This window comes from Ochlerotatus camptorhynchus, unplaced genomic scaffold (genome assembly GCF_037179485.1).
Source record: "Ochlerotatus camptorhynchus isolate MF236.1 unplaced genomic scaffold, CSIRO-AGI_Acam_v1.1 ptg000470l, whole genome shotgun sequence".
In the NCBI taxonomy this organism is placed as follows: Eukaryota; Metazoa; Arthropoda; class Insecta; order Diptera; family Culicidae; genus Ochlerotatus; species Ochlerotatus camptorhynchus.
In genome coordinates, this window is record NW_027040956.1 from 41563 (window position 1) to 113651 (window position 72089).

Here is a 72089-nt window from a genome sequence, read left to right on the forward strand (position 1 = left end):
TCTGTTAATTACATGTGTGGGTACCTGCAATTCTATCAATACTTCCTTCAGCTTATCCAACCTCACATTATTGAAAGCTTTCTTAATATCAAGTGCTGCTATATACAATGCTTCTCCTCCGTTCCAAAATTGTTCCATCAGTCTTCTAGTTACAAATATAAGGTCGTCTGTAGACCTACCCTCTATAAAAGCTGCTTGGTGTAGTCCTGGATCTCCCGTAAAACCTCTCAATCTATTTTTTACCCATTTTGCATATGGTTTGTATAAAACATTACACAGACTAATTCATCTGAAATTATCCACTCTTTAGGAATTGGCTTGATAGTCCCTCAGGCATTATGTTGTCAATCCACATCCTTCTCCAAATTGTGACTAAAAAAGTCGCCATTAACAATTACCTCTGATATTCACAAAATTTCTAATAATCTACGAACTTCTCGAAAGTTCTGTAATGTTTTCTGTTGATTTTCATGATTCAATGAATATCTGCAAATATCTCTGAACATCTACACAATTCCCTAAAGTATAAAAAAATTATCTCAGAATTTTTGAGCTTCCCGGAAGTTTAAGGAAGTTCTCTGAAGATCTGCTAATTTTTCTGACGTTGTGCAAATATCGTTAAAGATAAACGAACTTCCCTGAAGTTCTGTAAATTTATCTTAAAATCCGAGAACCTCAATCAAATTCTGAAAATTTATGTAAAAATCTTCAGATTTTTCAGTAGATTTACGATCTACCCTCTGAACTTTTCTGAACTTTCTAAAATTTCATTTAAATTCTGTTGAATTTTCTGAAGTACTGTATTTCTGCTCTGAAGATCTACAAACTTGGTCATCTCAGAGATAAAGCAGACGGCTATTCCCGCCTTGAGTTGTTATATTCAAAGTGTTTTTATGTTACTTCATACGCGAAGTTAGCGATTTTCAGAGTTGGTTGGAAATGCTGACATGAAGCTTTAGTGTGATAATTTACGTAATGACGAGAGGAGCAACACAATAGTTGGGTAAAGAAGAATTGCATTATAACACACCATCGACTGGAAATGCTCTCGCAACGTGGGGCTTTAGGTAGTGATGAAACGTCGCTAGAACTATTCCACAGCCGCAGTCAGTAATGAGCAAAAAAAGGACGCACATCTTTTGCCTGTAGACTTGAAGACATACTTCAAGTCTCCGCATACATCGTACGGGTTAGACAAAAGATGTGCGTTTGACTTTATACTGTCGCATTAATGGCCCTTCGCTCATTTTCAACTTCTATGCAATTTTCATACTGCCGTACTCTAACGGAACTATCCACCTACCCTCTTCTAAAGATCATTCTCTAGCTAATAATTTATCACACTAATACCATAGAGGTAGCTTTAAGACTAGAAGGTCCCGAAATAACGTGCTCAACTTTTTGGCTCAGCTCTGGTACTTTCTTCGGTCCCAAGCTAATCGATTCACCCCTCGAAACATAGGAAAATCCACTAACCCCTCATTTTATCTGTCAAATTTTCATAGCGAATCAAAACAAACATTGCGTAGTACTAGAATTTCGACTAGAATGGGGTACGTTAATCGTTTGCTTGGGACCAATAGGCTAGTCAAGTAGTGAGCCAATTTAAAATTGTTAGTTTGCATCGGTTGGTGTTAGGCTGACTGAGCTGACCATTAGAAGGAATAACAATTATGTATTAATAAAAAAAAACATTAATATTTTCTACGCTCGGTCACCATATTTCACTCTGCCAGGGTTCTAAGCCTGCCTACCTGGTCGCAGTATGTATGAGGAGCATAACACGCAGCTCAAATGGAAAGGTTCAAAACAGTTTTGGACAGTACTGTCGATTGAAATGCAAAGAGTAGGCAGCAGCAAGCAAATGTATACAAACAAACACACATCATGTGAACGCGTTATGCCATGACAATTCAAGCTGAACATTGCATTAGGTCCTAAGTAACATTGACAGATTCTCTTCGTCGACTTTCTCTTTGTATCCATACGACCATCGTAAGACATTCCCAGGTATTTTCAGCACACATATCGATAAAAGAAGCTTTCATCTAGCATCTAATACGACAAACACAACAAGAAACGGTTATGCGCTCAAGTTATTAATGAAAGAGAAAGTCGACGAAGAGAATCGATCAATGTTACTTAGGACCTAATGTAATTTTCAATTTCGCGTAACATTTGAAAAGGGCCTATCCTCGATGATCGATTCTCTTCATCGACTTCCACGGCATCTTAAACGAATTTCTCCCTAAGATCACAGCACAGTTCGACAGAAGATGATGCTAGCTTGCACCTAAAACAACACACTGAATGAGAAATTCATTTGCAGTCGGGTTATTCGCGAAAGAGAAAATCGATGAAAGAATCGACCAACAATGATAGGCTCTTTTCTTAATCGCTATATTCATAGTTTGGCGGATAGAATCTCGGGAACCAATTGAGCTGTCAAATAGCGGAACCAATCGAGCAAATCACGAACAACAACAGAAAAGAGCTATTGCGAACAAAACTTCCGAAACCGTTTTCTCGTGAATTAAGGCACGCCTACGCAAATTAACACCATCTTTGGCCTGGGGAAAGTTTCCCCTATCCGATATCAGTAATTTGTGTTCGATTGGCGAGGAAAGAATAATCAACGTTTTGTTTATAATTCTTGATAGTACCTTTTCAATTGTTGGTCTACAATATATTGAATTGGCTCCGCTTTTTGATAAATTGAAATTCCGCTAGACTATAAATATAGCGACTATACGTGTTGCACGAGAATACGTTAATTCCTCTACAAGATGAAAGCTTAGAATTAAACAAAAAAAAAAGTACTCTCAGGGACAACAGTTGAGAAATATAGACGCGCTAGGTTTAACTGCACAGTAATTACTGGATTTACGCTACCATAGGGTAGGGTACATTGCAATTGCTTGTGAGTTACCCAAATAGGTAGCATATTGTCGGATTGCAAACTTTTTAAAGCATCTCCATTTTAGATAGAGATGACACTGCCAAGTGGATTAGTGTATGTTGTTTTTTCTTTCTCTATGCCTTTTGTGCCAGAGCTATGCTTTTATTAACGAATTGTTCCACTTTCCAATTCACTGAAGAGAAATGCATGCAACTACGCTCGAATCAACGGCGATGTTGCTTCTATTAGCGATGATGATTGCCGGTTTACTCCGTGCATCGCTTGCTCGCGGCGTTGGTGAAGGTTTTAATTTGCCGAGATTGGTTGGAATGAGATTCCACTTTCACAGCGTGTGCAGGCTGGCAGATGTTGCATTTTCTTCGAGACTTTCCACGATTGCTCCCCGATCCGTAGGCGATTTTCATGCGACTTTCTCCCGTGCTAACGTAATAACGATGGGATGCTGTCATATATTCGTGTTGTGTAAAATCTCTGTTTACCACCATAAACCGTGCGGCGATGTTTTCACTGATAACGCGTAATAGCGTTACTGAAATGGAAGTGGGCCGGTGATAATTACTCCTTATTGATTGTTTATGATACAATGGACAAGTTCCTGACGGTTACTCAATATCTGCGACGAAAATAGATCGCATGTAGCAGGAACGTGTTCACCAAAATGTAGGGACAAACTTAGAGTGAAGTCTGGGAGCCTTCTAAGGCAGTGTCTAGATCTATTGCATATTTCACTTTATCCTTATTTACACTGAGTATAGAAGGTGTCACGTTTACCTGCAATGTGTAGCATGATTATGCTTCAAGTTGTTATGCAAAACGTCTACACAGTAAAGGCGACAATGAATTAATAGTGTGGGCCAGTGCCGTATAATGCCAAGTCTTCGTGTAAAGTAATTTTAGAATTGGGAATTAAAATAACAGGAACTATTTTTGGAACCTCCTGTCCCGAAACATTGTTGGTACAACCGTTTTTGAGAACTCGAAAGTCTAAACATCATTTACAATTGCAAATAGGTGATGAAATAACCATATTAGTTGAAAAGTTATCATTCTATACATATTTCATACGCTTCTGGGTCAACCGACTGACGACAGTAATGAAGATCAAGTTCAATAAAGTTCAAGTCACTGAAAAGGAAAAATAGTCAGACATCGGTCTGAATATTCATGAGTGTTCTGTTTAGTAATTCATCGTGTTATGAAACCACTCGTACTGGACGCGATCGGTTTGATTATTTAAACGAGACTTTCATCTGTCCAACCGTAATTAATATGTGTTTTTATGTTCAGTTCCATTTGTCGGCTTTATGTAAATGCGTCGAACAAATAACATCATTATAGATATGAAATCATCCACAAACTGCGTTCAGTGACCTGATGCATCGATTGAACTGGCGTTCACAGTAATTTGTTCAGTGTGCGTGTTCGTTATTTACCAAGAACGTGATATGGCATAGTTGGCGTAGCGTGACCAGGTAACACCCGGGGCTGGTTATGCGGGTGTCAACCCTTAGCAATCAGAACATGTTTATACTTTTACAACACACATTTATAGATTCGTGTTTTTCAATGTTTCGTTGCTAGTAAGTTGTTTTCTAAATCGGTTCATCCTAATGATTAGGCAGGGAATTTGGAAAGGACTTCCTTTTTAAAATTAAGACATCCTTCTGGACCTGCTAGGCAGTTCCATCGACAGTGGTTTATAGACCGCTAAAACGACTACCACTTCAAGTCCCCTGGAGCAGACCGCACCGATTGGACCATCAGTAAACAAGATAGACATTGTGGACCTGTTGAAATTGGAATCCAACGGCCACAACCCTTGCCATCGCCGTTTATCCCTCCTACGACCAGAATCAGTCCCATGGAGTGCTCAGCCCTGATACTCTCCGTCTTCATCCGGGATAACATCGACATTCGTTTCTTCATCAAATAGAACGGGGAAAACGCAGTAGTCACAGCCAAAACCCAAAACTACCAAAAATTCGCTCAATGTGCTAGAAAAATGTATACTTACACAGCAAAAAAATAATTTTGATAATTTTGATAATTTTGATCAAAGTGGATGCCCTTCAATCGTGTCAAAAATATGATGTAATATTTCTTACTAAAAAGGACAAAATTATCATTAATACAGTGCATAAAGTGATATAAATTGCATGACATTTTCGACATGATTGAAGTGCATCCTCTTGGATGTAATATTAAAATTTATTTTTTGTTGTGTACTTCAGGTTGGCAGTTTCACCATCCCTAGATCAGATGAATTTACTATAAAACATTTCCATTTTCGTAGATTGCAGTCTAGAAGACGTACCAAATACCTAGTGCTGTCGAGTACAATGATGCTCATAGGGGAATCAGTCATGCAAAACATCAACGTAGTTCGGACGAAGCCCACCGTCATCAGTGCCCATCCCCTGAAGCTTACACACGTACACCTGGCCAAGATGAAGAAGATTGCGACGTGTATTGCTAGTAGCAAAATTACGTTTATTTCTGTTAATTATGATTTTACCTTTTTTTTAACATTTTAATTGATTAGCCTATCAGGCTCTTTGTTTAACTTGTTATTCTAATTTACGTATTCACGTTTTTCTACTAGTCTACAGAATACCCCTTGGGGGGTGTGTTATGTTTGAATTGAAAAAGTGATAACCTACCCAACTAACAATTTTCACAATGTAAACGCTTTACCCATTTCATTTATACAGTCTCAAGCTGTATTCAAACGTTATACGATATGAGGAAACCTTTACTCAACCTCTATACAAGCAAATCTGGCGAACTTAGTCAGCTACTTATGGCTGTTGGAACGGTCGGGAGAAGCTTTTATTGCATATCCATTAACGCTTCTATACAGCTGTTATCCTGCTGTTTAGTTGTGTGTGAACTTGAAAGGCGCTTATTCAACCTTTTCCCGGTTGTCCAATAATCACTACACAGCTTTCTCTTGAAGCCGGGTTAAATACTGTTTATGCTTTTTTATGAAGGAATTTATTGAGTTAATTTAGCTGTGAATCAAATTAATCGAAATTAGTTACAAATCATCACCAAATTATTTACCCTGCACCGGAACCTGGAATCGAACTCGAGACGACCTCATTGGCAAACCTTGACACTACCAACTGTGCTACACCAACACTTTGAACTTATGTAAACAAATCAACATTCCCTTCTACAACAAAATCGCTGAGTAGAGGTTTTATAATAGTGCACATGAATCACTTTTCTCGACTAGTTATAAAAGAACAGAGTAAAAGCTGTAAAACTGCACACGTCTAAAAATAAATACAGTTGACTATGAAAATGCATCCGAAGTTGCTTTAACACAGTTTATAAGCTGAGTACAGGTTGTTTAGTTGTTGAAAAAGCACTTTTGATGTTTATGTTATTCAGCAAGAGTTGTTGGTTGTGTAGAAGCCATCAAATGAGTAATATATTCACTTTGTTAGCTTTGTTTTGCAGCTACAAGTTGAAAGTTGATTAGTGTGTGTATAGAAGTGACATTAGCATTTTTTGGCTGATGTTTTCAGTGCGACTGACAAATTGAATAATGGTTGTGAGAAAGTTGAGTAAACGCTCTCCAAAACTATTTTGCTTGTAGCTGTATCTGCAGCTTCTTTTCAGCTACTTTACAGCACAACGCTGGAAAAGTTGGCTTTCAAAGCAGAAAATGTTAGTTGGGAATGTCAAAATTAAAAAAATTCTCAAAAATTTCGTTTTTGAGTTTTTTTTATTTATTCAAATGGGGGATGTTTCTCAGAGTCTTAAACTATGTTAATCATCGATCGAGTTTCCACTTTCTGCAATTACGGCCTCCACACGCTTCCGGAATGCACGGCAGGTTCTAATAATGTAGTCTGGATCCATTTCTCTCCAGGTATGGGTCAATGTTTGTCTGAGGCTTGCTGTATTCGGGTGGCGTTTAGAACAGGCCTTGGCCTTCATGACGCGCCATATTGAGTAATCCAGCGGATTAAGATCGGGGCTGGATGGCGGCCACATATCCTTCACCCAGAACGGAAGATGTTCCTGCAACCAATTCTGAGTGCTGTTTGAGATGCGGCACGGAGCCCCTCTTGTTGAAATATAACATTTGGCTTCGGACCGTTCTGTTCTTTGATCCACGGTAGAACTTACTTTCTTTAAATCCCGATGAAGACCTCCGTGTTGACCTTGTCGCCTTCTGGAATGAACACCGGGTGCATTTTTTTTTGCCATCGGAAGCCACCAATCCAAACACCATAACGCTAGCACGTTCTTGTGCTCGTCGGCCACGTCTTTTACCGGAAGAGAACTAATATACCGGTTGGTTCTGGAATTTGATACGGGATCGACGGTAAACATGCTCTCGTCGGTGAACAGGATTACTGGATTTTTTCGCTTGAGAAAGTTCAAGATTTTCTTGCATTGTTCGACTCGTAGTTCCCGGATGCGGTTGGTAATCATGTGAGTTTTTTTTCCGTGCCCTCGACTTCGCCCCGCAATCTTCCGTTACGATCTTCCGTGCCGTAAAGTCACTGATCCCGTGTTCCTTTGCCATTTTCCTTATTGAACGCACTGGATTCACCTGAATCTTCCTTTTGATAGCACCGATAACCCTCGAAACCCGAACTGACCTCGTAAGACCTGTGGCCACCTTCACGGATAGTTATCCTTTCTTTTCTCGGTCTAAAATTCTTTTGACGGTCCACCGGGACACTCCCACGGCGATTGAAATGTATTTTTGCGACATTTGCGCGTGGGACAAATCACGAATACGTTGCCACTTTGTTATGGTGCAACTGTCAAACTAAGTAAATCATTTTCTTTTATACACAGCCTACTAAGGTATGAGCTATAGATTACGTGCATGCAAAGAAAACCAAGGCATTGTATGCACTGGTGAAATGGGAGCCTTATTTGTACGATGGTGCAAACATTATCACGCATACGGTAAAATAGAACCACACTACCAGTAAATATATACTTGGAAATTATTCTGCTGGTCCAACCAGGCATACCAACAGTACCGCCTCATGACAGTATTCCAACGGCTGTCGCTTTCTTTTTCATACGACAGCCTTGATATTGAGCTATAAGTGACAGCCCACAGTGAGGCTGTCATACGACATGCAACTTTGCCGTCTTGTGCAGTACACGACAGCTTGTTCTTATTCATGTATTTTGTTCGTTCGGCTATGACAGCTTCGGATGGTCATTCGTAACGGTCTTCGTACAATACAACAAGCAGTCCGTCAAACTGCCGATTCGTTGCTGCTGTCTTTGAAATTTTGTTCGTATGTCGTGAGACTGCTACTACACTACCAGTGTGACACCGAAGCTCGTTCCGTTGCTATCACGTGCTGCCCATTGCAAAATTTTCAACTGACATTTTTTTTAAACGCGCGGTATTGAGCAGATCAGACATTTCGACATTCCGGCGAAAAATATAAGCCTACCCGACACCAACCTGACTTCTACCAAACCCCAACCCGATGTTGGCCCGACATTGACCCGACATAAACACAGAATAGACCCGATATCGACCCACCATTTGGCCGACGTTGATCATAAATTGACCTTATATTGTCTGTTCGGGATCATTTTTCTGGGTTCCTGGTTTCTTCCATACTCCACTGCCGTATATCAATTGTATATCATTTCTCGTGACAGCCTTTTCGTGACAGTCACTTGGGTAAGCTGAGGGATGTCGTCGGTTTGTGAAGGCTGATGATTTTAGCAAAGCGGGTATAGATGCGACTGTTCTAATACAGCTTTCATTCGTTTGCGCGTGCGGAAATGAAAATCAATTATTTTATTCATGTGTTTCACTAATACATTTTTGCCAAAACATCAGCCTTATACATTCCATAAGACAAATCACATAGGTCCTATAAGAATGCATAAAAGGTATGTGTGACCGCTTATACATTTCATTTGACACATTATATTCATTAACTTTTTGCAAGGCGTCTGCTTATTAGTTGACTTATACATTTTATGAATAATTAGCAATAGAAATTTGCCAAAAAGTATAAGGCGATTTCTATCCGTGTATGGCTTATATCGTGTAATATAGGCTGTCTTGCAATGAGCACTCATACATAGGATTGCCAGTGAAAACTAGATGTATGAGTGCTCATTGCAAGACAGCCTATATTACATGATATAAGTCATAGTCTGTACGGGGTATAAAATCTCCCCCCGCTGCATCCCGGGGCTACGTAATTTGTTTACAAACCCTTAGCATAGATCATCGTTACTGCACACCCAATAGACTTTTTTGTTCAGTACCCTAATACCAACAATCAATACGAAACTAACGATTTTAAATTGGCTCACTACTTGACTAGCCTATTGGTCCCAAGCAAACGATTAACGTATCCCATTCTAGTCGAAATTCTAGTACTACGCAATGTTTGTTTTGATTCGCTATGAAAGTTTGACAGGTAAAATGAGGGGTTATTGGTTTTTCCTATGTTTCGAGGGGTGAATCGATTAGCTTGGGACCGAAGAGAGTACCAGAGCTGAGCCAAAAAGTTGAGCACATTTCTTCGGGACCTTCTGGTCTTAGAGTTACCTCTATGCTAATACCTCGTTCACATTACAGCGTATATCACGTGATATACGATATCTTGCAGTGCGCACTCATACATCTAGTTTTCACTGGAAATCCTATGTATGAGTGCTCATTGCAAGACAGCCTATATTAAGTGATATAGGCTGTAATGTGAACGGGGAATAACTTTGAACACAATTTGAGCATGCGCAAATTTGGAATTGCAATTTGAAGTAGACGATAGACAAAATATTCCTTGCACATAGCAACCGTTGGTTATTGTTTGTTCGTTAATGTCTATAAATTGTGTATGCATTAAGCCTTCTATATCAAGTTTGACAATAAATATCTTAAATCGATCTAATGGGTGAAATAGTGCCTTACACCAAAACGACAGATTCTTTCGATGACCTTCAACACCGGTGCCAACCTTTTGTAGGATAAAAATGAGTTAAATTATTCATTCAATAAGCAAACCATACAATAAAATTTCAGATACTCGAATGGATATTTGGATTCAATCCTCGTATCCCGTTGGTCAACGTTACTGCAAGTCGAGAGGCTAAGGAGATGGTTATGGCCTCTGGCAATGCTATTATATTTTATAAATTCGTAAACCAAACCGAATCGATCCAAACGTTGGTCGGTCATGTAAGCTTGCAGTTTCTTAAATTCTTTCTCCAGAATGGAATTAACTAACGTTTATGGTATTTCAGAAAAGCACAATAAATACGATTACCACCGATGGTAGCGGCCGTTTTGTGGCGTCATCAGATAATGCATACTGTATCAATGTTTGGGACCGGGACGCGATTACCGATGGATCCCCTGTGGCCATTCGTACTATTTATGAACCATTCAAGTCAAATGAGATCAACGCTGTTGGATTGAGTCACGACGCTCGATATTTGATTGCGGCATGTAGTGGAACACAAAACCTACTGAAAGTGTGGCAGTGGACAATAGGAAACGATAGTCCAGATGGTATAAGTTTGATTAAATTATCTTTTATTGTTCTTAAGCTATATCAAGTTTTACAGATTGCATTGAATTGCCACCTCGGTTGGGTAAAACAAAAAACATTCGTTTTTGTACTGATCTTGGCAAGAAGAATCATTTTATAGTCACCCTGGAAAACGCTGTTATTTTTGGCTATTTCGATTCGAAAAATCAAAAACTTCACATTGAGGTTCCTAGGAAGCATGGCTTTCAGGATTACAACGATTCTGTTTTTGTTGATGATACGCCAAGAGCAGTTTCAGTCACGGCAGCTGGGATGGCTATCATCTGGAGTGATGACAAGAAAGTCGTTAGTCCCATCAAGAAGCAATTTCTCAAATATCTGCACCTGAAGTATGCTTCGATTAATGTGATAAAGTATTGCGATCAAAAACTGATTACGGGTGATGATGATGGCGAGATTCGGTTCTATGATACCTATATGAGGATTTTGTATTGGTTCAAGCAAGAAGACCCAGAGCCGATTCGAACAATTTCTTTCAACGTTCTACCGAGAAAGTATGTTCTGGACAATGTTCAAGATCGTTCGGGTAAGTTGTATGTTTGGTTAGATTGATTGCCATAATCTAAAGTTGTCGAATTTCAGAGGATACTGATGAAGAAGTGCTTTGTTTCGAGTCATTGCCGAGAGATGTCTCACTTGAAGGAAATCCGGTTATCATAAGGAACTTTATCATGGCTACAAAAACAGGGCACATCTTCGACATCGATATAGTGCAGAACAAAATTCAGGAGCTGTACTATTCGTCGGGAAGCATCATCACCTCGTTTGATGTTCACCCAAAAGAGTAAGTGGAAATTTGGTTTGGCACATAAACGCTCTTTTCGTTAAATTAAAATTTGAAATCAACGATAAAGCGAGTTGGACTCCCAATCCGGTCGAAGAAATTACTGGGGTTAGAAATTTTCTTCACTTACCTGGGCATTAGACTGATGCAAAATTTGACTTTTTCGCTCCACAGTGCTTAAATGGTTTCAAATCGGGTCCTGATTAGCCTCCCAAAGTTACAACTCATTTGGTTAGAAACAGGCTTCGCACAAGCCATTTGAAGTTTACACGTAAATTACTATGGGAAATCTCAACTTTTTGTTCATTGCCTTCTAGTCTTCTTCCATATTGAGCTGCGAAACAGTTCTATAGCTATTCTTATAGAAAATTTTCTCAGCTACAACTTTGCTCAAGATCGTTTCTATGTAAAACGAGACAGGAAAAGGTTATTAATTATTTAAGAGATTGGTAAACTTATGACATGATCAAGCAGCTGCTCTGTTGGCAACACTGTATTTTGCAGTGTGACATAGTAGCCATGATGTTTGTGTGCTATTCAACGCCTCAGAAACACCAGTCTTGCCTGCTGAGCAGTTGGTTTAGCATGATCATAAGACATCAGCGCATTGAACCATTGATAACTTTCGATCCTTGCATTTAATCAAAAAGTGGTCTGCAGCAAAGTTGTAGCTACAAGTACAGTTGAAAGCTTTTGAAGCAGACCGACAAACAAAAATCTTGGTTTTACCATAGTAATTCCCATACAAACTTCATCTCAGTTTCTCACCAAATGGGTTAAAATTTTGGGAGGTTAGTTAGGATCCAATTTGGAATCGTTTAAGTATTGTGGAGCGAAAATTTCAAATTTTGCATCACTCTACTGGGCATAGAGTATCATTGTCCTTGCTACACAGTATACATATTCATGCATTTGGCATAAAAAGTTCTCAATTAAAAACTGGGGAAGTATATCTATTATATAACACAAGGTTTAGAGAATCGTAAAAAGTCTATAGAATAAATTCTATATAGATACAGATATTTCACTTTATTTGAATTTATCATTTTGTTTACAGAGCTCAACTATGTTCCTGCGACGGAAATGGCAAAATAACGGTCTACGATCTCAAGGAAAGACAGGCAATCATGAGTCTGAATGTTCCGATCCAGAGGACTCGACGTGGAAGAATTACCGTCCTCTGTTATTCGCCTTGTGGTACCACTATTTTAATGAAATATTAATTAGTCCCATCTTTACTTGATTTCCCATCCATACGGGACTTTTATGCGATTATTGGTAGTACCTATAACTTATACTCACAAAAAACATTTTCTACTACATTACAGGAACCTACCTGGCTGGCGGGGCAGAAAACGGTTACATCTGGGTCGTCAATCCAGAAACGATGATAATCAGTGCAGACAGTCCCCTGCAGTACAACAGCGAAAATATTCGTTTTCTCAAGTTCTCTCCAGATTCAAAGTTTTTCCTTTTTGCTGTAAGATTCGTTTATAGTTTTAACTTAGATAAATTCACTGTAAACCAAATTTTTGCAACTTGCAGGACGATGAAGGCTCAATAGGTTTACTGCAGCGTGAATATGAATGCTGGAAATTGACTGGAAAATGCTTAACTCACAAAATAGTAGATATTCTGTTCGTTTCAAACGTGAAGTTCCTAACAATTGGAGACGATAGGGTAAATAATCATAAATCTTCTTTCAGATATACAAATATAACTTTGAGTGTTTTCAGCATTTGATTAGATATACGATCGATTCTGGCGAGGTTTCTCGAATGGACAATTTAGCGATAAGCGATCGTTTCAAAATAGAACAATCAGCCCACAGTACATCGTTTCTCCTTCTGTCATCGGATCAACTTTTGGTGGCAAATGATCAATTCAAATTCAAAATATTTAATCTTAAAACTTTCAGCATTTTGAATACATTTCTTGCACCATTCCACGATGGACCCATTCGAAACTTGACGGTAGATATTTAGAATTTCCGTTTGTAAAATTACAATAACCTTGATTCATCATTTGTCATCCACAGCTTCTACCTGGCGATTATTTTTTTGCATTCATGACCGATAGGAACATTTACATTCATCAACTCCCGATCGATGGCAACCCATTTAAGTATTTGGGAATGTTTGCCCATCCGAAGAAACTCAAAGCCATACGGAACATGGAAGACCATTTCCTATTCAGCTACGGAGAAGGTGACCACGGGGTCAGTACGTGGAGAATCAATGCGATGTAAGGCTGCCTTGTCAGTTAACTGTTACAGTTCACTTATTACAATTAACATTTTACTTTCCAGCCCATTGATTGAAAATCAGAAATACTGTGGATCCGGTTTAGATCCATATTGTTCTCTTCTCCCCGGAGGGAAAAACGGGTGCTACGTAAAAGAGATGCTGAGTTTGTTTTTCTACAATCAGATATCACCGAAGCACAATGAAGAGATCACGGATATTTCGGTACGTACTTATCAAGTCTCCAATCACGGACTACCCATCAAACCTAGCTACTACCTATAGCTTTCCTACCCCTACGTTCTTCAACATTAACCTGCTATTGAATATTGCGCCAACGATTGTATGACATTTCCCAGAAAAGCATTATTCAGAAAACGACCATTTGCCGAAATGCTAATTCCCGGAATAGACCAATTCCCTGATTTTTTTGTACCGGAAATTGTAAATCTCTATTTATTTAGCAATTTAATGATGCCATAATTTTGAATTCATATTTACACAGGTCTTTGTTTAAGAAAAGAGTACGACAACTGTGTTATCATCAAAAGCATTATTTAGTTTTTTTTTATAGATGTGACAAAAACTAAATCAAAAAATGTAATTGAGCTGATTGCGGTGAAAACTCAAATTTACGACCCTATTACTTCTCCGGATTTTTACTAGTCTACTTCTTTATAGGAAAACATTGGTCGATGCGCACAGTGTGAATTCCATTTTATAGTTTATACTGATAAATGGTTTGTGAATGGACTATGCGAGAACAGCTAACGATCAAAAGAATGGAAATCATTAAGCTGGGTTTAGACTAGGCAAGTCAAATGATCAACTCAGTTGAATTCAATTGGCTTGAAAAGTTGAGTCTGGTTCAACTTTTTCAATTAACGGCGCCGGTGCTGTAGTGGTAAGCGTGATTATCTCTCACCCCAGCAGGCCTGGGTTCAATACTAGTCGGCGCCGCCGGGATGTTCTGAGGCATAACATCTCTGATCACGCCTTCCTTCGGATGGGAAGTAAGCCGTTGGTCCCCGGTTCATGAGTTGATGGGTCGATAGGTAGGGTCCAGGTGTGTGGGAGCTGCCTCCCTGGCGTCGGTAGCATTGGTGCTCAGCACGGAAAACAAGATCGACGGAAAACAAATCAAGAAAAAAAAAACTTTTTTCAATTCAAGTGAGTTGATCAAGTCAATTGAATGGCATGGTTAACAAGTTCAATTCGTGTGCAAGTCAGTTGAATTCAACTGACTTGATCAATTGACTTGCCCTGTTTAAACCCAGCTTTACTGAGCATTCATAAAGGCCTAATTCGCGAACGTAAACAATGGCTTCTTCCACAGCTTACTTACTTACAAATCAAGCTAAGGTAACCTTCTACTTGGTCGATCCACCTCACGACGTGCCCAGCCCACCATAGTCGCCCAATTTTTGCAATGTGGACGATAGTTGGTTCTCTCAGCAGCTGATGCAATTCGTGGTTCATTCGCATACTCCACGTTCCGTCATCCATCTGTACTCCACCCGAGGGGGACGACTCTATCTACGATGCAAAAAAGATTGTGTTTTTCTGTGGCTAGCTGCGCGCACGCTGAGTATATAGAAAGAAGTTTGATGACGATTCTGAAGATTTCCTGCAAAAAGATGATGAGCGATGCAAGTAGATGCGACAAATGAAAGAAGATTTTTCGAAGATTGATTCGTTAGTGTGAGATTTGTTGAGCATCTAAACTTGAGATTTAGATGTGTCGCCCCCCTCGACTCCACCATAGATGGTACGCAACAACTTCCTATCGAAAACACCAAGGGCGCATTGGTCCTCCAAGAGCATAGTCCAGATCTCGTGGCTGTAGAGGACCACCGGACTAATTAGCGTCTTGTAGATAGTCAACTTTGTGCGGCGACGAATTTTATTCGACCGGAGTGTTCTCCGGAGTCCAAAGTAGGCATGATTTCTTGCCATAATACGTCTTTGAATTTCTCTGCTGGTATCATTTTCTGCGGTCACCAGTGAGCCCAAATACACCAACTCATCGACCTCGATTTTGTCAATCTAAACTCGGTGTGGGAGACTAACATTGTCTTCCCTAGAACCTCTTCCTTTCATGTATTTTGTCTTTGATGCGCTGATGGCAAGTTCAATCCACCTAGCTTGAGCCTTCAGTCTGATGTACGTTCCCGTCATCGTCTCAATAGATCTTCCTGACGATCGTGCCACTCGCGTCTATCCCAGCTCTTCTGATCACACCTTCTAACGCGATGTTGAATAGCAGACACGAAAGTCCATCACCTTGCCGAAACCCTTTTGGAGATTCAAATGGACTCGAGAGTGTCCCCGATACTCGAACAACGCACATCACTCGATCCATCGTCGCCTTGACCAATCGCGTCAGTTTATCCGGAAATCCGTACTCGTGCATAATCTGCCATAGCGGATTTGAAATCGATGAACAAATAATGTGTGGGCCGCATTTCTGTAGAACCTGCCGAATCGTGAAAATTTGGTCCGTGGTAGCGCGGGCACCCATGAATCCCGCCTGCTCTCTGCCCCACGAACTCTCTTGCAAATTTTGACAGGCGGTGGCATAGAATTTGGGAGAATACCTTGTAGGCTTCTTCCACAGATTTCTCGTAATTCAAAGTCACAGATCATATCGGATAGAGAAACTCTCCTCTTCCATAATCATCCTTCTTGGGCAAGTTTTCACTATCGAGACATTTGCGGAAGGAGCCATTGTTTACGTTTGCGATTGTTTTGAAATCTCTTGGTAGAAATAATCAGTGTGTTTTCCAATCTTTTAACCCTTCGTCTGTGCAAAAAAAAAAACTTACGTGTAGTAGATAGAGCTAGTGTGGATTAGAAATAAGTAGAATCGGGTGAGCGTGAAGCGTGATAGACCGTATGTAAACGGAATCTGATTGGTTCGGGAATTTTGATACAGCTAGGGGTACAAATATTAGGTACCTAAGCTCGTTGACGGCATTTCGCTGCCAGACTGTTGAGCAGTTCAGTCGATTTGAATTCTCTCTAGTTTCGTTCGTTCGTTCGCAAGTCGAATTAGCTCCGCGTTGTATAGTGACGCTCTCGCTGACCCAGCCATGGGTAAGAAATCGCGCGGTAACGCGAGTGCCGGCTTACCGGGAAAACAGACTCTCCCAGGAGACGGCGCGATCACCGAGCCAGCTCAGAAGAAGCAGAAGAAAACCCCATTGCCCGTCCCGACAGGCGTTGCGGACCCGCAGCTGGGGCCTCCCGGAACTAAACGACCCAGACCTGAAGACATCAGCGCCACCGCATCGGCAGCAAAAAAGCTGCTGAGCAACAATCCGTTCTCCGCCCTGCAGAACGGAGCCCAGCCGCAGTCGGACCCTGAGACGGTGCCTAAAAAAGTTAAGTTGCCACCCTTCTATGTGAAGGGCTTCCCTCCCGGGCTATGGGAGCAGCTGGATTTCTACATTAAGCAGGGCCTTCGCTGCACCATTCAACGGTGCACGGAAGGCTACAAACTGATGGTCTCGGCCGAAAATCACTACAACGCAGTCCAGGCCCTCTTGGACAGAATGAAGCTGGAGTACTTCTCCCACGACATCGAGGCCACCAAGCCGCTGAAAGTGGTGCTGCGCGGGCTCCACGACATGGACACCACCACCTTAATGGACGAGATTAAGGCGAACGGCCTCAAGCCGGTCGAAATCCACAAGATGACCCGCAGCAAGGCCATCAAGTATCGTGACCAGCTCTACTTGGTCCATCTGCAGAAGAACTCCACAACCGTGAAGGATCTCCATACGACACGCACACTGTTCCACATCGTAGTGAAGTGGGAGCGGTATAAGCATAGAGGTAACTCTAAGACCACTGGGTCCCGAAGAAAATCATTATTATTTTTGGCTCACTCAGTACCAGAACAACGGTCCCAAGCAGTCCCAAGCTATTTCACTCACCCCTGCATGTTCTGCATGAATCCACACACCCCTGATGTTATCTGTCAAACTTTCATAGCGAATCAAAACAAACATAGTGTAGTAATAGAATTTCAACTAGAATAGGGTACGTTAATCGTTTGCTTGGGACCAATAGGCTACTAAAGTGGTGAGCCAATTTAAAATCGTTAGTTTCGTATTGATTGTTGGTATAAGCCAACCCACCGTGGCGTCACTCAGTGCTCGAACTGCCTATTGTTCGGGCACGGCACCAGGAACTGCCGCATGGCCAGCCGCTGCATCAAATGCGGCAATAACCACAAGATCGACGACTGCGACAGCATCGAGGAAGCCGCTCCCACATGCGCCAACTGCGGTGCTGCCCACAAGGCCACGAGTAAGGCCTGTCCGAAGCGGGCCGAATACGCCGAGATCCGGAAGAAGGCCTCGTCCAACAACCAGCCCGGTCGCAAGAAGGTCCCGGAAAACAACGCGCAGAACTTTCCTCCGTTATCACCGGTCCAACCACGGCCAATTCCAGTGTTGGCGCCGCTCCCGCTCAACCAACAGTTGGCTGCTGCCCAGTCGGCTGCCGCTGCAGTACCCAGTCAAGCCTCCGGCCCATCGACGGATCCCCCTGCTCCGGGATTGGCCGGTACAACCGGTGAAGCTACAGACGATTCTCCGCTGTCAACGGATGAGATCGTCACACTGTTGGCCCAGGCCATCATCATCAAGCGCACCTGCGCAACAAGAACACAACAGCTCCAAGCTATCATCTCCTTCGTCGCTAATTATGGACCGTGAACCCATAAAGATCGCCAACTGGAACGCTCGCTCCGTAGGGGCGAAAAACATTGAGCTTGCAGACTTCCTCCGCAAGCACGACATCGACGTGGGCCTTCTCACCGAGACCCACCTCAAGACCGGTGACAGCTTCTGGCTGCCCGACCACAGCATTGTCCGGCTTGATCGCACCAGCTCCAGGGGGGGCGGTGTCGCGGTCATCATCAAGAAAGGCATCAAGTACTGCACCCTACCCCACTACCGCACTTCCATCATCGAGGCCGTCGGCGTTGAGGTGGAAACATCGACCGGAAACGTCCGGTTCATCGTTGTCTACTGCCCCCGGCAATGTACCGTTAGCAATGGTACAGCACAGCAGTTCAAGAACGACCTTGCCATCATAACCCGCACCAATGCCCGCTTCGTAATCGGAGGGGACCTGAACGCCCGGCACGAGGCCTGGCGGAACTACCAGCAGAACCAGAACGGCCGCCTGCTATTCGACCATTCCCAGCATGGTCTCTATTCCGTCTGGTTTCCGGACGAACCAACCTTCACATCACCGACGGGCAACCCATCGACGCTGGACCTGTTCTTGGCAAACACCAGATTAGCCAAGCCGGTTGCCGTCAACGACCTGAGTTCGGACCACCAACCGGTGCTGACCGAGCTGGGCTACAACGTGGCCCCTGCACCGTGCCAGCGGAAGGACTACCATCGAGTCAACTGGGTCCAGTTTCGACGCGTGGTCGACCGCCACATCGACGACAACCCACCGCTCGATACAGTGGAGGACATCGACCGGGCCCTGGAGGGTCTCCATCAAGCCATATCCGTGGCTGACGAAGAGTGCGTTCGACGAGTTCCTGTGAGGGGTAAGTTTCAAGCAATTGATTCCCACACCAAACTCTTGATTCGGCTCAGAAATGTTCGTAGACGCCAGTTTCAGCGGACTGGGGATCTGCAGCGTAAATACGAAATGGTCGATCTGGATCGGCAGATCGCTTCCAGAATGGTCTCAATCCGGAACGAGAGTTTCGGGCGGCTCGTTCAGAACCTGGACGACCGTTCCAGACCATTCTGGAAGGTTGCCAAGGTGCTGAAGTCTCACCCCAAGCCCATTCCACCACTTAGAGTCAATGACGAACGGCTTATCACCAACGAAGAGAAGGCCAATGCAATTGGGGAGCACATTGCCCAGTCGCATTTGCTTGGCTCTACAATCCCAAGTCCACTCGAGAACCAGGTTGTGCAGTGCGTCCAGACGTTAGATGCCTCCCCTTGTGCCGTTCCTCCAGAAGAACGGATTACAGAGGAACAAATTTGCTCAGCGCTGAAACACAGTAAGAACATGAAGGCTCCCGGGTTTGACGGAATATTCAACCTAGAGTTGAAAAATCTCAGCGCGAGGGTGCACTCGCTGCTGGCTGCCATCCTCAACAGATGCTTGGAGCTGCACTACTTTCCAAGCATCTGGAAGGTGGCAAAAATCATCCCGATCCGCAAACCTGGGAAAGACCCTTCACTACCGTCAAGCTACAGACCGATTAGCCTGCTCTCAGCGCTGAGCAAGCTGTTCGAAAAATTGATCCTCAGCCGACTAAACAAGTTTGTGGACATTCTTCTTCCGGAACAGTTCGGGTTCCGCAAGGGGCATTCCACCAATCATCAGCTAGTGCGGGTGATGAATAACATCCGGAGTAACAAAGCTGTATCCAAGTCCACAGCCATGGCCTTGTTAGACGTCGAAAAGGCGTTTGACAATGTCTGGCACGACGGACTTATATACAAGCTTTGTAACTCCAACTTTCCACCATACCTTGTGAAAATCACCCGTAACTATCTCCAGCAAAGGTCGTTCAGGGTGTCGTTGAACAGTTCCCTTTCGGGACAATTTCCGATCCCAGCAGGTGTTCCGCAAGGGAGTCTGCTGGGACCACTGCTTTACAGCATCTACACGTCGGACATCCCTCCTCTAGGAGACGGTTGCGTGTTCTTTCTGTTTGCAGATGACACCGCGATAGCCGTCAAGGGTAGGATGCCTCGTGAAATTACGAACAAGCTCCAACGATGCCTTGACACCTTTACTGATTATGCCACCACGTGGAAAATCAAAATCAACGCCTCGAAAACCCAAGCGATCATGTTCCTTCACAGACAATCATTAAAACTTAAACCGTCTCCCTCCTGTACCGTAATAATGGATGGTACAAGGGTCGAGTGGTCCACTGATGTTACTTATCTCGGGATGTTGTTCGATGAGAAGCTCCTGTTCCGCTCGCACATAGAGAAAACCCTAGTTAAGTGCTCCGCCTTGGTTAGGTGTTTGTATCCGCTCATTTGCCGCAGATCCCGCCTCTCAAGGCAAAACAAACTGGCTGTTTACAAACAGATCATAGCCCCCGCGATCTTCTATGCCGCCCCGGTGTGGGAATCGTGCGCTCAGACCCACAGGAACAAAATCCAGGTTGTACAGAATAGAGTGTTGAGGATGATCCTAGATCGTCCATTCGACACAAGAATAGCAGACCTCCATCAAGAGGCAGAAATTCCCAAAGTAGATTCCAAAGTTGATGATATGACAACTAAATTTATTCAAAAATGCAATCTTTCTGAACATGCTTTAATAAGCAATTTGTACATAGTAGGTTAAGTGTATATAGTAGAGTAGGTTAGTTTTAAGCTGTCAATAGTAGTATTAAGTAGTTTCTCTTCAAATTCTAAAAACAAAACAAACCAATCCCACCAAGGTGGTCGACCGTGTACTAAGTCTAGGACTAATTCTGTAAAACAAATTTTGAATTTTGCCCATACCTAAAGATGAAGAAAGCAATTAAATCACTTAGTAAAAATTTATATGGTAATCGTCCAAGTTAAACAAAAATAAAGATCATTTAAACTAAAAAAAAAAAAAAAAAAAAAAAAAAAACTCGTTGACGGCATTCTTATGATGGACTGTGGAGAGAGCGGACGACCAGCAAAGGACCACCAGCAGAAGGGATAGCGGCACTAGCGGACCAACAGAGGTAGCAGCAGATTCATGGAACCGTGACTGAGGCTGGAAACCTCGGTCACGAGGCTCGAAGAAAATCATTATTATTTTTGGCTCACTCAGTACCAGAACAACGGTCCCAAGCAGTCCCAAGCTATTTCACTCACCCCTGCATGTTCTGCATGAATCCACACACCCCTGATGTTATCTGTCAAACTTTCATAGCGAATCAAAACAAACATAGTGTAGTAATAGAATTTCAACTAGAATAGGGTACGTTAATCGTTTGCTTGGGACCAATAGGCTACTAAAGTGGTGAGCCAATTTAAAATCGTTAGTTTCGTATTGATTGTTGACAGAACTATGCTGTGGCTACACAGTATTTTACATTTAATAGCCCATATAGAGATCTCCAAGCGCAATCTTACGAACACTAAAATCCAACATCCACATATAAAAATGAAGAAGAAGAAGAACCAAAAAGGTATCGCGATATCACAACTGCTTAACAAGGTAGCACGCGGTCTCACGCACATTTTTGTGCATTTGGAGACATTCATCTTGATTTGTAAACCAATTTTTAAATTGTCAATAAATTGCATTCAATGGCATTAATATCCATTGAATGACAGTTCGCTCTATGGCGAGGGGCGCTAAAATGGTGATGCTTGCAAATGTAATCGCCAGTGCTATGCATTTTCGAAAGAAAGAAAAGAAAATGAACTCTCCGCAGAATCGCTTCATTTCGAGCAATATAATTTTCGTGTAAGTCATTGTGTTTCTTGTTATCGAGTCACGATGAACATTCCTCCTTTCAAACATCACTTGACTATCGCTTGTTTCGTTCGTCAAGTGCTTCAGTTCATTTCATTTGAAGCAATGACTTGTTTCAATTGACGCAATGAATGAGTCGGAAACTGCTTCCTCCGTTTTTTCCACTTTCACTTCCATTCTGGCTCATTCGACTTGTCACGCATCGCGTCGTCAAGCATAAAAATATAGTATCCGCACAATATCGGTTGCCGATAGGGATGGTATCCGGATTATATGTAGTAATAATATACTATTTTATGTCAAACGAAAATTAAATTAACACGGCCATTCTGGAGTTCAAGAAGGCGGCCATCGGGGTCAGCAAAAGTCTCAAATACCCTACAATATGGGTATTTTCGGAACGGGGACGACGCGAAGGTGTCGAAAATCGATATCCGACGCTATTTTGGAATCCAAAATGGCAGCCATAATAGGATATTTTCCTCGATATTTTCGGAACGGGGATGGCACGTAGATGCTGAAAATCGATATCCGACGCCATTTTGGAATTCATAATAGTGAAAATTGGTTTTCGGAAGTGTCAAACACCCTAAGATATGGGTATTTTAGGAACGGGAATAAAGCGTAGATGTCAAAAATCGATATCCGACGCTTTGTTAGAATCCAAAATGGCGGCCATCAGGATTAAGAAAGTGTCAAATACCCTACAATATGGGTAATTTCGGAACGGGGACGATCCGTAGATGCCAAAAGCCGATATTCGACGCCATTTTGGAATCCAAGATGGTGGCCATCAAGTTTCATAAAACGTTTTAAAAACCCTAAGATATTTTCGGAACGGAGACAACGCATGGATGCCGAAAATCGATATCTGACGCTATGTTGGACTCCAATATGGTGACCATCGGGTTTCGGAAAAAGTGTCAAATACCCTACATTATGGTTATTCTCGGAACGGGGACAACGTGTAGTTGCCGAAAATCGATATCCGATGCCATTTTGGAATCCAATATGGCGGCCATCAGGTTTCATATAAAGTGTCAAATACCCTAATATCAGGTTTTTTTTTGGAACGGGAACCTTTCCGATTCCCACGACGCGTAGATGCTGAAAATTGGTATTCGGTGCCATTTGTAGGCCATCATCTTCTGAAATCGGAAGCCACCATCTTGAATTTCAAGATGGCGTCGGACATCGATGTCTGGCTTCTAGATGTCACTCGAATTCCAAAAAACCCACATGGATCGGTATTTGACAGTATTTCACAGTTTCTCTGAACCAAAGTCAGCATCTTGGATTTAAAGACGGTGTGACATCAATTTTCGGCATCTACGCCTCATCTCTATTCTGAAAATAACCATATTTTAGGGTATTTGACACTTTTCCGTAAATCGGAAGTCCCCGTCTTGGTTTTCAAAATGGCGTCGGATATCGATTTCCGGCCTCTAGACGCCATCCCGATTCCAAAAATACCTATATTTTGATGGGTATTTGACAATATTTCCCATTTGTTCTCAAATAGGAAGCCGCCATCTTGGATTTGTAAATGGCGTCGCATATGTAGACTACATACTGATTACAAAAATGTCAATATTGATGTGTATTTGTCTATATTTCCACTTTTTCTTAAGTCGAAAGCCGCCATCTTCTATTTCAAATGTCGTCGGATTTCGATTTTCATCCTCTAGACAGCATCCCGATTCCAAAAATACTTTTATTGATAGGTATTTGACAGTATTTCCTACTTTCTATTAAACTGGAAGCCACCATATTGGATTTAAAAATGGCGTCGCATATCAATTTTCGATCTCTAGACGTCACCTCGATTAAAAAAATACACACATTGATGAGTAAACATGCCACCGACAATGATAAATTTGACATCCACGTGCACAGATCTATGCGCATACGCTTTAATGAACCGAGTGAACAATCAATAAAAGTCATAAAAACTGCGCGAGTTTGGATCGAACAGCTTCGCTTCAATGCAAAAGTAAGTTCATTTGACAATGAAAGAAGAAATGAACACGAGTCAAGCCAACACAAACAGCATGAAAACTGATCGAAAGTGGTTCTGTTGATGTTGACAGAGAAGACAGAATGACTTTCAATTGAAAGTGATGGTTTACAGCTTCATCGTCGCTTGACGATTTAGATTGAAAGTGACTTTGTGGGGCCCTGGTAATCATGGTAACATGATTTAACATAGTTCCTGTGCACCAAAATTTATGAAATTTTGGATTTAGGTTCCATTTTAAATGTAGATTACGAATATGCAAAACCATCAATACCCCTAAACAACCCAAATTGGGTTCGAAATCTGCATTAAAAATGGAACCCAAACATTTACCAATTTTGGTACACTGGAACTATTATAAATAAGAACGATTACAATTGCAAAAATCACCTTATTAGCACCCCTCGGTGTCACTTTGTATGGGAGCGAGCTGTCAGTTTGTCAGTTTAGTGTCAAACAGTGAAGTTATTATTTTACTTTAAGGTTCAATTTACTTAGATGCTTTTTGGAAAATTTCAAAAGCAGTTTTTTCCGACGCATTGTTTCAGATTGCAAAAAGCTCACGTCATTTTGTGTAAAATATCAAAAGGAATCGAATAGTGCGAGCTTTTTGCAATCTGAAATAATGCGTCAGAAAAAACTGCTTTTGAAATTTTCCAAAAAGCATCAAAGTAAATTGAACCTTAAATCTTGATTTAAAAATTGAGATGAAAGTGTGTTGGATCGAAAAAAAAATATCGCTGTGCTCAGAAAACGAAGCTCTTTCAGATGATGTATAAAAACCGATATATTTTTCAAAATTAAAGAACCCCATTGATCATTTGGAAGCAGACGCGCATACGTAGCCACGTAGGTACTCAGAATTCACTTATTTTCACAATAAACAACATCAATTTTCTTAGGGTACCCATTTTTCCCCTACCATTATCGACATAAATTTTGTAATGAATGAAAAAATGTGAAATTCCACATAAAGGGTGATACGGTCAAAATTTGGTCAATATCAACTTGACGTATTTCTTTCAATTTTGCATTTAAAAAAACCTGAACACCCCTCATTTTGAAGGTGTGTGTGTGTAGAATGTTGCTCCTATTTTGATTTTGGAATTCACTCTTCAGTTGTCAAAATGCCGTCCAAGCAAGAAGAGCAGCGTATCAAAATTTTGCTCGCGCATCGCGAAATTCCGAGCTACTCGCACGCAAAGTTGGCAAAATCGCTAAAAGTTGCCAAATCAACCGTTAAAAATGTAATTAAAGTGTTTGGGGAACGCTTGTCGACAGCCAGGAAGTCTGGATCGGGGGGAAATCGAAAACTGGAAGCCGCTGAGACGACAAAGAGAGTTGCCGGTAGTTTCAAGCGAAACCCTAACCTCTCTCTCCGAGATGCCGCAAATACGCTGGGCTATCTATTACCGGACTATCTTGGGCCGGACTATCGACTTACAAGAAGGTAGTGACTCCAAATCGTGATGATAAACAAAATACGACGGCCAAAGCGCGATCCCGGAGGCTGTACACGACGATGCTGACGAAGTTTGACTGCGTGGTAATGGACGACGAAACCTACGTCAAAGCCGACTACAAGCAGCTTCCGGGACAGGAGTTTTATACGGCAAAAAGAAGGGGAAAGGTAGCAGATGTTTTCAAGCACATTGAACTGTCAAAGTTCGCAAAGAAATATCTGGTTTGGCAAGCCATCTGTACCTGTGGCTTGAAAAGCAGCATTTTCATAGCTTCCGGGACTGTCAACCAAGAAATTTACGTGAAAGAGTGTTTGAATAAACGTCTGCTGCCTTTCCTGAAGAAACACGGTTGTTCCGTACTGTTTTGGCCGGATTTGGCATCTTGCCATTACGGTAAAAAGGGCATGGAGTGGTACGCCGCCAACAACGTGCAGGTGGTTCCCAAGGACAAGAACCCTCCCAACACGCCAGAGCTCCGCCCAATTGAGAAATACTGGGCTATTGTCAAGCGGAACCTAAAGAAGACCAAAAAAACTGCTAAGGGCGAGCAGCAGTTCAAGGCAAACTGGCTTTCTGCGGCGAAGAAGGTGGACAAGGTGGCTGTACAAAATCTGATGGCAGGGGTCAAGCGTAAGGCCCGGCAATTCAGATTTGGAAAAGCGGAAGCCTAACTGAATATTTTTCCTGAATTTTATACTAATTGAACTTGAAAAAGAAATTTAATTTGATTTTTTAAATAAACGATTTCACCGATTTACACGCGTTTTCCCTTGACCAAATTTTGACCGTATCACCCTTTAGGGTCGAAAACTAGCACACTCACCCTAGGTATAATCTATTTTTTTACCTTTCCTCAGATACGGGATGCCATGGACGTTCGAGATGTGCCTAACTACATGAGAAGCATAGGATTCCACATGACACAATTCGAGGTGAGCTTTCCTATTTTATAGAATCTTGACAACCTTCTCTAAAATCCACCATTACCAAATTGCAGGAGGACAATCTGGGTAAAGAAATCGAACAAATGGGAATGTTATTTCTTACCTTCGAGGAGGTTGTGAAACTATTCCTGAACCACCGAACATTGATGAACCCCGGTTGCGAAGAGATACGGGCTGCGTTGACTTTGATTGCAAAAGGGGTTTTCGATCCAGTAGACCTCAAAGCATTCAACGAACAATTGGCAACGCTTGGCGAAAAAGTCGACTCAAAAACGATGACTTTTTACTGTAGGACCTTGTTTCCCGAATACACCCCTGACGAGGAGTCCGAAGGATTTCTCGTTCCTTTGGATGAATTGGTGGAAAAACTGTGCTAATAAGAAAGGATTAAAGTAGGATTTGTGTTTGGCATATCTCTTTATTTTAAATCTTTTTTTCATTTGTTGGTTTTACATTTTCATTAGATATCTATAGGAAAATCACTTATCAAAAATATACCCTTTTTGGAACAGTTTTCTTACGAGCTAACATTAGACATGAAGCGATGACTAACACAAAAATGGTTGACATAATTCAACCCCTACCCGACACTAGTCAATAAGGATCAGTTCTATGGCAATGGAGCAAGTGGATGGAGAAACCTATCAAATTTGCTTGAACGGCAAATATTGGAAGAAACTTAATACACTATTTACAAACTACTGAAACCTGCTCATACCCTAGCATTCTTCCACGATGAGTTGAAAGAAACAACAAACTAGGAAATTATCCTTTTGAACATCGACTTTTCTTTTCTTACGTTACGATGGTGCTTATATTTTAAAATCACAAAATTTTCGTCGTTTTTCACTTTTTGTTAACATTGGATTTCGTCCGCAGTTTATTCTGCATTTTGACTCTATTTTCTCAGAGCGAACCGTGCATCTTCCTTCTGTTTTGGATTTGCTATTTGATCATTGACATTTACACATTTTAACATACTTTCTTCGTTCGAGCCGATCGTTCGCATTTCGAAAGGCACGCTTCTCATCAACAAGTTTCACAGCTTCCATTTGTATCTTGATGTTGGTTTCATATTTCTAGATTACCATTAACAATTTCGAACACTTAAAATTTACGATTAATTTAGTTCAACTTTTGCTTCAAAATAATGTAACTGTGTAACACTTTAATCCTGACAAACCTAAAATACAAAAGAGTTCTGTTTGCAAATACTTAGCAGTTCAATAGAGAAAGAAAAGAAAACAATACTAGAAAAGAATTTAGAAAATTAAAAAATTCGAAAAACTAAGTGAGAAAAGTAAAATGTAAATTTTGAGTAGAAAGATAATTCCGAAAACAATAAAAATACCAAAAATAAAATTTTATAAAACAATTTCGATGTCCGTCTGCGCGGTGCTGCTTTTGTGATATATCCGATTGCGTTATTGTTGAATCCTTAGAGTATAACGCCATGAGTGTCCGCATTCTTGAGAATTTCTCGCTTGTGCACGATGATTTTGTCGGCTGCCTTTCAGTATTATTATCGATCGGTGGTATCCTTATTCTGTTTCTCGAATATCGCGCTCCCAGGTTCAGTATTCCTTGCTCTTGCTGTTGTCCCGGATGCCGCGTCGCGTGGTGATTAGGTTCGTGGACCGCTTCTTGCGTGAATAGGATCGTAGCTTACGGTCTGATACCGTCAGTTCGCGAGTGGCACTGCTTCGGCATTTGCGGGTACCTGCAATGAGATTGACGTGTTATGAAATTTGTGCGATTGTTTTAAGAAAACCGAGTGACGATATTTTTCCTACAGGAACTGATAGCTGACTTATTCGTTTAAGATAATCTAAGAAGATAATTTTGGCTTCTAAAACCTATAAGTATCGTGAGGATTTTGTGTGACATCGATCTAATTTTGACAAACTAATAAATTAATAAACGTATTAGTTAACCCGATTATACATTTGCGGAAAACCGTTTAGCGGAATCCCATTTTCCGGAATAAGACATGTAAATAATACAAGTAAATGTGTAAATTGTACCAACCGGATTCAATGTAAATAAAACCATATTGATCCACCGGGCAGGTGAATAGAACCTTTGTTCCACAGTGAAATCTCAATTTTGATATTATTCCTAGATAGAAAAGGCCTTAATAGTTGTTTTTATTTTTATTGGTCTCAGTTTCTATACACAGTCCAATTGAACACCAAATCCACATACGACAGTCGATCGAGATCAGCTATGGCAGATTTGTCACGAGTACGGATTCCCGGATAAACTGACGCGATTGGTCAACAATGGATCGAGTCATGTGCGTTGTTCGAGAATTCGGGGACACTCTCGAGTCCCTTTGAATCGAATCGAAGGGGGCTACATCACGGTGATGGACTTTCGTGTCTGCTTTTTAACATTGCTTTAGAAGGTGTGATCAGAAGAGCTGGGATAGACACTAGTGGCACGATATTCAGGAAGTCCATCCAGCGCCGATGACATCGACATCATGGCACGGGACTTTGAGACGATGGCGCAAACGTACATTAGACTGAAGGCTGAAGCTAGACGGATTGGACTTGCCATCAACGCATCAAAGACAAAATACATGAGAAGAAGAGGTTCTAGGGAAGACAATGTTAACATCACACCAAGAGTTCAGATCAGTGTTGGCAAAATCAAAAATCAATTGATATTTTTCCGCTTTCATGCGCTCGTAATATCACGACGCGTGATATTGGAACAAAATATCATACTTGATATTGATTTTACAAGCTCCTTTGATATTGCGAGACTATTCACAACGTGCAAAAATCAAGCTGAGAGTTGAGTCGACACGAAAATGATTCCATTACACATCGTTTTCTCAGAAAGAGAAAGCATAGTTTGCTATCTCTTTTTAATCTTCACCGATGGCAGACGCAAAGGGACTGCTGCAAGCCGTTATGGAAGTTTCGGTTGCATTCGGGTGTAATGCAAAAATCATTATACTCAATCTCACCACAGTTTGGTGAGATTTGCAGTTGGCGAGTTTTGTTAGCTTGATATTCCGAGCTGCGATATCACAGCTTGCAAAATCAACCGCAGTTGTTTGCTTGTTGATTTTTGTCTACGAAAATCAAGTGTGATCTTGGGCGTTGATGAGATTTGATTTTTTGATATTTTCCCAACACTGGTTCAGATTGACGGTGACGAAAATAATACCAGCAGAGAAATTCAAACAAGCATTATGACAGGGAATCATGCCTACTTTGGACTCCGGAGGACACTCCGGTCGAATAAAATTCGTCGCCGCACGAAGTTGACTGTCTACAAGACGCGGATTAGACCGGTGGTCCTGTACGGCCACGAGACCTGGACTATGCTCGTGGAGGACCAACTAGGTGTTTTCGAACGGATGGTGTTGCGTACCATTTACGGTGGAGTACAGATGGATGACGGAACGTGGAGGAACCGAATGAACCACGAATTGCACCAGCTGCTGGGAGAACCATCCATCGTCCACATTGCAAAAATTGGGCGACTAAGGTGGGCTGGGCACATCGAAAGAATGCCGGACGACGACCCAGTGAAAATGGTTCTCGAAAGCGACCCAATAAGAAGAAGAAGCGCTCAGCGGGTAAGGTGGATCGACCAAGTAGAAGGCGACCTACAGACTCTTTGCAGACTACGAGACTGGCGATGTGTGGCTATGGATCGAATAGAGTGGAGACGACTTCTTCGGACAGCAGAGGACAACAAGGCCTGGAAGGAATGAATGGTTTTTCATGAAAAATGTGTATGTTTACATTAGGAAGCATCAGCATTTATGAGTTAGAGAAAATATAATATTAGATAACGATGAGCCACTAATCTTGATTTGCTTCAGGGTTCTGTACCGTAAATTTCACGATCATTTGCACTGCCGTTCTACGCATATCAGTCCCTTGTTTAAAAAGTTGCTTCTGAGAAAATCGCAAATAATGTTTCGAATCATTTCTGCTCATTGGAAGAAATATAGGGGAAATGTATGTAATGTCGGCTTAAGTGTCCCTAATTTTGGCCCATAAAGGGTGATACCGTCAAAATTTGGTAAATATCAACTTGACGTATTTCTTTCAATTTTGCATTTAAAAAACCTGAACACCCCTCATTTTGAAGGTGTGTGTGTGTAGAATGTTGCTCCTATTTTGATTTTGGAATTCACTCTTCAGTTGTCAAAATGCCGTCCAAGCAAGAAGAGCAGCGTATCAAAATTTTGCTCGCGCATCGCGAAAATCCGAGCTACTCGCACGCAAAGTTGGCAAAATCGCTAAAAGTTGCCAAATCAACCGTTACAAATGTAATTAAAGTGTTTGGGGAACGTTTGTCGACAGCCAGGAAGTCTGGATCGGGGGGAAATCGAAAACCGGAAGCCGCTGAGACGACAAAGAGAGTTGCCGGTAGTTTCAAGCGAAACCCTAACCTCTCTCTCCGAGATGCCGCAAATAAGCTGGGTGTATCGTCTACAACCGTGCATCGAGCCAAAAAACGAGCCGGACTATCGACTTACAAGAAGGTAGTGACTCCAAATCGCGATGATAAACAAAATACGACGGCCAAAGCGCGATCCCGGAGGCTGTACACGACGATGCTGACGAAGTTTGACTGCGTGGTAATGGACGACGAAACCTACGTCAAAGCCGACTACAAGCAGCTTCCGGGACAGGAGTTTTATACGGCAAAAGGAAGGGGAAAGGTAGCAGATGTTTTCAAGCACATGAAACTGTCAAAGTTCGCAAAGAAATATCTGGTTTGGCAAGCCATCTGTACCTGTGGCTTGAAAAGCAGCATTTTCATAGCTTCCGGGACTGTCAACCAAGAAATTTACGTGAAAGAGTGTTTGAATAAACGTCTGCTGCCTTTCCTGAAGGAACACGGTTGTTCCGTACTGTTTTGGCCGGATTTGGCATCTTGCCATTACGGTAAAAAGGCCATGGAGTGGTACGCCGCCAACAACGTGCAGGTGGTTCCCAAGGACAAGAACCCTCCCAACACGCCAGAGCTCCGCCCAATTGAGAAATACTGGGCTATTGTCAAGCGGAACCTAAAGAAGACCAAAAAAACTGCTAAGGGCGAGCAGCAGTTCAAGGCAAACTGGCTTTCTGCGACGAAGAAGGTGGACAAGGTGGCTGTACAAAATCTGATGGCAGGGGTCGAGCGTAAGGCCCGGCAATTCTAATTTGGAAAAGCGGAAACCTAACTGAATATTTTTCCTGAATTTTATACTAATTGAACTTGAAAAAGAAATTTAATTTGATTTTTTAAATACAGTGCTAACATTTGAAAACGGCACAAAAGCCATTTGTAAACAAATGGTTTGTGGGCCCTTTACTCACTACTTGAAGTACACCCACGCGACACAACAGCAACATCGGGTAGGGGAAATTTTCCCCTTCCTGACGATGCTGTTGGTTTGCGTGGGCGTTCTTCGGGTAGCGAGTAAAGGGCCCACAAACCATTTGTTTACAAATGGCTTTTGCGCCGTTTTCAAATGTTAGCACTGAATAAACGATTTCACCGATTTACACGCGTTTTCCCTTGACCAAATTTTGACCGTATCACCCTTTACTTAAATTCACCAAAAGACCAAATTTTCAAAAGCAACCAAAAATATGCATTAGTACCGTCCCAATGACGCGTTCATCTAGATACAATTGATAAATAGCAGGTTTTTAGCGATGGGCCCAATCTTAGATCCATAGGCCAACATTAGAGCCATTTGCCGCATTGTTCACATTTCAACAGAATCAATATGTTTTAGTGAAAACTACAGAAATTACTTTCAATTAAATCAGTTAAGCCTATTTTTATACGAATAATATTTAATGGGACTGTTATGCCTAGAAATTTGCAATGAAGTAGGATATTCTACGCATGTTAGTTCCACTAGGAACTGTTACTTTTAGTGTTGCTTTGATGGTCACGTTGCGTTTGACGTCTTTACTTTTGTGCTTGCATGAGCGTGCTTGCGTTCTCCGCGAAGTTTTGGAAGATATGTATTGCTGATTGCATCTGAAACTGGACTGTCCCAAAAATGCAAAAAGTGTGATAGAAGTGCACATCGTTTTGATGTCTTGGGAGCACTTATTGCTTGCATCATAAGGAATAAGTGCACCGAAGACACCAAGACGATATGATGTAAACTTGCAATTTTATCACACTTTTTAATAAGTGAAAACGCGCTTATTAGTCCAATTTGGTGTGAAATGTGCAATAGTTTGTATAGCTTTTCATCATTAAATTATACCAACAATAAATTTGTTGACATTGCTACTTCTATAAAACTATTAAAAGTATGGGCATTTCAAGAAACTAATGATGAATGCACTATTTAGAACATAAACTTCTACTCCTTAGCAAGATGAACGTAGGCCTAAACTGCCGCTATTCGCATGTCCGTCCCATAGCGAAAATCAGTAAGCCGAGAAAATCACGTTTTAAGTTTGCTTCATACCATTGCTTCTTATGTGATGAGACAACTAATTTGACTGTATTTCCAAACTTTTTCAGAACAAAGTTGTTGAGTTCATCCAGTATTGTGAAAATATGCGTGATTATCTAGCATTTGCATTGAAAAACTCAGTTTTGACAAAAACAACTATGGGACCGACATGCGAAGAGCGGCAGTAAAGGAGATTGTGCTTAATCATTTTGAGTCCAACCATAGATTTATGGCGGCTGACATGCTGTGGACAAAAGATCAATACGTTACACGATCGTTGACCGTGGGCTTCGATGATTTCAAGAAATACTTTGGATGAGTTTACATGCACATGCAAATTTCTTCCGTAAGGAGTTGACCTTTATGCTGCGTAATATCATATTATAAAAGGGGCTTTTTTGAAAAACGTAGACACTATAGGGGGAGTGTGGGGTGGCGAGTGTCTAATAAGGCATTGTTTGAAATTAGAAACTGGTGAAATCCCGTTTTTCATAAAATAAAACACATCCTAAAATGGTTTATACCGTTTCTTTTGATCAATAATTTGTGTACACAAATCGATTCGTTAATGATAGATTCAGTCAAGAAAATCTTTGTGGGACAGTTATGCGTAGAATTTCAACATGGGACAATTAGACTTGATATTGTTTTTATACAAAAACCCAGAACAAATTATATGTTTTTCTATTTTCATTCCAAGGTCTACCTAAAAAAGTTATTTGAAAAACGTCCAAAAGTAATATGGGACAGATATGCGTAGAACGGCAGTGCAGTTATTTGATGTTGACAAAACAACTGAAAGAACAGTTACCGCCGACATTAACATTCTTGAAATATGCACAATCAATCTGCATAAAATAGATGAAAGATTGTTATTTTTTTTTTTTCCTTTGGTTTGTTTTTTCCGTCGATCTTGTTTTCCGTGCCGAGCACCAATGCTACCGACGAGCCAGGAAGGCAGCTCCCACACCTGGACCCTACCTATCGACCCATCAACTCATGAACCGGGGACCAACGGCTTTACTTCCCATCCGAAGGAAGGCGTGATCAGAGATGTTATGCCTCAGAACATCCCGGCGGCGCCGACTGGGATTGAACCCAGGCCTGTTGGGGTGAGAGGTAATCACGCTTACCACTACACCACCGGCGCCGTTAAAAGATTGTTATTTAATTTATGTAAATATAATAAATTTTGTTTAAAAACCAAAAATATCATGAAAGTTTCAGTCAAACAGTAGGTCCCTATTATGTAAATCGAGTCGATTGACACTTCCGGCCCATGTGTGTTGAATGGGTGCGATATCCTACACAGGTGTGGTCGCGAAAAACCTCAGCGATGCCAACTCGCAAAGTGAGGTTAGAGAACAGGTGGATCAGCTCAAAGTGCTAACTGAGAACTATTTGATATGCGTGAGGATTTTTTCGGTGTCTACTACCGAGCGAAGAATATGTTCGAGACGTTTCTGGATGATATAGAGTCGACCGCCAGCCAGCGAACGAATGCAGAATCCTAGGATTGGAAAGATGCAATGCAGCTGCTGATGGAAACACAGCGACAATTATTGCTATAACAAGTAACGGCGAATCCAGTGTTGGCTCAGGAGTCGAATAGAGCCAAAGCTTTTCCGGACGGTGATCAGGAGTCGAATGCTGCACCCCAGTTGAGTGTTCGTCTCCCAGCGATCAATATTTCTAGACTAACATTTGAAAAGGGCGTAGCTCCAAAATGTAAACAAACCATATTTTGCCACACATAGAGAGAACAGTTCACAAACTACTCGATAAACACGAAATAGTAGAAGAAAATATCTCTTCAGTTCATCAAAAACGTTTCTTCTTACATGGCGTATTTCCAATTTTCAACTCTATGATGCATCTGGTTGTTACGCCTTGCACCAGAACTACGAATTGTATTGTTCTACTATGCAAAACTGATTCTGTAGTATTTAGTCACGCCCGATTCATTTGAAATGCATCCGATTGATATTTCACGTGTAAACAACGAACAAAAAGAAGACCAAAGAAAATCTCCGGGCGTAATTCCACTCTTACAAAATTTGCGAACGAAGAAACAAGGCGGAACAACAAACAAAAAATCCCGAGGGTGTATTTCCACGGCGTATCACCAGTAATGGCATTTCAAAGGATGGAAGATCCAGGGGGTAACGACATGTAAGAAAATTATCAGGGCGTATGATGTTTTATTCTCAATTTCACGACACACAGCAAAAAAAAATGTAATATCGATCAACGTAATTCAAGCTGATGTATGAAATAATGATGTAATAGCAAAAAGTAGATACAATATTACATCAATGGATGTAATTTTGTTCGCAAAATCGATGTACATCGTACAATGTGATATTACACAACCGATGGATTGACCTGGTTGCATCAGTTTCGATGTAATATTCAACAACTTTTTTTGCTGTGCAAAGAAAACTTTTTTTTTGTGAGTTTTTAATGATGCATGACGATAGATTACACTAATAACTATATTTCAAGCTTAAAAAATCATCCAGAAAATAGAAATTCGCGAAATAGGATTAATTTTTAGGTCATCACAATTCGGAAGCCATTTTCTCGATATGGTCATTTTGGAGTTACGCCCTTTTCAATTGTTAGTCTACATTTCAACGTTCAGTGACTATCGTAAAGGGATGGTTTACGTTCAAGGACCTTAATCAGTCAACCATTCACAACAGACAGGACATCTCGGATTTGCTAAAGATGCAATATCTTTTTTCGTATTTGGACGGAGATGCCAAACGTCTGGTAAACAAATTCATGATTTCCAGTGCGAACTACGGAAAGGCTTGAGATGTTTTGTATGCCTACTACGACAAGAAGCGGTATACGGCGTTTTGTTTGATTCGCGCGTTCATGGATCAACCGGAATTCATAAATCAGTGCTAACATTTGAAAACAGCACACAAGCCATTTGTAAACAAATGGTTTGTGGGCCCTTTACTCACTACTTGAAGTACACCCACGCGACACAACAGCAACATCGGGTAGGGGAAATTTTCCCCTTCCTGACGATGCTGTTGGTTTGCGTGGGCGTTCTTCGGGTAGCGAGTAAAGGGCCCACAAACCATTTGTTTACAAATGGCTTTTGCGCCGTTTTCAAATGTTAGCACTGAAATGCTTGCTCAAGTTGATTTCGACATTCGATAAGATAGTACATCAACTAGACGCTCTTGGAGAATCTTGGTTGATCCATCTGATGCTGGAGAAATTGGACAAGAAGATGCACACAAGCTGATCGAGAACGATAAACCGACATTCGAGAATTTGTTGTCGTTCGTGAAGAAGCGATATGAACCGTTGGAGACGTGTTCGGCATTTTCGAAGAAGGAAGTTTTCAAAAAGGATGCAACCATATCAGTGAATGTCGAGAAGAAAGTGAAATCGCTACATGCAGTAGCATCGAACCAAAAGTGCGCGAAATGCTTAAAAGAATATATTTAATACGTATTTCTGTTAAGAGTTTAAACAAATGAGTGTAGAAGACCGACGAAGCCTGGCTCAAAAGAATATGTTAACTGCATGAGGCCGTTCCATTATGCCAAGTTATGTTCTTCTACCATATGCGTGATAATGTGGGTATATAAATGGAATACAGCTTTGTCTCTATATAGGCGAGGAGGTCGCGGGGGGGGGAAAAGTGCGGTTTTAGAGCAAGTTGTAAACAAACTCGGTCGCTGTCCCATACAAAATCCAACATGACTGAATCATGAATTTGACATATTAGAACATCTATATGTAGTCACCTTGGTTTGCACCATTGAGCAATGTCAAAATTAAAAAAAATCTCAAAAATTTCGTTTTCGAGTTTTTTTTTTATTTTTTCACAGGGGGGGAGGGGGGTTTTCATCGTTCGAGTTTCCACTTGCTACAATTACGGCCTCCACACGCTTCCGGAATGCACGGCAGGTTCTAATAATGTAGTCTGGATCCATTTCTCTCCAGGTACGTGTCACTGTTTGTCTGAGGCTTGCTGTACTCGGGTGGCGTTTAGAACAGGCCTTGGCCTTCATGACGTGCCATATTGAGTAATCCAGCGGATTAGGATCGGGGCTGGATGGCGGCCACATATCCTTCGCCCAGAAAGGAAGATGTTCCTGCAACCACTTCTGAGTGCGTTTCGAGGTGTGGCACGGAGCCCTATCTTGTTGAAATACAACATTTGGCTTCGGACCGTACTGTTCTTTGATCCATGGAAGAACATACTTAAAATCTCGATGTAGACCTCCGTGTTGACCTTGTCACCTTCTGGAATGAAAACCGGGTCCATTTTGTTGCCATCGGAAGCCACCAATCCAAACACCATAACGCTAGCAGGATGCTTGGTCAGATACACGTTCTTGTGTTCGTCGGTCACGTCTTTTACCGGAAGAGAATTAATATACCGGTCGGTTCTGGAATTTGATACGGGATCGACAGTAAACATGCTCTCGTCGGTGAACGGGATTACCGAATTCTTTATCTTAAGGAAGTTCAGGATTTTCTTGCATCGTTCGACTCTCAGCTCCCGGATGCGGTTGGTAATAATGTGAGTTTTTTTCCGTGCCCTCGACTTCGTCCCGCAATCTTTTTTTACGATCTTCCGTGCCGTACGGAATCTCCATAGAAATCGGGTGACTTAAGTAACATCGAAACATATTTTAATCGGAAGGTGAAGCAATTTGACTGGTAAATAAATTTAAGAATGGACAGTATTATAGTGTAATAGCAGGAGCAACGAATGACACTGATAGCTCGACTTTGTTTACCTTGTTACTTTCGACGTAATGAAAATTTGCGCTTGACTTAATCTTCTACTTTACTCGATATCTATCCATTGCAAGCAATATTTTGATAATTTTTTGTTTTGAGAGTTGGTGTACAGGTAGATTGAGGTTAAGGAAACGCCTCTGGATAGCGTTAAGAAATTGGAACTGCGTAACTAACCACAATTCGACAGTGAGCATGCATAAGGGCAAATACGCAATGATCGATTCTCTGCATCGATTTTCTCTTTGCATTGCTACAGCTAAGCGAAACAATTTTCTAGAATTTGTTCAATGCAGAGTAGTAACAGGTTGTATTGGCTATCGAAAGCAACAGCAAACGCAGCGAGAAACGTTAAATCTAGCGAGTTATTAACAAAAGAGAAAATCGACGAAGAGAATCGATCATAGGCCATTATGCATGCTCACTGTCGAATTGACTTCTTCTGAAATCAAGGGGGTTGAATATTTCGGATCGACCTTGTCACGTGATGAGGATACGACAATTCGAAGCCACCCCTGGGAGAATCGATGACAGCTGCACTGGAGCTGGTTAAGTCGATACAGAAGCGATTCGAAATCCAACCAGAATTCAAGCGAGATTACGAAGCCTTCATGCGTGAATATCTGGAGCTGAATCACATGGAGGAGGTTTCACCTTAGGAAATCAATAAAAATCCTGCAGAATGCTTCTATCTACCGCATCATGCGGTTATCATAAAGCTGGGTTTAGACTAGGCAAGTCAAATGATCAACTCAGTTGAATTCAATTGGCTTGAAAAGTTGAGCCTGGTTCAACTTTTTTCAATTCGAGTTGATCAAGTCAGTTGAATGGCATGGTTTACACGTTAAATTCGTGTTCAAGTCAGTTGAATTCAATTGACTTGATCATTTGATATGCCCTATCTAAAACCAGCTTCGAGCGGCATTCAGCGGTGATGTTGCAAAAATGTACCGCCATGTTTGGGTGACCAAAGAGGATCGAGACTACTTGCGAGTTCTGTGGATCAACGAAGCAGGACAGGTCAAACATTATCGGCTCTGTACGGTTTTGAGGAGGTTTACACGGAAGGCAAAGCAGGAAAGCGAATCACAACTGATTTTCTACGTTGATGATTTCTTGTCAGGAGCAGACGATGAAGCCGAAGCGAAGCAGCTCAAGGAACAGGCGACGGAGACCCTAGGTTCAGCGGGTTTTGAGTTGCGAAAATGATCACCGGTACCAAGCTTTCGGAGCAAGCAGATTCTGGTAAGGCCTTGGGTATTTTGTGCTTGTGGTACCCTGCAGAAGACCAGTACCAGTACCAGTACAAAGCAGATGGGGCCTGTTCTTTGGCACCTTTTGTCAAGGTGTTTGTGATTTGACTCGGCATATGCCAGCAGCGACAACAATGTTAGCGAGGAGCGACTCTTTATTGATGACCCCCTGGAACATATTGATGGAAATATTCACCAGACTTCTGTCGCAAATATTATTACTAGAACATCGTTGCTTGCCATTTTCAGATTTCACACAAGCATTAGAATTCACATTAGCAGCTCGTATTATGAGAAAAACTAAAATACATAAATACGTGACGGTCTTCGGCAACAGTGTCGTATTATATTTTAGTTTGGTGTGGTTTGGTACTGTACTTTGATAGGGTTAACTACCCCATTTCCGGCCTATTAAGCACAAGCCGCACTTACCCTTTCTTAATCTAGCGTAGTTTAGCACCAAACGGAATGTTATTATTACTGATGGCTTCCGTACGTACCGCAAGATTTGATAAAGTGAAACCAATCGTTGAGATATTGTCAAAAGTCTAACACTGCTTCTTGACGCTAAACTCGGCCTAACGCACTGAAACGCCATTGAGAAGTCAATGAATTCTCTTCGGCCTATCGGATGAAGGTAAAGATTGATTCGGTCGGAGCACTTCATTTGTATTTGAGAATATTGGGTGCAAACATTCTTATCACGCGTTCTTATTGACTTCGTTCGGTAGCATTTGAACTAAAGTTTCGTACCATACGCATAATTTACCTGTTAACGCCAAATTCATGGTACAAGCAATGAGTGACGTCACTAATTGCGTTTACGTAAATTTTTTGGTTTACTAATACAGCAATATTTCACGATCTCATTGCGTTGCATCGACTGGCAGAAATGCGAATTCCACGGTTTACCGGTCACTTTCAAGGAAAGCTTCAACTACACGGATTCTCGGATGCCTCTGAGCAAGCATATGCAGCAGTGGTGTAGTCGTGTGTGGTTGACAATGAAGGTAACGTCAGTCTTGTTTTGGCAGCAGCAAAGTCCAATTGCTCCAATCAAGTAGGTTTCTCTCCCACGCTTGGAGTAGAACGGAGCGTTGCTATTGGCGGCGCTGATGGCAAAGATCCTCGAAGCATGGCCCCATCTGGAGATAGAACCTGCTCAGCATATGAAATGGCAAACCTACGTGGCAAACCGAACGGCAGTTATTCCTGAACTTCTGCAGCGTCAGTGTTGATGTCACGTAGTTAGCTCCAAGAATCCCGCTGATTCCGAGATTGTTGGATTAAATCAGTGGTTCCAAGGTCCGTTTTGATTGAGAGGCGATATGAATCTTCGGGGAACGTAGCTCTACCGCAATCCTGCAAAAAGGAAGATCTCTTGGAAACACGACAGCCGATGGTGTTGAACGGTACAGTGGTACCAACTCGTCAAAATTATGACATTGCGCGACAGCTTCTGGACAGGTGTTCCAGTTTCATCCCTGTCATCCGTAGTCTGGCATTGTGAAAATCGTTTTGTGCACAACACCACCCACAAGGCCAGCTCATGCACCGGCGATCTGGAGAACTTACACCGAGTGAACTGCATCAGGCGAGGGCATAACTGACTCGAGCTGTCCAACAAGAAGCTTTCGGGTCTGAGCTCGAGCTGTTGCGGAAGGGCGAAACGATGCGATCAGAACATATTCTTTCAGCCCTGCACCCATTCTTGGATGAACAAGGAACTTTGCGTTTAGGTGATATACTACAGAACTCTGGTCAGCCGTACGACATCAAGTACCTAATCATCTTGCGCAGAATCATCGGGCAACGGAGTTATTGATGCGTGAATTACACTTCACGCTGGACCGTCCCTACTAACAGCAGTTATAAACCAACAGTACTGGATAGTAGGATGTCAGACGGTAGTTCGCAAGATCGTTCAATGTCGCACTCGGTGTGTTCGACTTAAGGGAAGGATGGCAAGTCAGCTTATGGAAGCCTTCGGCCAGCCAGGGTGTTGACGACTCGTCCATTTTCTCACCTAGGGCTAGATTACGCTGGATCACTGAAGATCACGGTAACGTGCGTTCGTGGAGTTAAGGTGACCAAAGGCTATGTATAGAGGTGTATTTGTGTCTTTCAACTCAGGCCGTTTATCTCGAGGCAGCGGGCGACATGTCAACTAACACCTTCCTTGGAACTTGAAGTGGTTCATATCCAGACGCGGTTATCCGAACGAAGTTTGGTCAGACAGCGGGACCAACTTTGTGGGCGCGAATCACACTTTTTGATCAAGCAAGTACTCACAACAAGGAAACAAGCCGATTCCTCTCGAATCTCGGGATAAAGTGGACATTCATCCCTCCATCAGCGCCGCATATGGGAGATATATGGGAATACGCGGTCGAAAGCGCTAAGCGACATCTTGTGGCAGAATTAAGAGCCGAAGCCTTAACGTACGAGGATTTGTCTGCAATTCTCTACCAAATCGAAGCTTGCCTAAACTCTATTGTTCTATCGACGAACCCAGATAGCTGTGAAGCGCTAACAGTAGGTCATTTCATGATCGACCAACCGATGAATCTCGTACCCGAACCGGATAAATACCACACCACAAAATGTTACACATTGTTAACTTTCTCCTTCCAGGTGATTCATAACTTTTCGGCCAATCTGATGATTGTCAATCCAGCATCAGACTCAAATTTATTTTCACAACACTTAACACTTGCATAACATTTGATTTTGAAGAAAAGTGGCAATGTGACGGTAGCCATACATTTTCGTAGAATAAAACGTTTCACTGTTTCTATACATAAGTGACGTCCGCAATACATAAGTGTTGAACAATTAAAAGCTTTTTTTAAACATCAACGTTCAGGTTGTTGGCTTCTTCTTTTTTTTTTAGATCATATTCAAAAAGTCCAGTAATAATTTAGATACTTTTCGAGGTTAAATAAAAGTATGTTTTTTGAACAATTCATGAAATGGATTTACGTCACATTGTCATTTCACGGCAGTATGGTTATACCTACCATATATCATACGGTACAACCATACGTTGCATGGTAAAATCATAGCGATTGTACAACCATAATGCAGTGTGTATTGGCTCCATTAGAGTGCAGCTTCAAATTTCCAATCCATTGTATTATGTTGGTTTGAAATCCAGAATGTGTTGATTTGAAGACAATTTTAGTAAACCGTTACATCTTTGGGTCTAGTTGGACAGGACAGAACCCCTCGAAACATCTTGCTGTAACTGTGGAAGGTCTCATTGGTCACATTGAGGACTGGCAGTAGTTCCGAAAGGAATGCTGTGTTATGAAGAAGATATGTATCCAGGTAGTTTTCAGTTCGACTTTTGAAAATAAACATTGATATTTTCCCCACGACCACAATCATTTACTGTAATGTTTTTTTTTTACAAAGATTTAATTAATGCTAGTTGATCCGTTTTGGCGAGTGTTCACCGAGTTTTTCAGCTCGTGAAGGTGCCGGTACACCTAGCAAAAAAGTAGAAACGAAATAAGGAAACGGATAAATACCTTAATTTTCCTTAAAATGCCAACACAATTGAGTGAAGAAATGAAAACGAGTAATATCAAACTATTACGCAATATATTATCGGTGTGAGATAGTTAATAAACAAATGCTACTCACTTGGAGTTTGTGCTTGCTCATAAGACTTGAGCATCTTGCCCTGCTCCTTCAGCTTCCTCATCAGAACTTCGTTCTTTTGCCGTTCCATGCTGAGCTCGAGACAAAGTTGCGCTTTACTTTTAGAATCGATTGGCGAAAGCACTCTAAAAACAAAAAAAGAAAACATTTTAGCTTAGAAGATTTTTACCTAGTTGAATTCAGCCCGAAGCAAATGATGGCAACTTACTGATGGTTGAAAATCGTCGTCGATGACGGTCGCTTCTCTGGATCGGGGTGCATCATCACCTTGATCAGTTCGTTGAACTCTCGACTTATCGCTGGAAGATCAGGGAACACCCCACTTCGAAGCTGGTGCCATTTAGGACCATTTTTCGGTAAAGCACCCCCACCAGCTGCTTCGTATAACGTTATTCCCAGGGAAAAGATATCCGCCTTCGGCAGGTTGGAAAAGTCTTCCTGGAGAATCTCATTCGGCAGGTATCGACAGTCGCCTTCCTCCACCTGAGGATCATTCACCGAGGTGACATGACCGAGATCACCAATTTTGTACGTAACTAGGAACTCATTTTCTAGATCTTCGAAAATATCTTCGAATCCGTCGTCTGCATTGTCCGCCTGGTGATGGCTGAAACTGGAGCAAGACGGCCGGATTGGCACTTTGGTGAGGAAAATGTTTCCAGCTTTAAGATCCATGTGAACGAGATCGTTCGAGTGAATATATTTGAGGCCTTCGGAGATGTGAAGCAGCAACATACGAAGCTCCGATTCTTTGAGAGTGCGCTCTTGGAGCAAGGTTTGCAAGCTTCCACCATTGCAGAATTCATTCTGAATCAGCATGTGATTGTTCTCGGCCCATGCAGAATAATATCGGACTACGTTGTCATGTTTGCCGAGAACTGCGTGAGCATAGACTTCATTCAGAGCGGTTTTCTCGAAGGAACTTCCAGCAACAGGTTTGATGCTCTTTTTTACAGCGTACACACAGCCGTCCAATCGGTTGACGCACTGATAAACCAATCCAAACTCTCCAACGCCAAGAAGGGACAGCTCAAGGAACTCTTTCTCGTATCGGGAAATGTTTGAATCTTGCAGAGCTAACCGCTTCGGAGCCTGATGGATTTCTCCGAAATCGTCTTCTAGCAGGCTTGTCGATTTCAGGGATTCGTTGCATGACCTTTGGAAATAACCGAAAGTTTGCCGCAACGGCGGCTGATTGACTTTGTTGCACGGGAAAATCGACGGAAAACTGGAATTCAGCTGTGTCTCCCCACCTTCCAGACCGGATCGCATTCGCTTTTTCGTTCGCATGAACATTCCCGGTGGTGTAAAAGGGTTCACATTGGCCGAAGGAATCAAATTATCGTAATTCCGATGCAACGGGACGGCGCGAGGCTTCTCATGGATGATGGTTCCATTGGCATCGAACGGTTTGACCAGGGAATCCAAATCATTGGAAGGAACGTTGGCGAGTGTTTTCATGAATTTACTTGTTGACTTCTGTATGATCGTCTTCGGTGTTGCCGGAGAGTCAAACAATCGCAACGCTCGGACTTTCCGATACGGAGGCGATATTGATTGTTGTTTACGGGGACTAACATTCAACGTAGCACGATGATAGTCGCCTGCAAGGTGATCATTCTCGGGAGACAACCCAAAAGTCAACTTTCGAGGCATCACAATCGAACGATCCGGCGACGGCAGTTCAACGCTGGAGTTCATGTCGGGTGATGAATCACCTCCACTGCTTTCCGTGTAATTATCCATCGAATTACCTACCGACAGAAGTAATAAAATTCTACCTCAAACAAAATCCAATACGATCGTCTTCGAAGCAATAAATACTCACAATTTCATGCAAAACCAAACACTACAGCTCAGGAATTTTCGGCCGAACCGGCAAAACAAACATATCAACCGTCCGAAGAAAATCGCTTCACTCAAGGACAGCGGCTTCCAACAAACTAGCAAAAACAGCAAACGAAAACAACCACCGACCGACCGACTTTTCACACAATTTCCCACGCAAAAACTGGCAAATATTCAATAAATTTCACTTTTCACTGCTGATAGTAAGTTTCAGCTACAATTTCTGATAAAAATGGTACACTTCTGATTACTTGAACTATTGAAAAACAACTTTACAAAAATCCGACGGTTAAGCAGCAGCAGCGAAAAAAATCCGTTTCAGTTGGTGATATTTTCTTTCTCTTCTTCGCATACGACGCGAGTCCGATTGTGTTGATTTGCTAACCGTTTTTCTCTCTTTGTCGCTCTTTTCGCCGTTCAATTTCAAAACGAGCGAAATACAGCTGATTGTCAAAGTGCAACGGACTTCCGGTTGCAAGAAAATAAATGGAGACGAAATATTTGCAAGCGTAGTTGCTGCATTGCCATCTACTGGCGGGAACGGTAAAAATACGGGTATGAATCTGTTTGAATGGTTCGTTAAATTAATTACACAATCGCGTGTTTAGTTCATGTAGTTTATTGCCATCGCACTACCAATCCGAAGTTGTGAGAGAGCTGCGATGCGAAGTACTTGATGGGAAGCAAGAGAAATAGTGTTGCCAGCCAAATCTTCGTATCGGATATCAGTCGATTGGGCAATAAATATGTCTAGCTAGACGGTCAGACATTAGGTCACATATATTGTTTTATTCATATGACCTATTGTAAAGCTAAGTGGCTAATTGGTGTAGTGTTAAAAGGTTATTAATATTAAGTTTATTATTAATTAAGTATTGATTTTGCTTTACTCGTGCGATGTTGGTTTATGATCTTTAATAATTAAAATAATTAGATTTCAGGGTTGATGGAATGTAAAAACATGTAAAACATTCACGAAAACTTTATTTGAATAATACAAGTAACAAGTAAACTAATTTTAATCTGCGAATATTGTGAGTTTTTACACAACGGTTATTAGATATTTATTAGAAAAGTGCAATAACCGCTTTTCACCGCTTGCTGTGTAATGATTAATTGGGACTCATGAAAGAGTGTACACGGTAATAAAAAAATACCCAAAAAATAGGTTTAAACTACTCAAAATTGAGTATATTGCTTAAAGTGCTCTGTTAGGTAAAAGTTGAACTGACAGGTAAATACTTTTTACTCATAGGTTGAGTAAATATAACAATACCTAGCTTTGAGTAAAAAAAAACATGTAATTATGCCCTTATCATAATCATGGTGATACCAAAATATTGAAAGAAAAAAAAATCATAAGTCTAGATTCTTCTCGTCATTTTCTAAAACACTCGCTTTTCGGTATTACCACAGACAAACAGACATAACACTCGCAAGTTGTTCATCGAACAAGCATTTAACGGTCAATGGATCATTTTAGATGGCTGAGTTTTGAACCCGCCACAGCTTGCATTTGGCGCTACTGTATACGGACGATCCAATGTAAAATACTGTGGTAGCCACAGTACGGTGCTGTCAAAACCTCAGCATCTTCAATGATCCATTTAAAAGCATCGTAGTTGGTAGTACCGCCACCTGTGGCGCGCATAGTTAATTCCCTTACGTTTGACGTTTTCACACTACCGCCATCTGTTCAGCGTACTACCCACCACAGTGTTCTCAACAGATGGCGGTAATGTTTTAGCGACGATGTTTTACATTGAGATATATTCAATGTGTTATGTCTGTTTGTCTGTGGTATTACCATAGAGGTAACTTTAAGACCAGAAGGTCCCGAAGAAACGTGCTAAACTTTTTGGCTCAGCGCTGGTACTCTATTCGGTCCCAAGCTAATCGATGCACCCCTCGAAACATAGAAAAATCCACGAACCCCTCATTTAATCTGTAAAACTTTCATAGCGAATCAAAACAAACATTGTGTATTACTAGGATTTCGACTAGAATGGCGTACGTTAATCAATTTGCTTGGGACCAATAGGCTAGTCAAGTACTGAGCCAATTTAAAATCGATAGTTTCGTATTGATTGTTGGTATTACTATAGAGGTAACTCTAAGACCAGAAGGTCCCCAAAAAAAACGTGCTCAACTTTTTGGCTCAGCTCTGGTACTCTATTCGGTCCCAAGCAAATCGATTAACGTACCCCATTCTAGTCGAAATTCTAGAAGTACATTATGTTTGTTTTGATTAGCTACACGGAAACCGCAAAATACGCAAAAATGACTATAAAGGACTCAATTTTGGCTATAAAGTATGCATATTCCGCTAAAACGGACTGTCTGTGAGGACCACCCTATTGCCAACAATCAATACGAAACTAACGATTTTAAATTGGCTCACCACTTTAGTAGCCTATTGGTCCCAAGCAAACGATTAACGTACCCTATTCTAGTCGAAATTCTAGTACTACGCAATGTTTGTTTTGATTCGCTATGAAAGTTTGACAGATAAAATGAGGGGTTATTGGTTTTTCCTATGTTTCGAGGGGTGAATCGATTAGCTTGGGACCCTTGGGACCGAAGAGAGTACCAGAGCTGAGCCAAAAAGTTGAGCACGTTATTTCGGGACCTTCTAGTCTTAGAGTTACCTCTATGCTATTACCATCCTATCACCGTAACAGCCGACCAGATGATAGCAAATAAAGGTAGCAAATAATGGCTTAAATTGTGGCTATTGTACGAGCCATGGATCGACCGGCAGTTGATGGTAGATCGAGATCACTTTCGCTTTCATTAGCATACGGGAGATGATGTAGACGATGAGAGCGAGAGATTCGGTCTACGATCCGATCTCTTGTGATATTCACCACATCCACGATGGGATACTGGGATCGGGTTAGAGAGCAGATAGCGATGATTATTGTAGCTAGTTGATAAGTGACACAAGGTCGAAGACGGTCCTGTGAGACCGAGATTTTTATTGTAATTCGTGTTGTAGTTTGTACCAAAAATAAATGTAGTGTAGTTAGAGTTTGTGTTTCCCCTAAAACTTGTGTAGTGTTAATTGTGCCATGAAGGAAGAACTCGCACCCTTAACCCGTTGCATCCACCGATTGAGTTGGACACCAACAATTTACAACTAAGGTTTTCACTACCTGCCAAGTTACTCCAGCAAGGGTACAGGTAATCCTACACGGACTATACGCCTAAAATGTGTGTATTTTTACATGTTTTATGAGTATCTGTTACTCATAAATGCATAAATTTTATTCGTTTATACACACTAAGATTATTTTACCAAAATCTGTTAAATTTTAACAAAAACTCTAAAGTTAAACTTCGGTAAAAAATTCGGTGATTTTGCACAGATTTCCTGTAATTTTTCACAGATATTTGTATATATAATTAATTGTCTTATTGTACGATTTTCCACAGATCTGAACTGATTTGTACCTTAACTTTTCACACACAAGAAATCCGGAAGATCATAACCACTAAGGTACTTTTCTAATTTTTCATTTTTCTCAACACAAATATTCCTGAACACCAGCAGGATCTTTGCAAAAACGTTACAGAATTAAATTTTTCAACTGTAGATTAAGTTTTCGAGCATCTCAGATGAATCAATTTATCAGGAAAAGTAAAAAAAGTGTTCCGCTTCCTATGTCTCAAGGCAAAAATTTCTGCTCACAACACTCTTTTTGACGTTCTCCTATTCACCACCAGACGTTGAATCGATAGTTTAGTTCCCATTAAAAAGGCCTATCGTGTTAAACCGAAGACAACAAATCAAGAAGACTGGCAACTCTTCCATTTTCTCATACAAACGCGAAACAGGTATAATCATAGAGGTAACTCTAAGACCACTGGGTCCCGAAGAAAATCACTATTATTTTTGGCTCACTCAGTACCAGAACAACGGTCCCAAGCAGTCCCAAGCTATTTCACTCACCCCTGCATGTTCTGCATGAATCCACACACCCCTGATGTTATCTGTCAAACTTTCATAGCGAATCAAAACAAACATAGTGTAGTAATAGAATTTCAACTAGAATAGGGTACGTTAATCGTTTGCTTGGGACCAATAGGCTAGTCAAGTAGTGAGCCAATTTAAAATCGTTAGTTTCGTATTGATTGTTGGTATAATCGCGTCATCTGCCGCTCAAAGGTAAATGCTTCGAACGAATTTTATAGCAAAGATTACATCCTCAGACGAAGGGTTTGTGTATTTGCTCATTTTTCTATGCGTTGCTTCCACCTTCACTCACGCGCAGCGCTACTGTATCTGTCGCTTGGATTCTGGCAAAGTTGCCAGTCTTCTTGATTTGTTGTCTTCGGTTAAACTCAATACACGTTGTTACATAAAAGAAGCCTGGTTGAAGTATAATGCTTTTATTCTACGTTATATCCGTAAAAAATAACGATAAAAGTATAGTGAAATGTATTATAACGATACAACAGAATTTAATTTTTTCTTTGAATTCCTGAGTGATTTTAGATTTGGGTGTAATTTCTTTTGTAAACAAACGCTTCAATTGACTTTTTCTCGCGAGTTAAAGCCCAGCCTTGAAAAATAACAACACACACAGGTTGAGGAAAAATTCACCTAGAATGTGGCTTAATTGGATCCCGAGATTGAGCTATTATTCGCGAGAAATCGGCGATTGACGTGTTTGTTTACAAAAGCAATTACGCCCAAATCTCGAAGTTCTCTGGATTTGTTTCCCGTCGATCTTGTTCTCCGTACTGAGTACCAATACTACCGATGCCAGGGAGGCAGCTCCCACACCTGGACCCTACCTATCGACCGGTGACCAACGTCTTTACTTCCCTTCCGAAGGAAGACGTGATCAGAAATTTTGTGCCTCAGAAAATCCCCGCGGCGCCGACTGGTATTGAATCCAGGCCTTTTGGGGTGAGAGTACCACCAGTACCACCGGTGCTGCTGCAATAGGATTTATTGTACTTAAAATAAATTGTATTGTCCACAACGATAAAATAACCATATAACTTTGTAACCGGCAGGTAACATAGTATTGTTCAAAATATTGATGTGGGGAGTAGGGCTAATAAATTGTAGTGAAATAACGGCCGATTAAAAGTGGGGGGCGATCGGTTTCGAAATGTGTGGATCTTGTGTAAGGGTTGTATTAGAAGCTAGGAGATAGGAGTGAAGGCTGCCTACGATCGGGGGCGGATGGAGAGAACCGCATCACCACGGACGATGAGAAGAGGTAAGAGAGAGCCCGACGGTCAGTGGATTTAGGCAGTAAGTCGTGAGCCCTCGTAGAAGCGACAAGGAAAGTTTGTTGCGTGTGGTATGAAATTTTAGTCACCCTCGCCATCGGTCCAAGCCATGCGGTGTGAGAACACTTTGTTTACCTGGACCACTAGGAGACCTGACCATCACCCGTTCCCCGGACGGTCAGTCCTTCGTAGTAGGCCTGCCATTGTTCGTCGTCGGCCCCTGCTATTGCAGGTTGACTACCCGGCAAAGCCCAGATCACCCCGGCCAATCAAGTCCTCGCGTTGCCCACCGGCAGCCGATCAGCACTCGATATACCTCCCGGGCCACCTTCGTCGCCGTTTAGAGCCAAGATTACCGGCAAACTCACACGGGCGTCTACCATCGCCGTATCCCGGCCAGGGTCGGCAAGACCACCTGCTATCATCACCACTTCCCGGCCAGTTTCGACCGAACCCCCAGCCGATCACCATTCGATACCATCACCGGCTACCATCGTCGTTTCCCAGCCAGGGTCTGCCGAACCACCTGCTATCATCACCGCTTCCCGGCCAGAGTCAGCCAAACCACCAGCCGATCACCGTTCGATACTGCCCCGCCCCCACTGTCACCGCCGGCCAATAAAGTACAAGGTAATACAAAAAAAACATAATTTCAGGTCTCCTCCCAACTCTCCCACGCCAATACGCCCTGAGACCCGGAACATGCAAGGGACTTGAGTGCCCACCCTGGGAGCTGCCGTTGATTTAGACCAGCAGATTGGGACTTTGGGGAGTTCCCTTCAGGGACTCAGTGGTTCCGGGGCGGAAAGTAGTCTTATAACTTATTGTTTCCACAATAGAATCTATGGTAAATGGGGAAATCTACAATAGAACAAGGGGGTTGTTATGTATCTTAACCGTACAAAAAGTCACTTTTTCCCGAACAAACTGGAGCCATCTACCATTCATTTTATTGTTTTGCTATGTGTGTGTGTGTGTATTCCCTCTAACCCCCACTGGCAAGCAGTGTTATCAACAATCAATACGAAACTAACGATTTTAAATTGGCTCACCACTTTACTAGCCTATTGGTCCCAAGCAAACGATTAACGTACCCTATTCTAGTTGAAATTCTATTACTACACTATGTTTGTTTTGATTCGCTATGAAAGTTTGACAGATAACATCAGGGGTGTGTAGATTCATGCAGAACATGCAGGGGTGAGTGAAATAGCTTGGGACTGCTTGGGACCGTTGTTCTGGTACTGAGTGAGCCAAAAATAATAATGATTTTCTTCGGGTCCCAGTGGTCTTAGAGTTACCTCTATCATAGAGGTAATTCTAAGACCACTGGGTCCCGAAGAAAATCATTATTATTTTTGGCTCACTCAGTACCAGAACAACGGTCCCAAGCAGTCCCAAGCTATTTCACTCACCCCTGCATGTTCTGCATGAATCTACACACCCCTGATGTTATCTGTCAAACTTTCATAGCGAATCAAAACAAACATAGTGTAGTAATAGAATTTCAACTAGAATAGGGTACGTTAATCGTTTGCTTGGGACCAATAGGCTACTAAAGTGGTGAGCCAATTTAAAATCGTTAGTTTCGTATTGATTGTTGCTACAACCATACAGGTAACTCTAAGACTAGAAGGTCCCGAAATAACGTGCTCAACTTTTTGGCTCAGCTCTGGTACTCTCTTCGGTCCCAAGCTAATCGATTCACCCCTAGAAACATAGGAAAAACCAATAACCCTTCATTTTATCTGTCTAACTTTCATAGCGAATCAAAACAAACATTGCGTCTTTTTCCTATACATTTACCTTTATTTTACCATTATTTGCAAACACCAGGTCTTAAAATTACCTTTAATTATTAGAAAAAAGTATTTAAATTACACATGTCTTGAATCAAAATCCGTACAGCGTTATACGATTGAATCAAAATCCGTACAATTTTGAATCGAAATCCGTACACTGTGTTGAGGTTGAATCAAAATCCGTACAATCATGAATCAAAATCCGTACATGAATCTGAATCAATCCAAATCAATGAAAAAACATGTTTCAAGCTTGAATAAAGTATTTTTTTAGAAGTAGTTTGCCTGCGAGTCCAAAACATCTATACTCGTTTAAATATCATCGTTAGATTATTTGTTGCTCCAATCGCTTCAAAGGAAAGATAACTGTTTTTTCTGCTAACTAATATCATGTTAAAGGATTCATTTCCTCCAAGATTGTATTCTTTGCCAGTGCTTTGGGTTAAATATTCTTACTTGAGTTTACCTCCGATCACAACTTCGAGGTCTTTGAAATTTGACATGTGAAACGTGCAATATACGCAATACTTTGGAACTTGGGGGTACTCCAAATCAACGCTACAAAACATTATTAACCGGGACTCAACTGAGCGGTGTAGCTTGGCCAATGTTGTCGAATCAATAATAGCAAACTGAAGAGAAGACTGCCGAAACATCTTTAATACACCGATAATGGAAACGCTCCACCAACCCACTGGCATCAAGCAGTTGAATAAGCGGTTCCTAAGATGGTAGCCCTATAATGGCGGATAAGTGAAAGAAAATTACAACCATCTAAGAAACCAACAAAGAAAGATAATAATCTTACATCAAAGATTATTTTTTCGTTTTTTACATGAAAAATAAAATTGGTAGCTTATAGCTAAATTTAATTTAAAACTTCAAGAGAGTAAAAATCATAAAAAAATGCAGATCTTTCATTGCTTCTTTTCCGCAGCTTTCTTCTGCTTCTTCTCCATTGTTGCCATTGCCTTTTCAAGTTATAATGCTTTCTTGCTTCCAACTTTCTTCCCTCCTCTTCCTGTTGCTCAACCTTTTTCTTTTGTTCTCAATCCTTTGTTTCTTTGCGTTCTCTTTATCAATTTTCTCCCGCTCTACTTTCATGTATATTTCCGGCCATTCCTCGCTGGTGGCTACTGCTGGAAATGCTTTCTTGCCCATTTCTGTCTGCTCTCTGTAACACTAGTTTACAAAACAACATAAAAAGTGTGAACTTTAGTGGTTGACCAACGTTTCTAATGCAAAATCCTACGTTGAATTCAATGCCGTGGTCAGAAAAAATTAAAGTAGAGCCATTTTAGAGATATACAAAAATATTGATTTTTTGAATTTTGGACAAAAGTACGATTATTAAAATGTCAATATCTTTGGAACTAGTGCACCAATTTTTAATCTTTTTTTATGAAAGTGAAGCTTAATAAATTTGCTATCGTTCACTAGAATATTATGTCTTAATTAAAAATTTAATTTTGAGGTCATTTAAAAATTTACAGCATTTTTTTTATTTTTCCTGCAAATTTTCCATAAAAATCTTGTTTTAATCAACATTTTTAATGGAATAAAAAGTTTCAAAAAATCATTCCATAATTTATTCTTAAAGTCCATTAAAAACTGGCGAAAATGAGCCTTTAATGGATGAAATCGGTTGGAAATTGTCGAAGTTATGAAATTTTTTGTAAAATCATGGAAATTGAATGTTCCAAGATTGGCCGTTGTCCCGCTCCTAGGTTCATGCACCACTTCCAGTAAGCCTTTCTGCGGACGTGTACGCATACGGTGCATTTCTCTAACACTACCAGCTGTCACGCAAAATTAAATGGGATATTTTCAACAATATAATTTACGCTAGTGTTTGTGAGACCGCTCGGCGAGAACTTAACGCAACCAACTCAATTTGACAGCTTTCTTTCTTTAACATTGCTTAACGATGTATACGACAAAACGTGAATTCAAGTGTAAAAATGATCCTCAAAAGTTTTGTTACGCGTGTGGCAACTATATATTTACAAAATCGGTCAATTTCACTGCTTCGTTGCAAACTGCATACAGGCTTTATTTTAAAATTGATCCTGGAGACTTTGACGAACCGTGGATTCCAAAAGTATTATGTAGTTCGTGCAAAACGTGCTTGGCTAGGTGGATGTGAGGCGCAAGGTAAATTGATTTTTTGAATAACTTTCATATAAACAATTTATGTACAGCATGGTAGTGCTTTGTTCTTTCCTGATCGACATTATCTTACTTCATCTATTTTTGATAAGTGTTAATGTCTTACTTACTAACTCACTTATTTGTTATCTGTCAGTCGCTATTTGTCCTTTGACATGCCCACCATATGGCGTCGACCGTTTTGTCATGCAACGGATTGTTATTTCTGCTTGACAAATGTTAAGCAACAAGGACGTCACAAAACAGTTGAGTATCCACAAGTGGCTTCTATGACAAAACCTGTTCCACATTCAAGTTCGGTCCCGTATCCTGTTTATCCAAAGCGGAAACGAGCGCCCTCTGTTGAATCGACCGTTACAAAAAGTGAGGAGGAATTCAAGGAGGAATGCGAGGAAGACTTCGAGGTGCACGGCGAACGTTTTCACCAACAAATGAAGATGATGGAACGTCGTTACCAAGGGTTTTGGGATGAAGCAATGATGGGTGACTATTGTTGGTTTCTGATTCGAGAAACAAGTTCAAAACATCGAAGACAAAGCCATTCGATTCTCAATCATTTTTAATAAAACCTAAATAAATTTCTTTTGTATCAACTCGGTTTTAAATCCTGATATGCCTTAATCAAATTGATATGTAGAGAAAAGAATCTCCCATGAAAACTTTACATGCGATTTGGATGCTTACAACGACACCTAGAAAAGGAACTCTAAAGCTGTTGTATTTCAGCAACATTTTTAAGTGTTTTACAAAAATGCTCATAACTTCGACAATTTCGAACCGATTTCATCCATTAAAGGCTCATTTTCTCCGGTTTTGAATGGACTTTAAGAATAAATTATGGAATGATTTTTTGAAACTTTTTATCCCATTAAAAATGTTGATTAAAACAAGATTTTTATGGAAAATTCGCAGGAAAAATAAAAAAAAATGCTGTAAATTTTTAAATGACTTCAAAATTAAATTTTTAATCAAGACATAATATTCTAGTTAACGATAGCAAATTTATTTAGCTTCTTTTTCATAAAAAAAGATTAAAAATTTGTGCACTAGTTTCAAAGATATTGACATTTTAGTAATCGTACTTTTGTCCAAAATTCAAAAAATCAAAATTTTTGTATATCTCAAAAATGGCTCTACTTTAATTTTTTCTGACCACGGCATTGAATTCAGCGTAGGATTTTGCATTGGAAATGATCATCACCTTACCTAGTTCAAAAATGCTGTAAACTAGTGTAATTTGTAAATGCGTGTTGGTGATATCCTGTAGGGGAGCTGCGTTGTTTTCCTTTTCGGCTGGTTCTGGACGCTCTTCATTAAAATAATATAACATTGACAATACGAATAAAATTAGAGAGAAGCGATTCAATACGGCATATCTTATGGTGGTGAATGGAACGGCAAAATCCCTGGATGCTTCGCGGAAAGATTTCCCCGCACGCATCATTGCCACAGGCTTCTCCAAATCCTCCGGCGTGTATTTAGCTTCCATGATCTGCTGAAAAACATTGGATAAAGTAGAGTCGTCATTGTTAATGCACAAGTGTACGGATTTAGAATCATCTGTTATATATGGATCGAAATCCGTACAGTACTAATTTTGATAAATAAATACCATATGAATGAACCATTGCTTAGAATTGAGATATAAAACGATAAACACTTACCCTTCCGATCGACCTTCAGGAAACTACTTGCAAAAATCACTTAAATACGCTTAACAACTGGAAGTAAATCAGAAAGATTTTCTTAGAAAATCGTTAAGAACGCAACCGATTGACAGAAAAGCCCGACACGTGATAAGGTTTTTATTTTTTTTATTTTAATTGCATGACCTACTGCTTAATTGTTGACGTAAACATCAAGCTAATGCATGAATGAACATGAATATGTATTCATGTATAATATTTACATTGTAATGATGCATATAAATAAACAAATTCAACAGGGTGTTCGGATTTCGGTCCCGCACGGTACTCTATTTTGTAAACTGTGAAAGGGAAATCACAAATCGAGTGTGATCAAAATACATGGCGTGTTGAGAGGTTGAACTCGTGAGAGAAAATTTTCTCTCTCAAATTTGATTTTTTGGCTTTCTGGAGTCTAGTAGTAAAGCGGTTGAAAAATGTATGAGAAAAACATTTTTTTTATTCAATTGCAGCTTGTTTATCAATATTTCCCAGGAAAAAAAGTGAATGACAAAGTCCATGAACTATTTATTTAGGTTAGGTATACGAGTGCAATCTTAAATTGCTTTTATTTTGCAAATGAAGCATTTTATTTAAATCTGGTTGCTGCTATTGTGATAGAAAAGCTTAAATCTATGTACAGTGTATCGCAAAATTGAGCGTACACCCTAATGGATTTATTATCGAAACATTGTAAATAGATATATTTTTTAAATCTTGACTGGTGGTTAAACAGATATTTATTGATTTTTCGCTATAGTGTTGGACTTTATTGGAAGAACCTGTATGAAGTTAGATTTGTTTTAGTAAAACGCTCGATTTGCAAATTTTTACCTAGTGGACGAATTTTAGTAAAATTAGTGGAATTTTAATGATCTTTATTATGTCTAAATGTGAGTAAAATTTCAAAACGTTTAGTTTATTGCATTTCAAGATATTAAGGTATATCAAGAAAAAAACGTTTTTGTCAAATAGCTCTTATTTTTAATAAAAGCAAACAAATAAGCCCAATACTGTAACAATAATTGATAAATGTATGATGATTCAGAAGCCAAAAATTCAGAAACGTATCTCTTTAAATTGGGCTTTTTAGCTGTTTTTCTAAAATTTAATGACATCTGTACGCTCAATTTTGAGATACACTGTATACAACTTAAAATCTGATAAGACATTATTTTTTTCTATATTATATGTCTATTGAGTAGCCCGGAAGTATTCTACTAATGTAGCACTAACCCGACTTTATTAAAATAATTTGTTTGCATAGCAAATATATTTAAAGATTGCACTCGTATACCTCACCGTGTAAAATTTTGAAACCATCATCACTTTCATACACGGATAGAAATCTCCTTATACCTTTTGGCAAATTTCTATTGCTGATTATTCATAAAATGTATAAGTCAACTAATAAGCAGGCGCCTTGTAAAAAGTTAATGAAGATCATGTGTCAAATGAAATGTATAAGCGGTGACACATACCTTTTATGCATTCTTATTCGACCTAGGTGGTTTGTCTTATGGAATGTATAAGGCTGATGTTTTGGCAAAAATGTATAAGTGAAACACATGAATAAAATAATTGATTTTCGTTTCGTGTAGTTCTTCTATTATCCACGAGTGCCAACTTTGATTAGCCAATGGAACCAAACAGAATACCACACTGAAAAAATAAACCATATAAGGTTTATGTGTGAACTGATATAGATTTTTGCAATAGTACCTCGCTAATACCATGTATGTGTTAGACACATAATCTCAAGATTTTTTTTTGAATATGAATTTTATAAGTGATGACTTATAAATTTTAACTTTCCCAATCATAATCTTTAATATTTATCTTTTAATATGAAAAAATAAGACGTTTAATATTTATTCGACATTCTCTTCAGTTTTATTAGTTTTTAGGAATGAAATTTATAACCTGTAATAGTAGGTTCCGTATTTTATGCGTATTCATTAATTTAAAAAAAAAACATTTCATTACCAAAACTACATTATGCAGTTATCAGAAGTATGGACAAATAAAACGAATATTATATACAGCTACTTTTATTTAATTCACCACACTTTTGAATGTATAATTATATTTTAGGTTTTGGTAAAAAGGTCATTGGTTTATAAACTATTAACAACATTTATTATAATAGCATTTATAAACTATTAGAAATGATTCTTAAGCTATAAATCCATAGTTACAAAATCGGTTTTTTTCCTAAATAATTGCTTGTTCTGCACATTGTAAACCATTATCGGTGGCCCGTCAGTATCTATCAAGTTCAGTATGAAATATTTACTGCTAACATCAACTACGCTATAAGATAAAAAGTGCTCATCGAATTCCCCTACTATCCATTGTCGTCCAACTACAAATAACTCGGTTGTATCTATGATAAGCATATCTACTATTTCATACAAATTAACGGTTTCTATCTCTGTTTTAGTAATGAAAGTTCCTACTTTAAATTCGGTTCCTTTGAATTTGATTTTGTCAGCACATTCAATTTTTCTATTCATGTTAAAAGGTAATGGCAATAGCAACGATTTAAAATAAGCTTTTGACTCCAGTTCACACCGTAGTAGTTTTCCTTCTAAAGGGCAGTTGAAAAACTGTTCGTTATGAAGATCGTTAGAAAATTGTAATGCTGCCTTCATGCATAATGTGAAGCATATATTTTTTCGTGAGGTAATGATATGTGCATATTCTTTGAAACCTTTATGTTTAGCTTCATTTCTGAAATTCATCATGTTGACTACATTTCCACTAGTCTTAATTACAGAACCGTAATGGCATACGAAATGATGTTTTGGTTTAAGGTGTTCATCGAATAGGTCCTGATATAATGTGTGATGTACTTTGCACAGTTCGCTTATCTCATCAATATCACCCAAAGAAAACGTTTGATTTAATATTTTTTCGGTGAGTTTTACTAGAACTTTACAATAGTTCCAAACAGGATCGTTAGGAGGAACAAACGGGCCCATGATAAGCAGAAAATAGTGCAAAAACGCCTTTATTTCACTAGCTGTAGCTCGCATCACAACGGAACGTTCTTTTTTGCGTGCCACAAAAGTATCACTTATATCCGGCATTCTTCGCAGCGATGAGTCTAGAGCTATTTTACTAAAAACACTTTTGGCCACATTGAATGCTTTGAGAGAAACAAATCTTTTTTTAAATATACAATAATTAAGAACAGCAGTCAGCCCGAAGCAACATACTCCATTGCTGAAGAAGTCATGCATTGGGTCAACTGATATATTCTCAACTGCATGGAATGATGGCAATCCATTAAGAACCGTTTCTCCTCTTACACCTGTTTCTGATGGACTTTGCATGCTAACATCTACATCGTAATTATCAATATTTCTAATGAAGTCCAAGCATTCCTGAGTATCTTGTTGGCACTGTTCACGACTCCGTTTACAAAAACGACAATAGAAATTTGCGTTAAATGATAGAAACTGTAACAATTGGTGCATACCGAGATTATCACCCTGAAGCAACGTTGTTACAAGTTTAATTTCTTTACTAACCCCATTGACTTTATATGTAAGCTGTTGTTGTTCAATGTCCTTAAATGCTTTCACAACATGCTCGAATAATGTATTGAACCCTACGTCATTTAAATCTACTTTTTTTATCATTGCAGCAACAAAAATGTTGCATAGTTTTGACCTATATTCATCGGGATTCGTAGGAATGGAATAATATACTCCACAAACAACATGTTTCTTGTTGTGCGAGCTGAGACTGTCATTAATTTCGAATTCGTCCGCGTACAATGAAATTGGTATCAGCATTACATCAGGATATTTCTGTTGAATCGCTTTCCATCTACTTCCAGTAACAATGCTATTTATTGAATCGGATTGCTGGTGCTTAGTGATCTGTTCCAAGATTGCGTTCAAAATATTTGGACAATTTAAAAATGATTTCAACTGAAATTCAATATCCATAATAGCAAGATAACTGTTTTCTTCTTCAACTATTGCGCCTATCTGATTATGAATAACAGTTCTATTATTTTCGACAGTTATAATTTTTGGAGGATGGAAAATATTGTTGTCTTGTAAGTACTTCAGAAACTTATACTCGGTGTCAATAGAATCAAATGGAGATTTCAATTTATCTAGATAACTTTTCAACTCGAATTCAATCTGGACTTCAGAAGTAACACGTGGAAGTAGTTTTTCTATCTCGGTGACAATATTTGAGTTCAGTTTGGCTGTTTGATTTTGAACATTTTTTACATCACTGCGCGATAAGTTCGTTTCGCTATGTAGTTTTAATGTATAGTTTACAGCAGAATGTAGGAACTTATCAATATTATCGGCATACACCGTACTTTTTGGTTCAGTATCATTTACAGAAGATGAAGTAGATCCAAGAGAATTTTGATTATTGGCTACTACAGCAGTCGCTATTTGTATTTGGTCAATTTGATCAGAAGGTTGAGGATACTGAGGTAAATCTTCTACATGTCTTAAAATATGACGTTTGAAAACATACCAATTGGCTAGCTTTTGATAACACCCTTCGTACGTACAAATATATCTGTATACTCTAGGAACTCTATGTATGTCAAATAGATGATCTAAATAAAGGTACGCTGATTTAAAACTAGCAGGGCATTCAGGAATCATACACGTGATCATATTTAGTCAGGTGACAAGTATCTTCTTAGCTTATTGATAGATTCGTACTGCTCTTGAACAGGAAGCTCATACACAAATATGCAGATAAAATTCCATACGAGTCTGGAAATTCGTGAGTATTCCAGTCCAAAAATGGTATTTAGCTTAACGAGTACGTCAATTGCTCTTGCCGCTGTATCAAGCTTGTACGTAACCCCTTTGTAGTACACCTCGAATACTCCAGTCAAGGACCTTATGTTTTGACCTCGGAATAAGAGACGTGCAATGGGTGAAAATCCAAATTGGGTGTAAGTCGAGTTCAGTTCATCAATTTTTTCCAAAGCCTGCTCATCAGTGTCTGCAAACAAGATGATATCCTCTTGTGCTGACAAGATCGATGGCTTGAAGGTTTTTGTTACCTTTGTTGGTCTCAGGAAGTTGTTTAAAAGCAGAAGGATGGCACTAATTTGTTCACCTAAAACAAAATGAGTTAACTTTAAATTAATTTTTATAATAAATGTGCATCTTACATTGGTTCAGGTTTGGTGATTTTAAAAATTCTAAAATGGACTTGGATAGACCGTCTTTATACGGTTTATCAACGTACTGAATGATCTTTGGAAGAACAGATTCCCACTTCTTCAAACCTTGACCATTTCCTACATCCAGCAACCGAAAATCTTCGTCAATCTGAAAATAAACGTTGAATGAAATGAATTAATTAACCTAGTTGATTAAATTAGATTACTCGACAACCAGCATAAATAAAATACCATATTCTCAATTTTCAGCACTAGTTTCCTGGTTGTTAATAAAATTTGCTCGCTTTATTCATGTTTAGACATGTTGAGTATAATTTTAAACTCGATTTTAAATCTACTTTTAGTAAATTGAGTTTTAACAAAAAATAAATCATAAATACTAAATTTTTAGTTGCATTCATTGACCGTGTCAAAAGGTAATCAAAACAACACAAGTGCATAATTTTTCATTACGATTTTCAAAGGCGGACAATAATTGACCAATTAGGTTTTGCACCGTCGGGGTTAACCTCAATCTGATGACAGTTCAGTGGTACTGTTTACGTGGACTTAGTCGATTTTTTCTTGGGTGGATTTTCTCGATATTTTTTCAGACTGCAGTGAGATGTAAACTAAAGAGGCTGAATTTATAAAGAGACGACATGTCAAAATTGGAACAATCGATTGTCTGTCAAAGTCATAGGAAAAGTCATTCCAATCGAGCAGAAGACCTGTCAAATGGATAAGATGTCACCTCTTTATAAATTCAGGCTCTTTAATGTAAACCACACTTCTGCAATATCCACGAGCAACATCCTTTCAACGCGCTGTTCCTCGACAATTTTCAAGTTAAAATTCGGAAATTTTAGAAAAATTTTTTTTGAAAAAATGACTAAGTGCTTGTAAACAGTACCACTGAACTGTCAAAAAGGTTCAGCCGATTAACACTGAGTTCATTTATGACGTCACGCTGCAGTACCTAATGCACAGAATGAACTGCACGAAGAAATTTGACGTTTGAGCAGTGCCGTGTTTACTAAAAATGAACACATTGATAATGCTCGCGTAACATTTAAAAATGGCCCATCAACTTCTGTACACAAAGCTTGGTAAGCCCTTTTCGCGCGAACCGAAGTACGCCCACGCAAACCAACAACACCATCGGGGAGGGTAAATTCTCCCCTTCCCGATAAAGCTCTTGGTTTGCGTGGCTGTTCTTTGGTTCGCGTGAAAAGGGCATAAGAAGTTGTTAATAAAAGTTGATTGGCCCTTTTCTAAAGTTACGCAAGCCTTACATCATGTGTTCATTTTTAGTAAACGCAGCACCGCTCAAACGACAATTTTTTTCGTGAGATCATTCCGTGCATTGGTCAATAGTACACCTATAGTATACCAACTTACCAACTGGTATCCAAACTCATCTCCATAATGATGAAAATCCTTGAAAAGTTTCTCGCTCTGGTCAGGCTTCATGAGCTGTGGTTTGCGGGCAGGGAACGATACTATCCATTTTTCCAGTGTTGTTCCCCATGGTTTTGTGTTTTGTCCCAGCCATAAAACCGCGTCAGTTGCAGCTGGATCCAGAGCACATATCGGGTCTGTTTTCTTCTTAGAGCCACTCAAATGTTGCTGCTCCTTCAACTTCCGCTTAGTTATTTTTTGTTTGCTGTTGACGATCCGGTTATAAATTTTACCTCCTGGATTTTTCTTCGCTCCTCCTCGTTCAATGAAGTAGGTTTCCTGAAACGTAACTGAATGTTAATAATCACATCAATATCATAACATAAATAGATTTACCTTCGATTCACTTTTAAAGAGTGCTGTGATTGATGTAGCGTATTCGTCTAGAATTCTTTCGGATGCCTGTAATCCCTTCTGGTAGTGGTAATCAGCGATGATTGAAACCAGTTCCCGCTGACTTTCTGTCGTCAATGGACCCAGATTTCCTCTCTCTATGATTTGTTTTCCGGTGATCGTGGAATCCAGCAGTCCTGATAGAATCGATGGTGTGAAATGGTGATTTGAGCATTCAATCACCGAAAACTCGGAGGCAGTTTTCTTTCCGTTGGCTATTCCTAATTTTACTTGAACATCATCGAGATGACATTCATGGGTTTCAGTTGCAGAACTTTCGACGGAATCTGAACATTTTTTATGTTGCGGACAACTGATGTCGGTGGAAATTTGTGCATCAGTTTTCTTTGATGAGCAGTCTACAAGCACGGCTGGAAGACATCCAGTTCGTGAAGAAACGGTATTGTCAGATCCGGAGGCCAGAACCCTTCTTGGAATGATGTTCAGCGGTACGAGAGAATTGATTGATTTCACTGAATTGATGTGATTTGAGTCCTTGACTGCTTTGATCTTATTTTCCTTACCGGGTTCTTGAGGATTTGAAGCAGTGACAGCGACAGGCACGCGAGGTTTTGCTGTATTCGTGTAGCAGGAATCTACTTGTTTTTCCCGAGAAATTTCCTGACTGTTCTCCTCCGCGGATACTTCTTCGTTTTCTTCAACTGGTATTTGTTGTTCTTCTCCTGCTTCTTCGATCCAGAACTCTTCTACTTCCACTTTGGTGAAATCTATTATCTCGTAGCCCTGTAAATTATAGAAAATTATAAGAATTAATCTCTTGAAGGCTATTCAATTCTATCTTAATTCAGCTTACGTTTTGTTGTCGCCAACGAACCAAACGTCCAAATATTTCATCGACATCCCACTGTGTCCAAGAGATATTTTCGCTCGTCAATAACGCATTTGTTAATTCGTCTTTTGATACGCGAATTAAAGCTAGCATATCAAAACCTAGCTCTAAATAGAAGAGTTAGTAGTATTTATTTGATTTCAAATTAATTGCAGAATATTACCTTCAAAAATCGATAGGACTTCTCGTGGTAAATCAAGTTCCTTTATCACGACGGATTCCAAACTGTTAACAGACGCCATTTCAGCGTTATGCTTCCGGTATGATTAGAATTTCTTTATTCATTTTCCATACTTATCAGATGTATGTGTGGAATGCTATGGATTTTAACTATTAAATTTGACACATACTTTTCAATTGTGTGGTTTTTATTTGACATTAAGTGATCAATTGAAACACACTAAGAAACTTGTATTGATTATAAAGCTCACATAAACTTTATATTCCACGAGTTTCGATTATTTTATATGTCATAGCTAATAAAAAAAAAGTTTATATTTTTTGTAGTGCAAGTCAAGGGCAGGCATAAGTTCCACTTGAGATAGTATTAAGAGGCAACTAACCATCACTCGATTTGCTTTTGCTTCTTCTTCTTGTATTCCTAAATCATCACTTTCTAAAAGTATTGGTAAAATTCGTTGATAGCGCATGACATGACACACTGCCAGTATGACATTTTGTTTACACCCCTGAGCAGGAAAGTCAATAACAGGCTAGGGGCTGTTCATAAACTACGTAGACAGTTTTTTTGGGATTATTGACTCCCCTGCCCCTGCGTAGAAAATTGTACATACAAAAAATTTAAATTTGTATGGGCCGTGGATAATTTTCAACCCCCCTTCCCCTCTAAATTGGCTACGTAGTTTATGAACAACCCCCTACATGCAATGGTGCGTTGAAAATTCGTATTTGCATGTTTTGATAAACTTATATTCACTGCTAGAGGTAATACATCTGGCAACGCTTGTTCAATGATTATTTTACGTCCGATAGCAAAGAAGTGGAGTCGAAGTGATTTTCTTTGTGTTTTATTTTATGTATTCGATTAGGTGAAATTGCAGTATGCTACGAAGAACACAAGTAAGTAAATGCAGTGATGGTGTTTTATCCAGAAAATATACGATATTCAATCATAACATACTTGCTTTTAATTTTCAGATGGCTTGTGTGTATTGAATGTATGTGTATACTAGAGTGGATCATAGTTAGATGGAAAAACGCAAAATTTACCGCACCAATCGAGAACAACCCTTTTTTGGTTCCATTTGGAGTCCCAGAAACTGTGCAAAATTTGGGGACGATTGGTTGTAACTCGGTTTTCCGCATTGCGTTTGAAATTTGTATGGAAATTAGTATGGGAAAACCTGGGAAAACCAACTTTTTTGCATTTTTATCCCTAGACACCACATTTTGCATAAACCGTGCAACTAAGTATGTATAAATATAGTCCAGGAAGTGCCTAACAATTTTGCAGAAGGAAGTACAGTGCTAGAATATATCTAAAAAAGTTATGCCTATTTGAATATTTATGGTTTGAATTAAACACCAAAAATCCCTTTTTCTGCCAACACTGCCGGTGTACCAATCGAAGTCAGATTCCTAACTGAAATAATATCGGAGTTTCTTATTTTACCGATTTGGTATGTTCAGATGAATTATTCATAAACAATAGCTCTATCTCATTTGTGTAGTTAGAGAGGGGGGGGGGGGGGGGTTAATAATATACGCCATCCTTCTCACTCATATCAATAGTTTCAGTTTGAAATAACTTCGGAGTTTCTTATTTTATCGATTTGGTATGTTCAGGATGAATTATTCAAAAACATTTGCTCAATCTCATAAGCGTTGTTAGACAGCGGGGTGTAGGGGAGGGGGGAAGGACTTTTTTTTCCTCTGTTCGGGACCAAACACTACTGCGACCAGTAAATTGATCTATTGTAGTATATCCCGTGTCCTTAGTTTAGTGCATGTCGTATTACTCCATCACTATTGAGAAATGATGAAGTATTCGATTTTTTTACAGTTGCCACTCTTGCATTTATCGCAAGGATCCGACTCTAATTGAAAGGTCCCGCTATTTATACCCTTCGGAGTGTTGAAACACCCTCCAAAGGCGCACCCCTTTGTCAGTCAAAATTGGATTCCTTAGCAACAAAATTAAGGTATGACACCGATAATGACCATGCATCAGAACCCTAGTCTTAACCACTTCAAACTAGGGAACAACGAATAGAAGATTAGGAATCACATAGATGAAAAAACTAAAATTTCGGTTGAAATTTCGACCGGCTTCATGCAAAAACCGGCAAACGAGTGGAGTAACAGTAAAAGATTATTTCAATGCGATACAACGAGTTGTTTCCATGATGGTTGTCAAAGATATGGCTGAATGAGGGGTGAAGCAAATTTCTGACTTATCAAGAAATCCACCCGAGACCTAGTTCAACAGCAATATTTGCTTCAAGGGATAGAACAGCATCGAAAAGAGAACACTGAGAAATCGTAGAATATATTAAAATGAAATATAATCATAACAATCCAATGACATTTGTGTGAATATATCTTACATTGTATATTGCACCAAAAGAGTAGGGAAGAGAATGGTAGTACTCGCTTTACAACTGCTCTTATGAGATTAAGCATATGTTTTTGAATAACCCATCCGAACAACTCGAGAGATGGGAAACTCCGAAGTTATTTTAGTCTTTATCTTTACTTTCATTGATATAAGTGAGGGCCGGAAAGCATACAGTAAGCCCCCTCCATATCTAACTACGCTTTTAAATGGAGCACATGTTTTTGATATATTTGAACATACCATCTTGACAAGATCAGAAACACCGAAGTTATTGCAGTTTGAAGCCTTACCTCTATTTATATGGGAGGGGGGGGGGGGCGTTGGTACAGTTAGCCCCCTTTCATCTCTTAATATGCATATGAAATTGAAAAATTGTTTTTAGATAATTCATCTGAACATACCAAATCGATAAAATAAGAAACTCCGAAGTTATTTCAGTTTGAAACTTTACTTCTATTGATATGAGTGACCCCCCATCACCCCTCCGACTACGCATATGAGATAGATCTATTCTTTTTGAATGTTTCATCTGAACATACCAAAAAGAAAAAATAATTAACTTCGAATTTCGAGTCTGACTTTTATTGGTACACCGGCAGTGTTGGCAGAAAAAAAGGATGTTTGGCAATTAATTCGAAACATTGATCTTTGAACAGCTATAATTTTTTTAGGGGCATTCAAGCAAAAAACGTTTTCCAGCAAAGTTATTGGGCACTTTCTGGACTATACTTTAACGTATTTAGATGCGTGGTTTGTGCAAAATTGTGGTCCCAAGTAATAAAGATGCAAAAAAGTAGGTTTTCCGATACTAATTTCCATACAAATTTCAAATGCAATGCGGAAATTCGGGTTACAACCAATCGGCCCCAAATTTGGCACAGTTGTTTGGGACCCCAAATGGAACCAAAAAAACATTGTTCTGAAAAAATGATCATGACGACCCATCCTAGTGTATACTAATGACGATGATTGAAGAATATATCAAAAACAAGAAGAATCCGAATTGATTGACGATGTCTTGAGCCTTAATTAGAATGGACGGTTATCTCATAACTCAACCGATATAGTGGGTCTAGAACCAAGTGCACCTAGGAACGCAACACTTTAATTTTTTATGTTACTCTTTTAATTCATGGCTGGTGAGAAAAATCGGCAGTGAATTTCAATTTAAACATTCAAATGCCCACAGGATCCCAAAATAACGTGTGAATCGATTCACACGTGCACTGTCAGAATCATATATAATTTATTTATGTTAATTTGATAGAGGTATGCATGATTGGTACAGGCAGTGCAGTCGTGGCCAAACGAAATCGCGAATATTGGATCAACTACACACATCAAGCCGATGTGATAGTTTATAATAATCGAAAGCGTTTGATTTGCGGAAAACGTCGATTATTCAAATATAGTTTGCGTGGCAACCACATGTTTGGCTGCAAGAGGGAAATGATTGACTAAACTATTTGATTTTAGAGTTCTCTTCTCAAAGAGTGAATTAATATTAAAGAGTATGGAAATTGGACTTGTGGTGTTGAAGGTCGGGGGCTAAAACTGAATGCCCAAAAATCATAGAAAAGGGGCCCATCTCCCTGGATAAGTTGTGAACAATATCCGAGTTTCGAAAAAAAAAAAACTCTTCGGATGCAGGAAACTATCACTTCCGCTATACATACCACGGGCACATAGGTTCAAGGCAAAGATGGAGGATTTTATGAGACTCATAAAGTTGTCACCAAGACTGTATTCTAGCGTTTGATAGACTAATAAATTTATCCGGCAAATGTTCCTTGTTCTTGATGTGATGAAGTGTCTCACCATCGGGGACCGGGTAGTTAATATCAATCAAACTAGGTCAAGCTGGTATTATGCGTGTCGGCTGGCGTGGCGTGGCACTATGTTTACCACGCTCATTGTGCAGTAGTTTATGAACTTTTAATCTACTTCTTCTTCTAGATTCTATGATTTAACGTCGGGCTGTTCCGAAATCTAGTGCCAATCAACGACGGACATCGATTGCTATCCATTGTCCACACCTGGGTGGATATCGCACTCAAACACAGGGGGCGGCACCAACGGCTTTATTTCCCTTCCGAAGGAAGATATGACTAGAGATTTTTTAACCTCAGAAAATCCCAACGACCTCGGCAGTCATGCGCACCACTTTGCCACCGGTGCCATTAAATTTGAATCTTGAGCTATCAGAAACATTTTTTCCGGTTACTCTACTAAGCTTTATGCCGCGGATACACCTGTATGACCTACTATGAGCATGATAATTATTTGTATAATAATTATGAGCACTATACAACAACTATATCCAAACCACAGACAGACAGCCATAACTCTTAGAAGAAAATTATTCAAAAAATATCGTCAAGCGTATTTTGCATGCGCACTAGCACCATCTGTCATCCACATTCCCAAGCAATGTTATGCTACCGGAGCATCCCTCGTGTATACAATTTTTTCACTAGTTGCTTTTCAACGCGTCAGCTGTGTTGAATAAAAACAAAATAGATGGAAGTCAGTGATGTCGGTTCTACGAAATTTTTCCGAAGATCTATAGAATTGATTGAATTCTGCAGAAAAACGGATCCGTAGGAAAAAATCTCAGAAGCTAAGATTTTTTTTTAGGGATTTGTTTTGTTTGCTTAGAGTGCTTTTTCTTCTGCTAGAAGCAAGGTAATGCATCACTTATTAGTGCCCTTTCTACCACCGCTCATCACTTCAATGTGTACACAGAAGAAAAAAAAATGTATCAATCAATGATATTCATGGTGAAATATTGAAGATCAATAACTGGTAAAAATGGATAGAATATTACAGTCATCAACATGTTTTGTTCTCGAATTCTGTGTACATCGTACAACGTAATATTAGGAACGGAATGACTAATGTGCAGCAGTGTTGATGTAATATTCAACAACTTTTTTGTCTGTATTCGTCAGATGTGGTATGTGTCTACAGTGGGATGCCTTGATCACTTAACATTTTCAAGAGCTGACATCTACTAACTAGATGTGAAAAAGAACTGGCATCACTGATAAGTTCGAAATGTAGGGGCTTGCTCAATGCTTCAGTGGCGCCATCATGACAAATGCAAGCACATTCCCAACTAAAAGATTATTTGCGCTGAATGTGTTTGTGAGTGTTATGTCTGTTTGTCTGTGTTCAAACTATACAAGTGTGACCATGGATGTGGTCATAACCCAAGCAACATACATCCAGCATAATAAGTTGCTGCAACTTAATTGTGACTGAAATGAGATACATACAAGTAACGACAGCTATTCAGTGACAAGTGTGCTTCTAGGGAATTTATTATACAAATAATGCTCATGCTCATACCTAACTAACAATTTTCACAATGTAAACGATTAACTAATGTCATTTATACAGCCTCAAGCTGTATTCAAACGTTATACGATATGAGGAAACTTTTACTCAATCTCTATACAAACAAGCAAATCTGGCAAACCTAGTCAGCTACTTATGGCTGTTGGGACTGTTGGGACAAGCTCTTATTGCATATATCCAGTGTTGGAAAAGTTAGCGATGTTTCACGAAGTTCACCAAGGGAAAAGTTCGCGAGTCATAGTGAGTTTTCGTGAACTTTTCCATCACTGCATATATCCATTTAACGCTTCTATACAACTGTTATCCTGCTGTTTAGTTATGTGTGGACTTGAAAGGCGCTTATTCAACCTTTTCCCGGTTATCCACTAATCACTACACAGCTTTGTCTTGAAGCCGGGATAAATATTGTCTACGCTATTTTTTAATGGAGGAATTGATTGAGTTTATATTTTGCTGTAAATCAAATTAATCCAAATTAGTTACAAGCAACACACCACCAAATTATTTACCCTGCACCGGAATCTGGAATCGAACTCGAGACGACCGCATTGGCAATCCTTCACACTACGAACTGTGCTACGCTAACACTTTGAACTGATGTAAAAAAATCAACATGCCCTTCTACAACAAAATCGTTGAGTAGAGGCTTTATAATAGTGCACATGACTCACTTTTCTCGACTAGTTACTTCACCTTTGTAAAGGAGCAGAGTAAAAGCTGTAAAACTGCACACGTCTAAAAATAAACCTAGCTGACTGTAAAAATGCGTCCAAAGTAGCGCTATCACAGTTTATTAGCTGAGTACAGGTTGTTCAGTTGTTGAAAAAACTTTTTTTTTTTTTTTTTTTTTTTTTTATCTAACGTTGGTTTCTGTTCCGCAATCTAGTGCCAATCACCGACGGACATCGATTGCCATCCATTGACGGCAATCGAATGTGCAGGAAGGCAGCTTCCACCCCTGCGTAGGATATCGCACCCATTCATTTAACACACATGGGCCGGGACGAACGGCTTTACTTCCCTTCCGAAGAAAGACGTGACCAGAGATTTTTATGCCTCAGAAAAATCCCACCGACCTCGGCTGGGATTGAACCCAGACCCATTGGGGTGTTAGAAAGCAGTCACGCCTACCACTACACCATAGGCGCCGGCTAAAAAAAAAAAAAACACTTTTGATGTTAATGTTATTCAGCAAGAGTGGTTGGTTGTGTAGAAGCCATCAAATGAGTTTGTTTTGCAGTTGATTAGGATGTGTATAAAAGTGACATTAGCGTTTATTGGTTGCTGTTATTCAGTGAGACTGGCAAATTGAATAATGGTTGTGAAAAAGTTGAGTAAACGCTCTTCAAAACAATTTTGCTAGATTCTGATGGTAGCTGTATCTGCAGCTTTTTTCAGCTACTTTACAGTACAATGCTGCAAAAGTTGGCTAACAAAGCTGAAAATGTTAGTTGGGTAGTTTGTCATCTATGTGTATCGGTGGCATTACGCTCACAGAAAGTACACCCAACCCAAAAGATTTGCTTACAATAATGAGGGATGTTAGTGAAGACCTTATGAACGGAGATATACCAAGCTGCGGTCCAATGCAAGAAAATAGAGAAAGAAAAATGTGGATTGTATTAGAAAGTATATTGAATCCTGTCGAAAAAAATAGAAAAAGGTTGCCCGACTGGACTCAAACCACGAACATTGCGAACGTTGCACTGCTGCATCTCCATGCTTCGGAATACGGATAGACTAAAAGCGAATATGAAGAGCTCATAGTAGGTACCTGGGGTAACATGCACCGTTCCGCTTCGATTTGGATGTATTTGTCCAAATTTGAGTGGCTGTTGATGTTATTATTGCCAATGGAGTCATCTTTCGATGATTCTTTTGATTCTACTGCAGGTATCGCTTTATCCTTGGGACTATCCATCCGAAGCAGCTTGTTTGGATCATTGCATTGAAGACTATGCGACAACTGATGGGGACTTTTCTCCGATAAAGCATCCATAGACTCAATTCCACTGTCTTCACCTTGTGCTTGAGATCCGGGTGGTCCACGCCAGTAAGTGTTCACTGGCATTAGCTATCGTTGGAGGTTGCTGTTGACTGATGGATTGTTCTAACGTATTAGCGGGTGAATCGCCAGTCTTTTCCGGTGGACGATTGTGATGGTGTAGATGGGTGTTGTTTACCCGCTGATTGATGGACACTTCTGAACCTGAGGTAGTGGTTGCTGTATTGTTGCTTGTTTTGTTACTTTCATTGTCCTTCTCATCGGTATCCCCTGTGGTAAGGTCGGAATCACCTTTTCCCGGCGGTTTGCCACTGTTTGCCGTCTCTGACGAAGGGGATGACGATGGTTGTTTTGTTGAGGACTGCGTCGAGCTCTTAGGCTGTGAACCATTTGCCGAGTTAAATTTAACTCGTGGTTAAAAGTGACATTTCGAAAGTTATTTCTTATGTTCGAAAATCCCCGTGCTATCGATCGACCGGTTTTCGAGCCACGGTCGTCAAAATTTAACTTCTTGTCTGTCAGAAGTAACCACGCTCGGATAGCAGGGTTAATCGATAACTTTTCATCTGTCAAATTTTAACCAAAAGTTAAAATAATCCACCAAATGGTTCAGAGCCTTAGTATTCGGTGCAGCAACCAGAGCTCCAGGCGATGACACGGACGACGTCGTTGGGATCGACTGCGCTGGCTTTACCTTTTGCTAATGCATTTGCCAAACGCGCTGTTGTTGATACTGTTGTTCGTGCTGGAGCTCTTCAAGTTTTTTGCTGACGACGTTGCCGCTGCTAACAGAGATGAGTGTGGCAACGTGCCAACGTTTGTCGACCCAATATGGTGTTCGAGATCAGTGTCTCGTAAATTTCATTGATTTCATTTATACTGGTGGCTGCACTACTACTACTACTACTACTGCTACTATTACTTGCACTTATGCTCGACTCGTCCGTTGTGCTAGTATGTTGTTGGTTCGTGCTAGAACCAGTGCTAAGACGTC

The 72089-nt window shown here is 40.2% G+C and overlaps 4 protein-coding genes across 4 annotated transcripts in view; 1 reads left to right on the forward strand and 3 right to left on the reverse strand.

Annotated features, from left to right (window-relative positions):
* The first annotated feature begins 9824 nt into the window (after positions 1-9824).
* On the forward strand, positions 9825-26782 carry LOC135712313 (cilia- and flagella-associated protein 251-like). The gene is made up of 13 exons (XM_065235277.1): positions 9825-9896; positions 9957-10112; positions 10178-10445; positions 10502-11011; positions 11068-11269; positions 12327-12466; positions 12598-12749; positions 12815-12949; positions 13006-13242; positions 13308-13513; positions 13578-13737; positions 26319-26393; positions 26459-26782. The coding sequence occupies exons 1-13, from the start codon at positions 9825-9827 to the stop codon at positions 26780-26782; spliced, it is 2637 nt and encodes an 878-aa protein (XP_065091349.1).
* A 21-nt stretch (positions 26783-26803) lies between these two features.
* Positions 26804-44696, reverse strand: LOC135712312 (wee1-like protein kinase). The gene is made up of 4 exons (XM_065235276.1): positions 44368-44696; positions 42748-44293; positions 42522-42664; positions 26804-28125 (listed from the first exon to the last, which is right to left on the reverse strand). Exons 2-4 carry the CDS (start codon positions 44283-44285, stop codon positions 27980-27982), a joined length of 1827 nt encoding a protein of 608 aa, XP_065091348.1. The 5' UTR covers positions 44286-44293; positions 44368-44696; the 3' UTR covers positions 26804-27979.
* Positions 44697-61443: 16747 nt separating this feature from the next.
* LOC135712311 (uncharacterized) lies at positions 61444-63617 on the reverse strand. The gene is made up of 2 exons (XM_065235275.1): positions 63117-63617; positions 61444-63046 (listed from the first exon to the last, which is right to left on the reverse strand). The coding sequence occupies exons 1-2, from the start codon at positions 63243-63245 to the stop codon at positions 62225-62227; spliced, it is 951 nt and encodes a 316-aa protein (XP_065091347.1). The 5' UTR covers positions 63246-63617; the 3' UTR covers positions 61444-62224.
* Positions 63618-71108: 7491 nt separating this feature from the next.
* LOC135712310 (uncharacterized) overlaps positions 71109-72089 on the reverse strand; it is a 1285-nt gene continuing 304 nt past the window's right edge. The window contains exons 1-2 of the mRNA XM_065235274.1: positions 71908-72089; positions 71109-71474 (exon numbers count right to left, since the gene is read on the reverse strand). The exon at positions 71908-72089 is cut by the window's right edge and continues 304 nt beyond it. Coding sequence (XP_065091346.1) covers positions 71109-71474; positions 71908-72089 — 548 coding nt within the window. The remainder of the gene's footprint in view (positions 71475-71907) is intronic.

Excerpts from the sequence above, each read along its gene's own strand:
- LOC135712313 (XM_065235277.1), top strand. The coding sequence starts at position 9,825 with ATGGGTGAAATAGTGCCTTACACCAAAACGACAGATTCTTTCGATGAC. Across the intron at positions 9,897-9,956 it reads AACACCGGTGCCAACCTTTT|ATACTCGAATGGATATTTGG; the intron begins GTAGGATAAAAA and ends ATAAAATTTCAG. Across the intron at positions 10,446-10,501 it reads AGGAAACGATAGTCCAGATG|ATTGCATTGAATTGCCACCT; the intron begins GTATAAGTTTGA and ends CAAGTTTTACAG.
- LOC135712312 (XM_065235276.1), bottom strand. The coding sequence starts at position 44,285 with ATGGATAATTACACGGAAAGCAGTGGAGGTGATTCATCACCCGACATG. Across the intron at positions 42,665-42,747 it reads ACGACGATTTTCAACCATCA|AGTGCTTTCGCCAATCGATT; the intron begins GTAAGTTGCCAT and ends TTTTGTTTTTAG. Across the intron at positions 28,126-42,521 it reads TGAGCAAGCACAAACTCCAA|GTACCCGCAAATGCCGAAGC; the intron begins GTGAGTAGCATT and ends ATCTCATTGCAG.
- LOC135712311 (XM_065235275.1), bottom strand. The coding sequence starts at position 63,245 with ATGCTAGCTTTAATTCGCGTATCAAAAGACGAATTAACAAATGCGTTA. Across the intron at positions 63,047-63,116 it reads TTCGTTGGCGACAACAAAAC|GGCTACGAGATAATAGATTT; the intron begins GTAAGCTGAATT and ends TATAATTTACAG.